This window comes from Caloenas nicobarica, chromosome 2, assembly GCF_036013445.1.
Source record: "Caloenas nicobarica isolate bCalNic1 chromosome 2, bCalNic1.hap1, whole genome shotgun sequence".
Classification (NCBI taxonomy): domain Eukaryota; kingdom Metazoa; phylum Chordata; class Aves; order Columbiformes; family Columbidae; genus Caloenas; species Caloenas nicobarica.
The window spans coordinates 4,652,758-4,723,798 of record NC_088246.1 but is presented as its reverse complement, the minus strand read 5'-3'; the positions used below and the strand labels follow the sequence as shown (position 1 = coordinate 4,723,798).

Sequence of the window (71,041 nt, the reverse complement as noted above, 5' to 3'; positions counted from 1 at the left end):
AAACTGTTCTGTATGATTATTAGCATATATCAGTGCATTTCATCTGTCCCTTGGCACTGAAAACTCAACCAAGATCGATATCTCCATCATCTACCTTCATGCCCTTTTTTTTTTTTTAAAATACCCTAAATGATTTTCTTTTGAAGAATAATTTTCAGGGCTTAATTCTCTATACTGAATAGAAATATTTAGAGATCCTAGAAAACAGTGTTTGAATTCTTATCATTTAAGCACGTCTGTCTTGTGCATTTATTATTAAGCATACTCAAAATGTAAACAGAAATTCTGAATGCCTTTACAGAAAGTGGATGTGCAGGGCAGTAACACTCAGCCCTGGGTACTGGATCATGCAGGGAATACTCCGAGCTCTGTGGTCCCTATGTCCTTTACATCCCCAGACTTGCTTTTACAAGAAAAGTTTGACACAAGGCAAGGACTGATGCACTCTAAGGACCCAAACGGATGAGACTTAGGAGCGTGCCTCTGCCTTCTCCACCCCCTGCCCCTCTTTTCCTTGGTTACACAAATTCCTAGTGGTTTGTCTAGCCATTTGTATTTTATTTTAAAGCACAAGGCTCAATCAGTCAGTGACCACTGGAAGTCTTCCAAATACCAGTTAAACCCTAGCCTGAAATATGCTTTTTTCCCCACTTCTATGAAACTTTCAAAACAATGCAAGAAATCTGCTTTCACTCTGTATGCTCAACAAGGCCATGTGTCACTGATTAATTTCTGTTTCTCATCTTCTAGCAGTCTTTTTTGTCTATTTTCTCTGATTCTATTTTCGTGCATTGGCATAACAGAAATTGCTATTGACACTATTTCAGAAATTGCTGTTGAGACTACTTTGTTGTAACTTAACATTTCATGGGTACTTCGTAACAAGCGCAGCAAAATCAAAGAGAATTTTTCAACCCATGTCAGTTGTTACAGTAATATTTTTTTAAAAAAATGGTGTGGCCCCTGAAAATCAAAGATTGTCTTCCTAAGTGCACTTTCTTGTGACCCTAGACAAGAGGAGTTCTGCTCTGCTAGGAGACATAAAGCAAAGGATAGGTTTGCCACATAGCAAGGAAGGCCTTAGTATATTGTTTGCATAGTGTAGTGTTGCCCTAAAGAAAGGTTATATGTTACTTAATCTCTCTGAATATAGGCTTTGCTGTAGACAACAGTCTTCTGTGGTCAGTAGCAGAATAACTAACCATGAATCTGAAATTTGTAGTGTATGTGAGGATCGGGCTGGGACGGAGCGCTTTGAGGAGTACTTTTAGGTTTGAATCAAAGGCCCCAGGCCAACACACACCGTAGGCAGGGTGACGCTGACAATCACTTGGAAAAGAACCAGGCCTTGGAGTAAGTTGCTGTATAATAGCCCATTCATTAATGCTCTGGTTTTTAGAGAATTGATTACAGCGTCACAAATACATTGCAAGAAGGGCAGCCTTACAACTCCAGCTGCTTTCTCCAACAACAATGCTTTTTCTCTGTTATTCTTTCATAGTACACCACCATAGATAGCTTCATTGTTTTCTTCTTTTGGATCATTTCCATTTATTGTACTGGAAAAATATGTCGGCAAATAATATCACCTAGGGGTCCCAGCTTACTATTCTTACATTCTATATGTTCTGTTTCAATGCTGTTATTGCCTATTTACATCTGGGTAAACAGATTCAAAAGCGGACCCAGGGCAGCTAGCTTCACATTTTCAGGTGGTAAAGGAAAAATGCAGCTGGAAACTGTAAGTTCACCAAGTTTATATCTAGCCGATTATTTTATTCTAATTTTAACCTGTGGTAAGAAAAAAAAAAAAATAGGCTGGATATTTTGAGTTCACTGTGTTTTTGTTCTTATGAATAACTGGCATATTACTTTGCCAAATGGTACTATAAATCCATGATGGAAAAGGTTGTGCAGAACCTCTCATTTCTCTTCAGAATAGATACAGCTCTTTACAGAAGAGAACACTTGATGTAGAACTAATACAACACAGAACTTAGGCACTTAGAATTTTCCCGTTTGTCAAATAATGAAAGATACTAGGTGTGCAGGAAGTAGCAACATCATAAGCCTAAAATACAGACAGACAATCCACAGAAAATTTTTAATACTTAATACTTATACATGACATACTATGGCTAGAAAAACTGTTGTGAACTAAGTTATTCTAGATGTAAAACATCTAGACAGAAACAGACTGTAATGAATTCACAGAAACAGCAAAGGCTATGAAAGGGCTAAGATTTATGAAAAGAAAAAAAAGAAAAAAGTTTAATAAATAAGCTAATCCAGCAATGGTTGAGGGGCCTGAGAGCAATCTTAAAGTAATGAGAGGGATAAATGCAGAAGAGGAGAAAGGATTCTGCATTACTACTGCAGTGGAGGAAGGAACAAAAAGAAAGGAAAAAGTAATTTAAATTTAGTCCAATTAACGACTTTATAATAGTGAGATCTTTCAGGTCCTGGAACAGTTTTCCAAGGCTAGGAAATACCTGTTCATATTTAAGAGGTCTAAATTCAGCTTGGACAAAGGAGTACAAAAATACTGTAATAAGCAAGTGTACAATTGATGTATAAATCTTATAATTAAAGGAGACTCATAATAGTCTGAAGTGAATGCTCTTAATTTTTGTATTCAAGTATTATTTCTGAGGAGTTTCTTGGAACAAGAAATAAACTGACCCTTTCAATATGACTCTTTCAGTTTCGTTTATGATTGGAATAATCAGTAACGGTTGTTGAACAAAACCTAGTATATACTGATTACACTTTCCTTGGAAGATCTCCTTGGAAGGTCTCCAAACCTTCTAAAAAAAACCCTGCAAAAGAATATGTGACAAATATAAAATATTTGATATTTTTCTTCTACATGTGGGGGTTTTTTTTAGCTGTTACTTGAAACTTTGCCTTCTCAAGAAATATAATGGGATGCAGAGAGCACACTGAAGAAAGTTGTCTAGGAATATGTGCTGTGTTTCACCTCGAAGATTAAGACACTTGTATTTAGATGTTTATGTCTACATGTCTACATGGAAATGTGTCCCATCTCCCATTGTAATCTGTGGACGTCTCATCAATATGATCAGTGGAGTCTAGAGAATAGTTTGACTGGTCAAATGTATTAATTTTTTACCACATAAGCTTCAGAAGTCCCTAGGTAGGTTCCATTAGTTTTAGTAATTGATTCAGTTGCCTAAAAATAGGGTCTAGTGCCATTTGAGGTGAATCTACAAAGGACAGTAATAACCAGTGGTTATTACAGAGTATCTACAAATTTATGGACTGGCAATCGGTTATCAGGTGGAAGAAGGAATCCCAAATGCCCTTGGAACAAAATTATGCCACCTTGACGCCTATATGGAGGTAACTGAATTAAATCCCTAAATGTAAGGGATTCATAAGCAACTAGTTTACATGTAGATGTGAGCTGAGTGCCACCAGAAACAACCATTAATACAAAATAAAGGAAAAAATCATGAGATTCCTAACAACTGCACAAATTTTGACATAGGTAATACATTTTAAAACATACATGTTTGTTTCTTTTGGCAGACTTTTTGAGATGTTCAGTTTAAGATATGAATCTAATGAATTCTCGGCTGATCTTGGAAGGGAAATTATAGGGCTACCAATAACAGAACAATGCATTCCTAGCGGGGAAAAAAGGATAATCCATGGACATATATTTCAATCACAATACTGCACTGTAGAGTCTTTCCCCAAAATCCTAGCTGTGTATTATCTGAAGGATATATCACATGAAATGAGATCTTGAGAGATTGTGTTCCCTGAGCTTGTGATTGTTACTGACCCTTTGAAATGTGTAGTCAAATAAAATATTAAGACACATTTAGTTGATGTTACTGTTACAGAGATTTGAAGATTTGAACCATCCCTTATGGAGCAGGGTATAGCTGTGAAAAGGACAAGGTGGCTTCTCTCTTACAGAGTGACACTAACTAGTTGACTCCCAGCTCGTCAAAAGCTGTCTGTTCTCATGCACTTTGCAGGCTTCACAGTGAAAACTGGTTTCAAAGAGAGAGGTTGTGAAGTGTCTATCCTTGGAGATATTCAAAACCCATCTGGACACAGTCCTGGGCAACCAGCTCTAGGTGGCCTTGCTTGAGCAGAGGTGTTGGGTCTCCAGAGGTCCCTTCCAACCTCAACCATTCTGAGATTCTGGGAAAAGGTGAGTAAAAAACAACGAAAATGTTTTGAGTGTACATACAAATAATTTTTTTGTGTGTAAAACATAACCTGGAAAAAAGACTAAGGTGAGATCACTTGATAATGAAACAGATAAAGAGGTTTGTCCTCACTGCCTGCTATCAGGTTTGTATCACCCCATTAATACTGAAAGTGAAGAAGATAAATATCCTCCATGAAACACTCTGAGACTGAAAACAAGCAGCTTGTTCCATACGATAGAAAAGGAGTGAGGCGAGGGATCAGAGGAGAAAGATGTTATATCAATAACTCCCAGTAAAGGAAAGGTGGAGGAAAATTCAGGACGTATAGTAGCGAGGTAAGGTTGCAAAGATTAAGATCTGAGACAAAAGATACAAGATGATAAATCCCAAATAAGAACTGGCCTTCTGTGAATGGACAGAACAAGTAATTTCCAATAATATAGTTACTGGGGTAAGATGTGACAGTCTTTCCCAATAACTTGGGAACTTTGAAAACTGTGAAACTTCACAGTTTATCTCTGGTTCCTCAAAGTGAGGTCAAGTGAAGAAGCCACCCTGAGCAGGATGAGAATTCAGAGTGGACAGGTCCGTATGCCACCTGCACAGGGGTGGCAGCTGGAAAATGAGAGTGTGCACAGTTAAGATGTACAAGGGGAAGCATGAGGTAAGTGATGATGTGAGTCATTCTGACACACCATTAATTATGTTTCCAACCCTGGAATGAGATTGTGTCAGTCCTGTATGTTCGTCAGGGTGGAAAGTGCTAGCACAAGCCTGTGTGTGTGCCAGAGAGGCTTCCAAAGGAATTAGGTGAGGCTGAAGTGGTTCCTTATGGCTGACTTGCATTTCATCCTCTCCTGGCAAGTGCAACATTATTGGACAAATGTTCACTGAGTGTGATGTAAAGCTTGGGATCCACCTCACCTTTATCCATCTGAAATGAAGGAGCAGATTCCTCTCTAGGGAGAAGCTGGTACTTCCAGAGGAGAGGTTGCATCACTCTACTGGGACAGGGTGCATTACCATCTGACTGTGTTGATATTAGTTGTAAATAAAGGAGACCCACACAACTTTCATACACCTGGGAACTAATTTTAAATTCCCACACATCATTAGCTAGCCATTTAAGCTGGGAAACTCTTTGCCATTAGATAGTGGAGATACCCATATAAGGCTGGCAGATATGACAGAGAGACAGCACAAGGAGGACTCATATTTCTGACATAGCTGCTGGAGGCCAGGCTAGAGACTGCAATGCTTAAAAAGGTGCCAGATACTTATATTTAGGCAGAAGAAGTGCACCATGTACTGATCCGCTGACTGACTCCTCAGACTCCACTGACTGTGCTGTCTAAATTCATTGGGCAATATGATGTTTCCATGCAGAGTGTTCCTGGTATATATCTACTAATCCACCAGCATTTTTCTACCTCCACATCCACTTAAGCTGGGGTTACCTCACAGCAACTGATGTAGAGGCGTTCTGTTTTTTATGATGCAATAATATTGCAATGATAATGGTATTTAATATTTTATTTCACTCCTAACCTACAGAATTATCTAATTCTCATTTATCACAAGTGTGGGAAGTGGTCTTAGAGCATCAAAAGTCTTGCACAGGCTTCATGTTTTTTAACACATACACGACGATAAAGAAGCATGAGGCAGATCAGAACATTTTCAAACCAGAATCAAAGACAGTACTAGAAATCTTTCGTTTTTCTCCTTTTCATCTCTGTAAACTGCATATGCAAGTGCTCTCTGGTAAGACTTCACTGTCTGCTACTGATGGGAAACATATGTGCAGAAAATACACTGGAGAAACATTTCAAGAACATGTTATTCTAGCGGAAACATTATTTATGTGATCCTGCCAAAGATATCAAGACTTTAGTTGACTGGCAGTGTATATGCTCTCTGGGCAATTCAGTACCCACCACTACGCAAGCAAAAATTCCTGTAAGTATAAAAGACCTTCATCATTTAGGACTCTGTATTATGTATTATTCTTCCCTTCTTTCATAGATTTTATGCTTAGAGTGAGCCACTCTGAGCATTTATCTTGGAAAAGTCAATGCAACTGTACATTTAGAAAGTCAACAGGTTCAGCTGGGCCTCAACAACATTGTGAGACCCTGAGGTCCTACCTCTCAAGTGCCTTGATTTCTGTTCTTACCACGAGTGACACCCATAACACTGGAATTGCTGGAGAGTTTTGGAGTATTGCTGAGTGCATGGAAGGAGGGGACTGTGAGCCTTGAAGCCCAGCCATTCCTCGCCCACCCTCCAGACCCTGTGGACACAGTGCAGGAAGCCAGAGAAGTAATTTCATCTGTGGTTTGTTCTGCAGGTCTGATTTAGCACAAGATCCTGCCTATTTGTAACTATAGCTTCCGACATAAAGATTCACATAGAAAATTCTGGAAACTTCTGTGAGAGTCAAAGTGCCTCATCATGTTGATAAACCTGAAGGAACCAAAGAGTCCTGGTGTCCATGAACTGCTGAACACCTTGCAAAGAGTATGAAGAGTTGACTTGGATTTTTTTTTTTTTTTTTTAATTTTCCCAATACTTCTGAAGATTGCACATGAGCGCAAAAGAGTAAAGACATAAGGTGAGACTGTGGAACATGCAAACATTAGGAACATCAGACTTGGAAAAAACAAAGTATGTCTTCAAAACCAGAAGCAATAAATAAAGCATTTGTAGAAAACAGTCTGAGGAACCTGCCATAGGAAACATTACAGACATGGGTACGAAAGAGAGAAGTGAGAAACTGTTTAGCTTAAACTCAATATCATTAGACGGAACTAAAAAGACTTCCAGAACTGGGTAGGAAAGACAAATTCTCCTTTTGGTAAAATAATAAAGATTATATACTAAAAAATGAAAGTCTGGGTAGAATGTTACTAAATAATTCAACAGCAGTAGAGTTTTCTGCTCCCTTGATAAGAAAATGAAGAACTCTATGTCAAGAACAAACAAGATCCTGTAGCTGGCAGAACTGTATTGAAGGTGATTTATCATGTCAACCAGTGGTTTTACATCATCCAGTTATCCAGTTTTCCAGAAATCTTTCAAGTTCTCAGGGCTTCAGGAAAGCACCTAAGGAAAAAAAAAAAAAAAAAAAAAAGGCTGAAGATAATCTTGGTCCAATGCAACACCCCATGAGAATATAATATCTTTGTGAGATCAGTTTGCTGGCATCATAACTAAGGTAGATTAATAAATATTCAATAGGACAGGAATGTCTATATATTCACAGTCCAGACAAATATGTTTTAATAAATAAACTGAGGGTAATATGTCTGGGAGACAGGACTGCAGGTTCTATGTGTGGGAGGGGAGACATTTATCTGGCAAGTGGCAAATGAAGCATCGATAACTGTCTTGACATGAACTGTTACTAAGAAAGAGTCCAGCATTTTGATGTACATGGAGAATATTCAGTAGAAGATGGGAAGTCACATTACCTCTGTAAACAACACTATTTAAAACATTTTTTAAATGATGTACCCAGCTGTGGAGTACATAGTTCAGAAAAGACTTCTAAACAATGGAGAGAGTTCAAAGGAGAATTTCAGAGACAGTCCAGGAAACCAAATCTTTCACTATGAAGCCTAAAAAGCTTAATTTTTTCAACTTGTTGCAAGGAAGGCTAAAGCACCATGTCATCTGATGTTAAAAACTCCTGGCTCACAACCTTAAGCTGTCCCAATAACTCTACCTGGAACTACCATCCTCACTTCTTTGAGAAGGCTGTAGCCAGCTTCATATGTGGCTCCTCAGTAGATGAAAATACAAAATGATAATAAACACTAGAGTACTAACACCTTTAAGTAACTGAGTTCAACTATATTTTGGGATAGGATGAGGCACCAGCAGTTTCTATCCAAAATATACTTCTTATTGGATGTTCAGGCTGTCCAGATGTCAGGAGATATTCTAGAGATAACCATCTACTTTTTTTCTGTGTCCACAATACATCCCTAATATCTCTCATTTTTTAGGAGTAGAAGATATTAAATGTAAGCAAAATAATGAAAACTGCCAATCCTTTGGAAATCTTAGCATCTGAAATATTATTGAAGAACACGCATTTAATTGGTGTGAAATTGTTCAGTTTACATTTTTACTGGCCATCTCAGTTCCATTTCAGGCTTCTCAAGTTGCATGGGGAGAGAGGAGGAAAGAGTGAGGGCTACAGTTGGCATAATTTATTTTAAATGACTTGAATTACAGTCCGAGTCCCAGTCCCTGTCATGGAGTGTCAGCCAGACAGAGGGAAATGCTCTTTCAGCCATTGCAGTTCATCGTCCATAGACCCAAAATTATTATGTAAATTTGATGACCTGGACATGGATTCAGAATGATGAAGACCCAAGCCATGGTTGGTCTTATACCACTGGAGCACTAAGAGGACTGTAGTCTGGAAGGCACACTTGGTATTCCCAGGGGCCCAGTGCATTCTTGATTTTGGGAGTAGCTATTTAGCAAGATCTCCTAAGAATCATCTAATATTTACATCTCAATTTGTGCAACAACATTACCAGCCAAAACTGCCTGCATACTCAAGAAACAAAGTCCAGCTGTTCCTTTTTTACTTCCCTTGAGGTTCCCACTCTCAGATAAACTGACATTTTTCCTTCCACCATATTCATTCCTAGAATAGTTCTAATATGAAACATTTACAGCTGAGCCCAACTTTACAATGCTCATTTGCTCGATTATTAGCTTTCCCTTCCTAGCTCTTCACTTGCCTGGATCTATGGTGGTGGATAACCAAAGAAAACAGGATCACGCCCTAATCCAGATCTGCTTCTGCTTTGCTAATCTAATGTAAATGCCACTGCTTTGTGACAGTGGCAACTCTCCCTGACTTTTGAGTCCAGCTGTGCCTTAAGAATCTTGGGAGGCTTCCAATTCTAGAACAGTGAATATAAGAAGCCCCCATAGCTATGATATACATTCATGCTGTTCACCCACTGGTCCAAGCTATGTGCTTACCCAAACCTGTCAAATTCTATTATTTGTGTCATCTTTTAGAACCGAGAAAATCATCCAGTCTCACTCTTCTTTTCCTCCCACCATTGCTCCAGTCATTATGAGAAAGCAAATTAATTACTGGGGCAGAATTAATTTATGGAACTATGTTTAGCCTCTGGTGCTCTCCTGTGTTGCAAATGACCACCTGAGCAGAGACACGTCCTTCCAGGACGCACATCTTTCTCAGCACAAATTCTGAAATCCCTGGTCATTCTCCATATTTCCATCCCAGATGGCTCCTTCTTCCACAGGATGGAGCAGACTAGGGGACAGGGGGCTAAACGTTTGCCTCAGAAACCCCTTGGAAGCTAAATCTCAAACTCTAAATAGTTATGCTGGATGCCGCCAGACTAGGAGGCTTCTCCCTTTCCTTCAGGCCAACCAAAGAGACTTGGTAGGACATTCCCATTTGCAAAGGCAAAAAGGAGATGCAGAGACACTACATGCAAAGACAGTCAACACCCACGCAATTCTATGATGGTCTGATCCAACTGTCATGCAAGTCCATTGTTCCTCTCTTACATCAGTGGGAGACGATTGTTGACACAGTCTTCTCCCTTTTCTTCCTTGTCCTGGAACTCATGGACATCCTATCCCATATTATGGCAGAAATCTCTTTGGAGAGAGACTTGCTTTGTGAGGGAAAGGATTGCTATTTCATAGAATCATAGAATCATTTTGGTTGGAAAAAACCCTCGATATCGAGTCCAACTGTTAGATTTGAAATGGACCAGACAGCTACCTGATTATTTTTTTTCTTCCTTGTTCAGCAAGTCTTAGTCATTGCGTCCATTCCTTCCTCCTGTTTTTCCACTCTCCCTGTCTTCCTGCCATGTGATCCACATGACAAAGTGTGAATGCAGAGCAGGGATGAATCTCTAAAGCCTGCAAACTCCTGCAATTCACTCAAAAGCAGCTCATTTAAGCCACTCTCTCTATTGACACGTATTCAGATTTTAAATTTATATGCCTACTGCTGACTTGTTTTTATTTAGGTTTTGCTTTACAAGCCTTATTTCTCAGAATCTCTTATTTCCTTTAAAGCAATCTTGTGGCATATGGCAATGTTTTCGTTTTTCCTTTTAATTAACTTTCTGGGGTTTTAATAGATTCATTCAATATTTTTTTAGCTAAATGCTGTCGCTGGTTGAACAATAATGAGCACATACAAAGATGTCGTTTGAACACCTCACAAATATTCCGATAGTACCAATGGAAGAAAAAGCTCAGAAAACTGCATGATATAAAAACACACACACGCTTTCACAGCAGAATATAAATACTTAGTCTGGAATTACTGAGAGCTCTGCAAACCCTGGTGGGGGGTATAATTATACCAGCCTTCATTGAATGAAGGGAATGAATGCACAAATTAAAGGTGTGGCCCAGCTCCCTTTATGCCACATTAACCATAGTGGGATCCTCTTGGACTGTCTTTTACCATTTGTTAAAGGAAAGTTTCTACCCAGCTAGCTGAGACCCGCCACACAATGTGAACATTTGTCATCTATTTCTGTCCAAGGCAAAGGGTTTATTTTAAGCCGCTGCTTTGCGAGCGTGTTTGAATGTCCTCTGAACACAGACCCTGAGTCCAATTTACCTGTGGGGTTGGGACTGTCCAACGCTAGCGATGGCAACAGGCATGTCTTAAACCACTACAGTGAGGTCTAGAAAAGCTCATCTTATGCCAAGATCACTGTTTTAATGTCTTGATGCAGTGAATCAACGTGAATGCACTCAGAGTCAAACAGTGAGGTGCTAGTGTGCCCTGACAGAATTCAAATCCGCATGCGCTTAACACTCGAGTCATTTCCTTATAAAACCAGGGAGAGATGGAAAAATAGGAGGCGATATGATAAGGACCATTCGTCACTGGTAAGATGAGAATGGAATCACACAACCATAAAACTGAAAGACGACTTCAGGAAAGCCCAAAAATTTAATGCTTCCTAACGTTTCTCTGAAGGAAAGCTGGGATTTAATATAATTTATAGATTTTTTTTCCCCTGTTGTACATCTCAAACTACTTCTGCAGCAACTTAGGTCACGTGTTTTTTGGCAAAATTTCTAGACAGACTGCATGGTTCTGCACATCAATGTTTTTCAGCAAGGAAGGAAAGTGGTGGTCCCTATATATGTTCATATAATGAGTGTGAACTTATTTAAAATTACTACTGCAGGGCATAATTAATCTCTCCCAATCTGTTTATATTTCATTTTATTTTTTTAAATTCAGAGGGGGTTCCAAAGTTGTAATGATGGTAAGATGTTTGCAATGATCATTATCAGGCAGGGAGATACTTGAAGATTACTCACAATATTTATTTCACTTTTAATTAATTGGCTCCAATGTTGATGTCTTCACTGCTGTCCTCATGTTCTCATTTGAAGATAAAAAAAACCACAATGAAGGGAAACTCTTGCATGTGATGCTGGCTTCTAATGAACAGGATTTTCAAACCTGGAAAGTAAGAAAAGATCTGTTTAATAAAAATGAGGAAGAAAGGAGAAAAGGACAAAAGGTGAAAGAGAAAGCAAGGTGTTCTCAGCCAGTGAAATGGCCACATACAGACTCACATTGCAAGATGTTGATGATCCCAAGGAAGACAAAGAAAAGCGCTCAGAAAAAGGCTGCACTATGTTTACAGCAAATTACAGTACCCATAGAGGCACAGGGCTGAAACTGTGTCTTCAAAGAAGCACAAGTGCCTGTGGTTCCTATTCCTGAGTATTCAGAAATGGGAAGACAGGTGGTGTTTTCAATGAAAAGAGAGAGAAGGCCGTTGATAGGAGATCTTAATCACCAGAGATGCTTTAGGAGACCATGCCAGGGAATACAGAGAAGGAGTAGTGTGTGCAGTGCAAAGTTATGGCCATGCTAGAGACAACCCCATCTCCACTCACTTGAGTATAAGGAAATACTTGAGCTTAAGAATGTGGGCAACTCAAGGCTTGGTTGAAGTTTCTCTGTATGAGATCTTGACTAAGAGGGAGATTAATTTCACCTGTCTTAAGCCATCTAGAAGTTAAGCACTGAGTTTGAGCTGATCATCTGAGGTCTCTCTATAGTTACTGGAGGAAGAAAGATACTTTCTGAAAGGGATTCATGTTCATCTTGATGTATGACAGAGGAAAGGTCGATCTTCTTCAGGGTGGAGGCCATTGCGTTTCCTTTAAATCCGCCCTCCTGATGAAAAGTAGCATTCAGAGTCCTCAATTTTTCATAGGCAAATCACAAGGGGATTTGCAGGACGCCAGATAGGTGACAAGTGGCTGTGCAACCCCAAATGCTACTGAATGTAGTCAGTATGAGACTCAGTGTGGAAAAAGGACAAGTCTTAGCTAAAGACCTTGCAAATATCTTACCTACATGTGCCTGCATACATAGATCTTCAGTCTGTAAAGCAGCTGCAGGACAAGATTCCTGAAGTTCATTATATTTACTGGTGTGTGTGCTGGGTAATCTTGTGGCTAAATATAGTGTATTCTGCTGAAATACAACCACCAAGAAAGGGATTCAGTCTATAATGGTTCATGTCCACAAGACTATAATCTATTCCCAGATGTAACTTAAGGTTTTGTTACAACCAGAGTAGACAATGTTGACAGTTCTTCTTATTGCCTCCCCAGTGCCCACATGTTCTATGTTCCTGAAAAAAATATGGTAAAAATATTGCTAATAATTTGTGTCACAAACAAGCGTAGTAGTTTTACATATCAAAGTTTACTTTGAGTAAAGATCTGGCCAACATGTTCAATGGTGTCTCTGGTGTCATCCATCCAAAATTATTGTATGAACAGATTCAATGAATCAAATGACAAACGTGCCCGTTTCTTTCCAGTGGTTGTAATGGAAACAAGTACAACTAATGTAATGGTTGGTCTCTGAAGTCAGAAGATAAGAATGCCAGTACTGCTAACGATTTTCTGTTGTTTTAAGGGTTACACATAGGTGAGTGGCAAAAGATATGTTTCTGTAGAGACGACAATACCAGACAGTATTATAAAACTACAGTAAGTGCATGACTGCTTGAAAACCACACCTAAGACTGTTAGCAACGGTTCAGTGTCAAAACTGAGGATGCTATTGAGATAGTGGCTCTGTTAGGATCTTGTTCTGGTATGTTATTTTCAATTGTTTTATATCTTAAGTGATGGAGTAGTGAACAGGTGTTAAAGTTGCAAACATTATTGGGTCAGAAAGGGCAGCAGTACTCTGGAGGAACAAGATTAGAATTTAAGATGAACCTTGTGAATTGTAAAACTGGTCTGAAGTACAAAGGAGATTATCCTATGGAGAAAATTCAGAGTGTTATAATCATATAAACGCCAGATAAAGAACTACATTTACAGAAGTCAAGGAGACGTAAAGAGGCGAGTTTTTAAGAAAACAAATTGATTAGTCTAGAAAAAAATAAGACTAATAATATTTTAATGAATATCACACATTTTTGAGAGGACAAGAATGAGTTGTTTCCCAAGATGCATGTTGGTTGGCTTTAATTGCCACGAGGGAGATTTGCAAAGTTTGGATGTTAGGAAACCTTTCTAATGGTAAGTACTGGAATTGATCACCTAAGGGGTACAAGAATCACAATCCTTGAGGAAGATCTTTAAAACAGACTAGATAAACTGCTGTTAGGAGGACTGTAATTGGAGATGCAGGAAAGACTAAGTAACCTCCCAGGATGACCCATTTACTCTGAAGTTCTGGCACAGCATTCAGTAAGACATGCAAGTGCCCTGCCCATGGTTACTTTGTTTTATTGCTTTATTTCTGCAGCCTCTATTAAGATGGTGAGTTAGTTTGCTGCTGCAATGTGATCTAATAGATTCGACAAGTCCAGCTGACATTTCACAGACTGTGGCTGCGTGATAAACTTGACAAAGTTCACCTCAGGGCTTTTTCCTGCTTGGGAAATAGGTCAGAAGTTTCACCTCAAGGTCTCCCTTTTATTTTCATATCAGCTCAACATCCAGTGCCCTATAACACTTGGCAGTTAAAAGAAAATCACTATTACAAAGAAGTCTCTGATGTTGAATCAGCACCTCGGACTGTGCCAAAGACAAACTGTGAGCCTGAGCAGTTGGGCCATGGTGAAAAAGAGCATACAGCATACAGCAGTGATGAAATCTGGGTAACAAAATTCACAAGAATTACACTTAAAATCCTCCCTCAAAGCAACCAAATAATTGGCATTGCTCCGGTGGATCTTTGCAGCTTATGGCAGTAGAAGATTGGACCTGATTTCTCCTTGCGCATTAAAAAAAACAAGTGAACTTTGATCCATACTGAAAACTTTTCTACAGCAATATTAATGGTTTATTCAACTCTTGTGTTTATAATGAACTACCAGGGCTTTAACTAGCACAGTCACTGATGTGTCATGCCCAGTATTCCTGGCAGACTTGTTATTTTATGTAACACAATGTGCATGACATAAAAAAAAAAAAAAAAAAATGGTCAACCTCCCGGTGATGCACTGGGCACGGGAAACTCAAAAGGACAATTGTTGCTAAATATACTCACTTAGAAAAAAACCCTAATAATTGGAATTTAACCCTCAATGTGCTGACATTTTCTAGGATTGCCAGAGAAACCAACTATTTCACAAGAAAACTGTGTTTAAATAATACATATGTGAGAATACTTTTTTTGAGAAAGACCTAAGATTTTGTCCCATTTTATGGTAAGCAATTCATAGCCAGTTTCTCACACAAATGTCTAGCTCCTTAACTGCATTAACAGTCGTTTGGTCCACATCCATTTCTACTACAAGAGGGACATTGCTTGGCGTATTGATGCTGCTGCAAGTTGCCTGCTGCGAAGTAGCAGAGAGTGTGGTTTCTCTTTCCAGCACAAGCTTGGGGGGAAAAAAACCACCTTTTTTTGGAAGATGCCTTCAGACAAAAGATGGCGCTGATGAAAGTCAAATTTTCTGTATCTTTTCTCTAGCCCTACATGCTGCGTGTCAGGAGAGCAAGCAGTGGTAAAGACCACAATGCTGCCTCCTTTGGAGGGATGCTGCTGTCAGCTTGGTGGTACAAAATAATCAGGGTGAAAGAAAAATCTAGTTCCTGATACGCTGGCTGATTTAGCAGTTGTCTGGGAAATTCCCTTTTGTGTCCCAGTTGGAAGACAGTCATCTTTACTATTTCGTGTCCCAGAAGTGTCGAAAAAGGGTAATAACAGTCCTTTCACTGACAAGGTTGGCAGCTGTACAGCTCTCATGGCCACAGAATTGGGATTGTCAGAGAAAGGTAAGTGCTGGCTCTGGAGACAGACCACCTAGGCAGCCTGAATAGTTGTGTAAATGGAGCCAATGGAGTGTAGATGCCCAAAATCGAGGGCTGTGATCACATTCTGAAAATGCACACACTATGCGCTCACTACGAGGCAGACAAAGGACATCAGCTTAGTTGGAGCCATTTTCATGGTAGATACCTACAATTAGGGAAGGCAAACGCTACCCACATGGCTTTGTTGTACTTGTGATTAAAAAATTTGCTCTGCTAACACATTTATCACTGCATTGTGTATGTTTTCAGTAAGTGCAGTAGAGTCTTTTACTCTCAGAGAAGAGAACAACGTGAAACAAAATTTAAAGGAAACTCTCCAAGGATATTAATGAGTGATTTCTTGTTCAGATGTTTTCAATACCTCCTTCATAAGAAAACAGTTTTTAAATCGTCTTCTCTATCTATCTGGGCTAAATTGGTCATTGATACAAATACATTTGCCTCTGCTGATATTGAATTTCATTCATTCAGTTGTACAATCACAGATTTTGTCCCGTTGTATATACGCTGATAAACTTTTCTACTGTCTTATTATGGCCTGAAGGAAAGAATAAAAGGAAAAGGAAAATGAAGAGCAGAAACAGAGAAGTGCTGTAGCAGGGAGACTCACATATCCATATGTAGTGAATTTTTTTTTTTTTAAAGAGAATCCATCAAAACAGAATTATGATAACTAGGTGAACATGGAGGAATGTACAGATATTTTTTGTTTCTAAGGAAAGGAAAAGCTTGATTAGTTTTTAGAACCTGCTGTGATTTCACTGAGTCATGAAATACCCAAATGAAAATTAATCATGTGAACTTTACACCTTTGGATCTTTCTCATCAGACGGTGACACACCATCTTGGTTCCTGGCACAGCAGTTGATTCATGTGGTTGACAAATAACTGCTGACCCTCCCAGATGAGTTTTTGAGAATTCAGGTCCAGTTTCATAAAGCAATTTAGGTGTCCAGCACAAAGTCAGATGAGTAACTAAAGAGGGAATTTTCAGCAGTGGGCATATGTAACAAGTAGGTGCTTAGAATGGCTAAGAAATGCGAAAGAGGGGGATGTGTCTGAAATCTTCCATCTTTCCTGGATTTAGGAGTGTTAAGTAAGGGATTTGGTCTAAAACCTCTCCCAGTTCTTGGACACCTTACTCATGCTGGCAGGTGTCAGTTGTGCTCAGGCACATCTCTTGCAGAGAAATTCCTGAGTGTATTTACATTGATTGAGCTTCCACCTCCTACTTGTTACATTAGCAAAATGGGACAGGTTTCCCTTCTAGCTGGAAAGTGAACTGAGCCCAGGAAGCACCTCCTAAATATTGGTGTAAGTTTGTTTAAGTCAGTGGCATTTTTCTTATGGGAATCCCCACATCTGACTTACAACTTTCTCTATGGTCAATGCAGAATGGAATACATGGGAAAACGTTTTCATTCCAATTGGCAGTGCTGTATTCCTTTCCATTTCTGAGATGGTGGGGCAAGAATGCATGGACCCTCTAGCTCTTCTCTGTTTCATGGCTTTGCTCTTCACGGTGGTGAGTGTCAGTGATGCCTCGGAGAGAAGAAAGTCTATGGGCAAAAAGTAGGAATTGCTGTTGTCTCTGAAACTGAGAATAATAGAGTTTTCCTAGCAATTGCCACTTGCCTGCTAAGACTTGGCTGACAGGGTCACAGAATAACTAATTCTTTCCAAGAGAAGAATAATTGTAGTTTGTTGAGGTTCCCCTGGTTCTTCCAATCATTTGACTGCTGAACTGACATACGTTCCTTCTGCCCTTCAACTTTGACTGTCCTTCACCTAAGTGGAAAATTCCCAGAGAACTTACGTTAGCCAAGACCAAATTTGCAGTCACTGACATTTGTTTCTTGTTCAAATAGCAGAGAGATCCTAGGCAATTTGACATGTGGGAGCACAGAACAAAGCCTACCACTTAATCAACAAGTACATTTGTTTTCCGACTGAAATGTTAAGCAAGGTTTGTGCTACAGCCCTTCAAAACCTGATTTGTTTCAGACAAAAAATGAGTTGGCCCTGGGATCTTGGCAATTAAATATCCATTACTGTGAGCTTGATTTTTCACTCAACTGTCTCTAGTGTAACTAAATTGGAGAGTTGTTGAGAGTACAGTGGTTTAAATCATCTGTGAAGAATCAGCCCGCAGTTCAAAAGCTACTTTCTCCCTCTTCTTCCCATCAGATATGTTCTTCATTGCTTGTCTTAAACACTTACATAAGATTGGCAGTCATCTCTCTCTATTTCTAGATACCTAATTCCAGAAAAAAAACAAACCTCATCTTTGAGTGTGATTTGGCACATAAACTAAAACCATGCCTAGAAAAGCTGTCTGCGCAAAACCCGGCTCATCTGATATGCAGGACAATGGATTTTACCCTTTTTTGGTTCTTGATGATTTATGTGGACTGGATATACAGGCCTCCAAGCACTTGGCCAAGTAGTGGGGTGTTTGCCATCAGCCTGAGTAAGGCGGGATGGAGCTCGTTTTGTGGAGAAGTGGCACGATGTGCTGTGGAGGACATTTCTGAAGAGACCCAACTGACCTGTTGTTGCTCTGCTCACTGCTTCTCCTCCTCTTTCCTCATTATGCTTATATTGTTGATTTAATTTGTCCACTCTACCAATTCCCTCTGCTTCTTGTGCAGAATATTTGTTCTTTTGTTGCTGTGTCCTTCTGTTTCCCCATGTGCTGGTTCTTCTACACACAGGATGAGGCTGTCTCTGCTTTCTCTCTCTGAGCAGCACTGAAGACATGGGGGCCTTGGGTATCATCAACATGCAAGCTATTAATAACAACACAACAATGGTGATCATGATTTTGTTCACATCAGACCCTAGATGGGTAAGATTGGCTAATAGATCCACACATTTTTTTTAGATGTGTATTTTCTCTGTTTGTATGCAACAGTTTTGTATTTAGTTTATTTCAGCTGCTTTTTTTTCCCCTGTCTGCATGATATTTTTATTAATTTAGACCTTTCTGGTGGCATCTAGTTCCAAAATGTAAAATGGAAGTTGATTAGGAGTTATGGAGAGGCAAATGGAGAGTCTCAAGATTAAAATATAAGCATATTAACTAACTCTTAAGCATGGTGACCAATCTGCTGCTCTCAAGGCACATTAGTTTGTGTGTTGTTCACGTATGCCAAGGCAATTCCAATGGTCAGACTAAAGGTGCCTGGTACCCTGTCTCTGGTATAATTGGTACCTAGGGGAGACTGCGGAAATCAGGGAAGCATTTTGTAATACTTCCCCAGCTTATTTTCCTGGCCCTAGAAATTTTCCTTTGAGGGATTCCTTATTACCTTATCAGTCCTGGTACAGAGATTGTTTGGTCATCCAGATCCTAATTGTAGGAAGATATGAGTAAAGAGCGAATTTCCTGGTGACACAGCTGAACATCTAGGCAGCTCCATCCCACCAGTGCCAACTTGGGACACACGGAAACTCTTGTAAACTGTTGATGGAGCTCTGTTTTCTCTGGTTCCCTGCGGTGTGTGATGTGTCTTGGGCATCTGCTTGGTAGGACCAGAGAAACTGGGCACTAACAATCTTCAAGTCTCAGAGACTCCAGTAAATAAAAAGCTTCACTGAACAGAATACAAACAGCATCAACTGTATATTATATTAAAATTCCGCCATGACTATGTTTGGCTATTTTTTTTTCATTTGACCATTGCGTGGTTCCTCAAGGTAAAACCAATAATTAATTTGTTCCCATTTCTTTGCTTTTTCCTTTTTTCACTGGTGCAGTTCTGTTGTGTAAGCATATTATAAAACAGAAGGAAATAAAATTGCTTATAGGGAAAATCAAGAACATCTGATGTCTAGAAAGGATAAGAACTTGGGGATGACAGGCTGCAGACATCTGGATTTCTATTTAAACAGTCTTCAGCTTTGTATCTGAATCATATTTTGAAAAGTGAATATATTTTAAAAACCCTTCTTGACTGTCTAATGCTATCCAGGTGTGTATTTGATTTTATCTTCATAGTGACATATTGTCCAAGTGAAAAAAACCTTGAATTAATTTAAGTACAATTTAGAAGCTGACACTATTAAAGTTAGAGGAGGGAGAAAAAAAGAGGAGGCAGAGAAGTAGGCTGATTTTAAATATCCATCTTTCAAGACCTGCACTTGATGAATAAGTTTCTGACTCACGAACAGATTTTGCCTAGTTCGAAGTCAGAACAAACCCTCTGATTTAAAGATGATTCTACCACCAGCCATTAAAATAGGCAGAGATGTGATAACACAGGGGTTAACATGAGGCGTGTATACAAGTCCTGCTGTGATAAAACCAGAGGCAGTTAGACTTTTTGCTCTGAAAGACACTTCGGTGCTGCCGGGAAATTCATTTTGTCTGCAAAATCAAGCATGTAATTTCCTTTCTCTCTGGCTCTCCCCTTCTGTCTCTGCCTCTGGCCAGTTCCATGGCTCATCGGTGGCACTGGCCAGTCTCCCTGGTGACAGCCAGGACAGCCGACCTTCAGCAGAGCCGCGTGAGATACGCGATCACCGCAGGACGTGGGCTAGGAAAGCCCCAAATTGGCTTTTTTCCTGCCAGTTAGAAGGAATGTAAGAGAGCAAGCCTGGGGAAACCCTGAGAAACCTCTGTGTTTGAAAGTCAAAAAAGTGAAGAAATAGAGTAAATTTAAAAGAAACAAACAAAATAAAAAACATGCAAACCACAAAACAAAACCCAAAACAAACCCACAAATTATCTACCCTTTAACATCCAAACTGCATCCATGTAAAGCTTCCAGCTTACTTGCAGTGTTATGTCAGATTTACACGGTAGTCACAGAGATTAAAACTGATCACTACCATTCATCAGTTAACACCAGCTTATGTGAGCCTGTGTAAATATGCGTGTTTGTCCGTGCAGCCGTTAGGCTTGGCATCAGAAACACGATCCCCACGGAGCCAGCAGAAGAGACATTTCTACCTGTTTTCAAATAAAACAGTGCTACTTAAGTCTCTAGAGTGTGGGTTTAGTTGTCACGTTTATTTACTACTTTCGGATGTTATGTGCCACCGGTGAAGCTGAGTGTGAATAACTTACCAGCCTGCACAGATAACTTTGCTTTTTTTGTTTCAGTCCAGCTCGAGACAGAAATCCCGTAAAAAGTTTTCATTCCAAACCCTGTGCTCAGTGATGATACAGCAGTTAAAGAAGTGAGGGTAAAATTCCTGAGGCACTCCTAAAGACTTTTCGAAGAATCTTGAAAAGCCTCTTAAAAACAGCAGCGGAGATCGAACGCTATTAAGGGAGGGGAAAAAAAAAAAAAAAGGAAGAAAAAACTTTGGCAGGCATACAGTGCCTTACATCAATCTAGCAGTCAGCATCTATGTAGACGTTCTTTCCTCCTTTTGTGCAACACCCCTTCCCTCCTACAGACCACCCAAAACCCTATAAATAATCCAGGGACTGTATTTTTTCTCTAGATTTCTGTACAGACCTCAAAGGAAAAATATCAGGCAAGGGAAGGGAGAGAGGGAGAAGGGAAAGTGAGGAGGGGAGAGAGAGAGAGAGGAAAGATGGCTAGTGAATTCAAAAAGAAAATCTTCTGGAGGGCAGTGGTGGCTGAGTTTCTTGCCATGAGCCTTTTTATTTTTATCAGCATTGGCTCGGCTCTGGGTTTTAGCTTCCCAGTGGTGGGCAACAAAACATCCACAAGGTCTCAGGACAACGTGAAGGTTTCGCTGGCTTTTGGGTTATCCATCGCTACCATGGCACAAAGCGTGGGCCACATCAGCGGTGCACACCTGAACCCGGCTGTCACCCTGGGCCTCCTGCTGAGCTGCCAGATCAGCATCTTCAAAGCGCTCATGTACATCATTGCCCAGTGCCTGGGGGCAGTGGTGGCCACAGCTATTCTGTCAGGAGTCACCTCTTCTCTCCCAAACAACCTCCTGGGGCTCAACTCTGTAAGTAGAAACTCCTAATTCCTCCTTCTTTTTTTTTTTTTTTTTTTTTTTCCTTCTTTTTTTTTTAAAAGTAGAAATGTAACACCTGTAACCTATGTGTGTGTGTCGGGTGGGTGGTGGTGGTGGTGATGCTGGCGACCTCAGGCAGCCAAATGCTTACTGTAGCAGGGGATCCAGTCCTGACTGATTGCCAGGCTGGGTCTGTGTCACAGGGACTGTCCTTCCTCCCCATTCCCTTTCCAGAGCTTTAGGACATTGTGGTCATGGTGGGGCACTGGAACAGGCTCCCCAGGGAGGTGTCACGGCCCCGACCTGACAGTGTTCAAGAAGAGACTGGACAACGTCCTCAGACACACGGTGCGACCTGTGGGGTTGTCCTGTGCAGGGACAGGAGTTGGACTCGATGATCCTTATGGGTCCCTTCCAACCAAGGACATTCTATGACCAGTTTTGCTTATGTTCAATTTTGTACATCCAAGTTGCTGAAAGTTGCCTTCTGACACCAAATTAACATTGACATCACTGGTAGTTGCGTGTTTGAATGGTTCTGAAGGTCTCAGGTAATGTGATGATTAATGTGCATATAACAATGTTGTTCTATGTGATTAAATATGTAATTAATGGTTTGTGTAACCTAATGATGACTGCAATGAAAACCTATGGGAAGAGTGAGAGATGTGTAGCTAGAGAAACCTTACCACCAAAAGTGTGAGCACTACCTGTTGCATTAGGCAGAGTGCTCAGATCCTGCCTGATGCAGAATCCCAGCTGCACTTTCAGTGTGTTCCTCCTTTTGCTGTGCAAAAATAGGAAAACTCCTGAATTCTCACGTGTAGACTGGAGAAAGTTGTCAGGCAGCTGCATTACACAGGGGTGCAGTTTTCAGCCCCATCCCAGCCAGGTGCTCACAGCTATTGACCATCACACTTCATAAAAACTGCCTGGCTGCAGCTCCTCCTCCTCCAAATGTTGACATTTTACTGTGTTATTGTACCAAAACAGGAGAAAAAAATGATAGATACACTTTTAAATGTGAAATCATCCCACTGTCAGAGGCAGTCCTACAGCCACAGCAGTACACAGAGTACTATAAATGGAAATTCCCTTCTAGACACTTATTTCACCAGATTCTGTTAAAAACAAGTATTTCACATTTTTCCTATTGTCCCTTTCTTACAGAATATTTCTGGCTGCAGTTCAAAACTTGAGACTTTTTGAAATTTTATGCCCATTTGAAATTGCAGGGGTATTTGGGACATAAAGCTGCAACATCTCTTCAGAAATCATTTAGGCAAAAGGGGAAGTAAGGAGCAAAAAAATTAAATTAGCAAATAAACTAATGCTTTTGCATGCTGTGATGTTATGGTTAATTCAAAAAAATTAGACAGTTTTTGAAAACACAATAAAATCCGATATTAATAAAGTGATTCCTGAGCATCTTAAAATCATTCACCCTTGTGTCACTCTGCGGGTTGACCACTTACCCAGCTTGAGCCTCGTGACCACAGGTGTTCCATCATGCCACCGTTTTGGAAATTTTGATAGGTGAATCCAAAATATTTTGGGGAAGAAGAGTGAATCATTTTATTAACTCCAGAAGGCTCTGGCTGTGTGTGTAATATGTGATCTTTTCCTCTGAAACCACTGGCAGAGGGAATTGCTCAACCACATGGGACAGGGTATCCGCCCAAGTGGTTTCCTCGAGAGGTCCAACTGCCATTAAACTTGGGAGGTCTGGTTTAAGTAGCACTTCTGTTTGGTTTTCCCCTTTTGCTGGCCACAAAATGCTTACAGCTGGCTCCTTCCTTTATCCAAAACCCCTGAAATTGTCCATTTATAAAGGGGGTGTAAATGATCACCCCAGAATCTACTTGCTCCTCAACCAGTAACTCTCCAAGCTACAAAGATATAATTCAGAGCTCTGCACAAGGACGTCTGAGAAGAGAATTGCCTATGGGCACAGATGGAAAGATCAGGAAAATTAGGAAAGGTCAATAGGGTCACTGGTTTTAGTAAGCTTAGGAGACCACTTCATGAATCTCAAAAATTGCATGTTAGGGTGGAAGCCTTGTTTCCCCTTCAGGAAGCTCTCTGGAATATAATCAAAACCACCATTTTCAAGGCCATCGAATACACTGTAGGCAAAAACAGATAGTGCAAGTCTCCATCATGCCAGTTTTACAAATCTGGCAACACTTTCTCTGCACAAATTAATGGATAAAATCGTTCCTAAACACTGGGAAAAGCCCAAGTCTCCGTTCTTTTCATTGTCAAATACTCAAAATTTTGATTTTTTTTATTTTCTCTTTCTCATCCAGTTATAAATGTTTTGGCTAGAGGAACAGTGGGGAGACCTCCCAAGGGATGGGGAAGGCAGCAGCTGTTCTTCTCCCTTGCAAGAAAGAACTAGTGAGGAAAGCAAATCCATTCATTTCCCACTGAGAAGCTGGGACTATCTGGGGAGGGTTGAGGGGGGAGCTGGGTCTGACCCCAGTGCAGGGGAGGTGGCACAAGGTCTGTCCTTGTGCAGAGTTGATCACAATGGGGCATATCCTGAAACCACGGCCCAGCACCGCAAGCATGCTGGCTCCTTCAGCAAACAGATGATAAGCAGAAACCACAGAGTTTTGCTTTTATGCCTTTGATTTTTAACCTGAGGAGAAGGAGGGGAGAGACAGAGCTGGAATCCCTGCCAGCTGCTTTGTTCTTCCTGCCCTCCCTGTGGAAAATGAGGTGTAGATTCACTATGGAGAGAAAGAAGAGAAAGAAAGGGAGTGCTGTTTGTTTGACGAGGGTGGGAAGAAGGCTTGGACGTGCATGACTGTGTCCTCTGTTCTGCCCCCCTCGTGCTCTTGGAGGGCTGTTTTTTACAGGAAAAATGTGGTGGGGGCAGTTTAACGAAGTCAGTGGCTATCCAGTGTCCCCAGTGGATACCGGATGGGGTTGAATGCCTGAACTTAGATTTATCCTGCCCAGCTGTAGGTCTCTCACGGAGGGACCATAGGTTCCTCTCTAGTTCAGAGAAGGAGAGACACTGAGAGGTACTTCAGCCTTTAGATCCATTGCATTGTCCTCCGGAGAGAGCCAGCTCTATTTTGGCACAATGACGTTTCAGGTTCGGTACATCTATTAAGCACCCAAAAAGAAGTGGGATGAATCTGTCCCTTTTTTGTTGCCCAAAGGGAAAAAGGGAAACATAAGAAAATGGAGCACAAAAAACAGCCATGGAAGGTGCAAGGCTGAAGAGAAGGAAGGGAGAAAGAAAAAGCAGGATGCTCCTTTAACATGTTCAATATTAAGGTCTGTTTTATACCAAGACAAGTAAAACAGTCACATGTGATGAGTTTGATCCAAACTTTACTGAAGTCAATGGAAATATTTTTAGTTATTTCGACTGGTTCTGAGTAAGACATTCTGGACAATATTCAGAGAAGCATTTAGATTACCAAATCCTTTTAAGGTGCTTAACTTCCCGTGTATTTTAGTACTGGAGTGGGTGCCACAGTCAAAACTTTGAGAATTGGAAAAGCTGAAAGAGGAGCATGCAGTGTGTTTGTTCTAAAATTTAAATATTTTTCCTTACATCATCTTGTATCTTTTTTTGGCAACTGGATTACTACATGTTGCAAATTTTCATTGGGTAAAACTATAAGAATAGAGAATACCTAATCCAAAATGCACTCATCTGCCAGCATATCTGACTATTGTCTAGTGAGGACAGATCTGTAGTTTGGATAATGGAAGAAACTATTCATCATGGGCAGTTAATGACCAGCAAAGAGCTCGGGCAGGAAAGGCGGGTGAGAGGAGACTTCTGTACTCTAAGGTAATACAATATTTGTAGTTCAGCAATGATTACCTTGAGAACTTTCATCCAGCTTTTAAAAACATGCTGAAAAAAATTATTTAGCTCAGTTTTTTTGTGTTATGTTATTGTTTTTGTTTTGGTTTGTGTATTTTTTTAAAATGAAAATAATCAGAATTTGTGAAAAATGCAGACACTGCTTTACGATTTCATAATTTCCGTATATTAGCATACGTGAGCAGAGTGCCAGGAAATGTGCCTCCTAAGTCTTGAGGCTACAATCTAAAAACTATTTGAAAACTCTGCCTTGAAGGTTATAAAACAAATATTTTTTTTAAAGTTAGAAGTGGATCAAAAATTATAGGCAAGGAAAACAGACCTGAAGATACTGTTGCTCAAGGCAGGTAAAGTGAAAAGAAAAACAACTGAGAATAACAAATATAAGGACTTGGTTTAAAAAAAAAAAAAAGTCAGTACACTGAAAAATGTTGTTTGTGCAACTGAAGAACTTTCTAGAAAAGCCAGAAGAGGTCTGTGGTTGGTGGATTCAGAGGTCTGGAGTGTTTTCTTAAGGCAGGTGAACAGTCATATAGATGCCAATCCCGGAGCACAAAAAGTCACCTGTTTCTGGAACACCCTTTGGATTTCCAGTGCTCTCGGCTGTGTCTCTGCCACTACTGCTCAGGACGGTGTCCCCAAAGCTGAATCAGCTGTGGCAGAACTGCTGCACATAAGGATGCGATGCCCTCTGGTGATAAACACACAGCAGCCAACTCCAAATTCTTTCTCCAAGACATGGAGAAAGGAGCCCTTTTCTGTCCCAATTCTTCATCCCAAGGCAATATCTGCTACTTTGAGATACCTTCCACCCTCAACGAAGTCACACTAAAGAATTAGTCCCCTTTCTATAAGTTATCCCACTTAGCAGGACTCTGGTCCAGCAGCAGCGGAGAAGCTTTGAACTTCGATGCTGGAGATGGCTTTTTTTTATTATTATTTTTTTTTTTCTCTGCTTTTTATGTGTCACCCAGCTCTAGCTTTGTTCTGTTACTTGGGAAAACTGAAAGCTGGACAATCTCTCGTTTCCAGGACACTGGAGCATAGGATGGAGCATACAGTGTGCAGATACTTAGCCTCTGCAGATGTACCATCTTACCTGTGGGGCTTCAGTGCTGCTGACTTTTCTTATGATAAATTTCCAAGGCACAGAGACCTCTAGTGCAAACATAAAATTGTCCCTCACTGGGAGTTCCCTTTCATATAGTTGAGACTTGACATTTAGTTTTTAATGGTGTGTGTGGGTCATAAATGATTTTTTTTTTTTTAATCCTGATATTGCTGAATATTTCTGTCTTCTCGAAAGTTGCGTCAGAGGGAATCATGGACAAGAATCACCAGGCTCCCTACATTGTGTCCAAACCAGGGTACCAGTGGTGGCCCTCTGACCATGGGGACCGGGACTTGCATGGTTGGCCTTGATGACTCAGTGTTTACCTTGTGTTTCCCTCTCTCTTTGTGCCCGCACCCTATGAGTCTGTTCTCCTTCAACCTCAAATTAAACAAAGCTGGGTTGCGTTGGAAGAACTTCCAAAATAAACTGAGAGCTTGACAGTGTGAGTGGACAACTGAGTAAGTGATGTTGCTTTTCCTCTGAGTCAGTATGGAAAATTGCAGCTCCAGAGGTGCCGCTGGATGGACGAGACATGCAGCTGAGCTCCTGACCTCCAGCACTTATTAAAGATCCTTGGATGACTTTTCCTCGTGCAGATTATATACTGCACCCTTCTCAAGTTTCGATACAATGAGTTTCGTTCTCCTTGTCCCTCTGCCCTCCCTGTTTTCCATCCAATGTAGAATTCTCCTGCCACCCTTGCCTGTGCTGGGACATCTGTGTGCTTAAGGACTTGACCTTCTACAAGGGACCAGAAGTCTCTGCATTTTTAGAGTGAGCGAAATGGTTCCTGTACATGAGATTATTCCGGGATTTTTATTTCTTAACAAAGAGCACCACAACAATAGCTCATTATTCAATTTCAATTTTGCAGCAACAGTCTTTTATGGCATGCCAGCATTGTATTGAATTGCACGAGGCCGGGGAGGTGGAACACAGGAAAGGCACCTGCTCAAAACTGGCCATAGTCTTGGCCATTTTCTAATGTGTTCACACAGTGACAGCAGAAACATCTGGGCTGAGATGTAAACCTGACGGTTATTGCCCATCCTCCAGAACATTTGGGGAGAACTGGGCTTGTAGATCTAATTCTTATCTCAGGGCTCAGAAGTTATTTCTTACTTCCATTTCCGTGACGATTTGCTTAGTGTTTCTATAATAATATAGCCATACCCTGATGTTTTGGCAGGGAGCAGGCGGGGATGCAACATGGACATTTCTGGCACAAGGCGAGGCCCTCAGTGATTGTCCACCTGCACAGAAGTCTTTTGGTGCTAGAACAGGAGGATTCAAGGGAGTTTTATTCCATGGACTGTGTCCATGTCCTGAAGATCCAAGGACGACTAGTGCATTGTCTGAAAAATGCTCTGCAAGCCCCAGAATAAAGGTCCTCTTCAAATAGAAACGATAGAAAGGGGTGTACAGAGGGTTGTAAAATAATGAGTTGCAATAGACCTAAAAACATTATTAATTTGGTAAATTGGAAAACATCATACATTTGGTAGATTGGTTAATATTGTAATTCAAATGGAGTAATGCTGGGATTTTTTGGTGAACAATTTTTTTTCTGTGTTTGATCAGCTGTCAAACTAAGTAGGATTAAGTATGAAACAAGGAAATTAATTTTGCCACCACCATTCCTGCCAGGTGAATAAACAGTTAAAATTATTTTCCTTCCTTAGCATTCTCTGTATTAAGACATATGTATCTGGATATTTCGTGCATATGTATCTTCACACCTCCACACATACACTCACACACCAGAGACAGATAGACTGAGAGACAGAAAAATTCTTCAGATAAGGTAAACCCAAGTTTCATTACCTAATTTAAATTAACTAGGCATTTAAAATAAAATATCTATTAGTGGGTGTTGATTCTAAATCAAGATCTGGCATGGCAAGAGCAACAATCTGAGAACAAATGGAAATTTCCACAGTAAACATGAGAATGAATATTATAGATCTCTTCTGGTCAGATTGATGCAATAGTAAAAACAACATATAAGATATTGTAGCAGGGATCATGTACTTCAGCATATTTTTGGAACCTTCAGGTGAAGCAAGAATAGCATTTCTTTAATCAGGGAATCCTAAAAAAATATCACTATCTGGACTGTATATATCTACCTTTAAGTGAAGCATTTTTAAAGCAAGGATACTAAACCACATCATAAGTACCAAAGGAAGACAAAATAGCCCTTGAAAAATTTCCTGTTTGCCTCAAGAGGAAACTGCCTGTTTTCTTTAGAGCAGTAGTACATTTTTGCTTATTTGTCCATTCTCTGGCTTAATTGAGAGAATTCAATAACAGAGAGATCTTTATCTGGTATCCCAATTGAAAATGTCAAAGAAATCTTCATTCTTAGAAAATTCTCCATTCCAGAGTTATGGAAACCAGATCAAACTGTTGTGCTTGTGCTCAACTTCATAGGTAGCAAAATACACGTATGCTACGTGTTTACATTTCCAAGTTGCTGTATTTCCCTGTCTTTAAACTGTTGTCTCTTTATTCTAAGTATGTGGAGGCAGAGGCACCATTTTCGTTGTGGGCTGGCGCGGTACCTGGCACAAAGAAATATCACTGTCTGTGGCTTTGATCCTTAGTACCTCCAGATTAATATTGATACCAATGTCATGGAGCAAGTAGATGCCTCCTGGAGGTTTTTCTGAGCCAGCTGGGAGTAACATGTGGTTTGTGTATTTATTAATGTGCAACCTAATGGGAAAGCACTGCTCTTTCTGGCATCCAGAGCCGAAGCTAATGCTGGTGTTTAAGTGCTGCAACTCCACTGAAGTCAATGAGATCTGAGGCTAAGGCACAGCATTAACCTGCTAAATCAAATCTACAGGACTTGACAGGCATCCTGGAGGAAACTCTATAAACAGCAGGAGGGCAAAGATGAGTTCTGAAATCTCTGCAGGGGCTTTCTCTTTTGGCATTTGAGGACTAGAAAGGGGCAAAGAAATCCTCTGTGTACTTTCCTGGTAGAGCCCTGTGCATCCCCTCTCCAGGAATCGCTGAGAAGCACCACAGAAAAACAAACTTCTCCAGGCCCTTGACACTAATTCTGTGCCAAGTGAAGCCAATGAAGCTTTCAAAGCAGAACTGTGGCACACATTTCCTTACAGATAAACACACTGCTCCAGAAGTTAATCATGACTGCATTTGGACTGGAGAATTAATAAAGTCTAGTTTGGCACCTTTTCCTTCCTTTGATAAGACTTCTTGCTTGATGAACAAGGTGGAGAATTGAAGGAGTTGGAGTTGTTCCCCTAATTCTTCAAAGATCTGCTTTTCTCTCTCCATGGAAATGCCAAATCTTCAATATTGTGCACAAGGCTGACTTTGTGAACTACCTCAGACTTGGAAAGCTTGAAAACTTCACAGGTTTGCTGGAGTGTTGGTCTAGAAGTATAAAATGAATATCGTTTCAGCACAATTGCCAGCAACCATACTTTGAGGTTTCTACAAATCCAGCTAGTTATTCCAGAGAAAACATAGATAGGAAGATTCAATTAGGCTTGAAATTCACATATGCCAAAAATTCCCCATTGAAAGACCATCTCCTTCTGGGCTGACAATACAGAGTCAGAAATAGCCCTGTGGTATAAATGAGTGCTTTGGAGGTGTTATGGAAAATGAACTATTTACATGGGGTTTGCTGGGTGAAGAAAAAAAAAAAAAACAGCCCACTATTCCTCATCCTCTGAATAGAAGTTGTTTATTTCTCAGCAGCAAGATTGAAAAAAAAAAAAAAAAGTTTCCACAAAGCAACTTTCCCACAGGCACATCAAAAAGCAAAAGTGTAAATGAGACAAATGGTCTATCTCTAACTGGCTGTGCTAAATGGAAGGCCTATAGAGTAATTTACTTTACTGTCTGTCACTGGCCTCACATGTAAACTTTCTGTGCTCTAGTTTAATATAAATGAAACCATCACTTTTCTCTTTATGGCATCCCAAGCTGCTGCAACATAAGGCCCTGGCTGGTTTCTCATCAGCCTGAAGACAGGGTGGGAGGAGAGAGGTTAGTCCTGTTCCTGGAGGGTGTCTGCTGTCCAGAGAATGGAAAATATGATTTGTGCCTTGGGAATTGAATGAGTCCCCTTTAGAGCTCTTAAGGCTGTATTTATAGGAAGGATAATCTAGCAGAGGACAATATGTTTTGTCCCTAGGTTCTGCTGAATGCTTCTATTGTTGATATAGGATACAATCCAAAGCTAATTCTTTGCCTCATAAGCAGCTTCTTTGGAGTGCTCCAGTCATATATTTTTAAGCGAAACTCTTTAGATCTTTGCCTGTCTCTACTTACTAAAGAAATGGGACTATTTTACTCTCTGAATCTCTAACACTCAAATAATGAATATAGAAACACAGACGCTGTTAAATAGCAAGGAGAGAACAACTGTAGTTAAATAGCTGGGGATAAAGTCACTGAATAAATTTTAACTGTGAGTTAAAGGAAGTGTCATAGCTACGGAGATCTGGAAAAGACTTCCAGCAGAAGAAAGGTATGTTATCAAGATGGAAGTTATCGAGCTGTTTTTATGACATGAAAGAATGAGAAGAGTCAGACAAAATGACAGGCAGGAGAGTGGAAGATGATTCTAAGGGAAGTCAGAAGATTAATTTCTGAGATTACATTTGAAGAAGATTGCATTAAAGAACTTTGCTCAGCTAAACACTTAAATGATAGTTGGTATAAAGCAGCGTAATTGGTATTTCCAGTGTAGGGATGAAGAAAAGGACATGAAACATTTAAACTAATGTGAAGAGTTTTCCTTTTTTAAAAAAATTAGGAAAATCAAAGATGGGAAGTTTAAGCTAGAGGAAGAAAATGCAGTAAGACCATGAGATGACCTTTTTCTGAATAGTCAGTCAGTGAAATAAGTGGGGAAAATAATTTAAATTTGCTTGAATAAAATGCTGAAACTCTTCCTTTAAGAAAAAAATGTCTGCCATGGCAGAGATAAGCTAATAATCTAGAATGCTGAAAACAGCAGTCCTGGTGCAAAATTTAGCTGTATATTTGAATTCATAAAATCATGAAATAATTTTGACTGTAAGAGACCCTTAAGATCGAGTCCAACCATAACCTAAATCTGGCACTATACCATGTCCCTAAGAGCCTCAACGCATAAGAAAAGAGGTCTGTATGACATGAAGATATTGTTTATTGCAGCACAGGTCCTTAAAATGCTACAGTTTTTGTGGACAGGAGAACATAGTTCTTCTCCCAAGGCTTTAATAAAAGGCAATACTTTTATAGTTGGTCCACAACATGCTTCTCATTATATTCCAGCCATGGTCTTGCTGGGGCTCTGCAAAAGCTGCTCTACCTAGGGGATGGCTGGAATATGCAAAGGAGAGAAGTCCCAGACATCAGTGCTGTTATATGTGTCACTAAATTGCTGTGGCTTAACTTTTCTTTCTCTAAAAAACCATCAGCCTGCATGGCTTGTAGTGACGTGTTTCATAAGAACGGAGAAAATTGACATTCTCTTACTGGAAAATAGACTTCTATATTTGTAGAGGCCGCTCATTTTTCAAGAACAATGACAAACTAATCCCTGTTATATGAAAGTAAGCTGGATTCTAGAAGATACAATCCATGGCTAAAGGTTTGTTTGATGAGATGGAGCATAGCACCATGTGATGAAACCACCTTGCATAACAAACTGTCTCATCCATATAACAGGAAACAGGTTTGAACTTGATATACTTTTTTCTCCTAATGAGAAAAATATGAAGCCACTGGAGAAGTACAGATTTAGGTTTACCTTGGGCCAGTTTAATTTCCTGTCCCCATTCCTCTTCTGAAGGCAGACAACCAATAAATATCCTGCTCTAAAAAAAAAAAAAAAAAAAAAAAAAAGAAAGAGTATCAGTAATTTGCCCACATTATTGCTTGAAGCTGTGGAAGTCAGTCAGCTGAACAGTTAAGGACACCCCTGAGAAACAAGCTTCTGTAGTTCCAATCTCCTGGCTGATGTTGTGGAGAAATGGAAGCAATGTCACTGGTCCAAAGACCAAAGAGCAGGTGCCCATCTCAAGTACTTACTCTCATGGTCATGACTAGATAATGATTTTCTATTAATTTCACTCTTCGGTTTAATGGTCCTCATTTGTACAGGTTTCTTGGCTTACTCACCAATATGGATTATATCTATGTAGAGCCTTCACAATGATGGATCCACCACCCGTGGCTCCACTATCTGCATATGTCACCAGCTGTTTTTTGACATTAGGTCTGCTGAGACATGGCAGCATTCAGGCAACTCTGTCACAGACTTTCCCACTGGAAAAACCTTTCCAAAGAACCAACGCCTCATATGATGATTCACGTTGGAAGGGACCTCAGGAGGCCTCTAGTCTAACCTCTTGCTCAAAGTAGAGTCAGTACCGAGTTCAAACCAGGTTGCTCAGGAGCAGCAGTAGCATTACCAGGTAAAACTAATGTTTGAATGGGAGATAGGTGTTGTCCCTATGCCCAGTGATGTAAAGCAGAGGAGTTCAGCATGACCCAAGTGCTTCCTTAGCTTGCAACTGCTTACAGCTCAGGAGTTTTCTGAGTGAGATGCGATTTCTATAAATTTACTGAATTTCAGTGGATTTTTATCCCAGAAACTTGTTCAGATGCACAGTGAACTCAGGTAAAAATATTAGTTGTAGAATTCAGCTCACAGAAGCATATTTAGGCTTCTGCTTGTCATCTGGGTGTTATTACAGTCAAAAGAGAATTACTCAATGCAGGTTAAGGCAACCAAGATTGATTCAGCTGATCAGATATATGTGATAACTCTCAGGTAACCCATTTCTTAGGTATGTTTCTGGTGCTTCTACTGTCAAAACATTGACTTAGAAATGAAATCTAGTGCAACAATTCATGCAAAGAAAAATGTCTGGATTGACTCCTATGGTGTGGAAAACTCTATTGGAGATGAATGTGGGCTCGTGTGTTTCATTTTAATCATTTAGAGAATATTTGGTTCCTTAAAACACTGAATTCACTCTTCAAGCCTCAAAAGCCTGAAGTATGAAAAGCTCAGGGAATAACTGTGCAGTTCCTTGCCCTGTGACATTTTTTCTGTTGCCTTAATGAACATCATCTAAAATGCCGAACATGTGAGAGTTGTTGGATTGAACAGCAGTTAGAGATTTCCCCGCAGATACATCAAGAGCAAACAAAGTGTCAGCCCACATACCCTGCTCACATATCTTCTTGTGACCACTGGTAAGCATCCTGCAATTTCAGGGAATAAAGTCATTGCAGTGTGGGTACAGGTCACTGGAAATGACCCCTTCAACCCAACACTACAGTAGAGGTGACTGTGTCTTATGTTTGAAGACATTATGCCATCTATTTAAGAACCAGAGATCTGGACATCTTATATTCTGGATATTCTCAGTAGCAGAATGCTAGATACTAAAGCTAGTGGTTGATTTTTGCCTTGCTTTTATTGACAGTCTCAGTAGTCAGGCGTCTGTAATGTGCAGTAATGCTTCCTACTAGATTCCGATTAAGCTTTAGAAAGCCTGAAGCTTCTGGATGTGGGTATTCTACAAAAATTCAAGCTTTCCTGAAAAAAAACTTAATAACATATGGAAAATACAATGAAAGAGTAACTAACTCATGTTGATTATGCCTACCTGGTTCTGTCAAGAGCTTAAACCAGCAGGTTCAAAAGGTGTAAAATGTTTCATATTGCATTGTTACCTGGGTAATGTTTGCAAATCCACTGTGACCAAGGATAATATTAATATAACTATACACACACACATATATATGTACATTTTAGCTTGATACTAGGAAATGCACCTTCCTACTATCTGTGTTATGCTTTGGCAGGGATGTGTTTAGGACGATGAAGGTTTGCGCTGTTCCATGTGTTGCTGTATCCTGGAGGGTCCACACTGCTGCTGTAGTGACACTATCGCTCCTACAAGTAGGCAAATACAGAATGTCTGTGATACTATTCTTAAATACTGCAGATTCACAGACCACAGCAAACCAGAACATCCAAGGTTCACAGCATTTTGGAACATGGCCCGGAGTTCTTGCTCTCACAGTGGAACCTTACATCCCCAGCAGGCTGCGTAAAATTATGTGCTAGAGGAAAGCAAAAGGTTTCCTACGATATTTCCAGGTTTTCTTCAACTCCACACAGCCCATCAATAAGTGCTGATTAGCAGGGAGAATGACCTCAAATCACGTCAGCTTTAGGATGTATTTTCCTGGAGGGAAAGGAAGAATATGATTTCCACCTCTTAAAGATAGGAATTATCACAGGTTTTAAAGCCATAATTTTGCTCTTATTGTCTTCTTTTGTAGAAGCTCTTCAAACAAAGGGAAAGAAAAATGGTAGGTCAGTGTTTAATAGTTTTAAATGCCAAGACCTTTTCAAACACTAACATCAATGCGTCGGTCCTCAGATATGGATTCTCTGGGGTTTAACAGTTGCATTATGATAGAAGAGAATGTAGTTTCATGTCCACTTTTGGGTACCTGCATACCACTCAATTATTTGCCAATACAATCGCCTTTTTATATATCAGTCCTGCATATTGAAGAAGAAGATATAAAAATATTAATGCTTCAGATTGTCAGGTCTTAGAAATCAGTATGTTTTCACTCTTTTTAATGTAGCTAATCAGATTTATGCTGGCTGAAGACTCAGTTGATTTTTTCAGTGCTTAGGAATTGGATATTGTGCTGCTTTGTTACACAGAAGAAACAAGAAAAGTGACGAGCACAGGTAGAAAGTGTAAGAGTTCAGCTAAACATCTTTTAGGTTTTAAGGTTATTCAAGTATTAGTTTGGGGAATATTAGGGCGTAAAACCACAAAAACAGATTTAAAGCATGATTTCCCATAGTCTCATTGTTATGGACAGGTCATAATAACATTTAATTATGTTGTTGTCACATTTGACCTAGCAATTTTTAATACAGAGGCTATGACAGATGGGATAACCTACAGACAGCACTATTCTTGAGCTGAAGTTTTGCAGAGTTTGCTTCCTACTCTGAGTCACTCACATTCTCAATTTCGCTGGCATGTGTCCAAGCTCATGTTTCATCCTATCCGTGCAAAGTGGTTACTTCTGCTTAACACCAAGTTATTCAGCTCAGATACAGGCTTGTCTTGTCTAACTACGATAGCACTGAATATAGAAATTAGAAGAAGAATTAGAAATTTTTTATAACATTGAATGGTTTAGATCCACGGTTTCTCGTTAAGCACAAGCTTCTGAGAGTACTCCTGAAATATGACAGCATTTCTATTATATAACGTCCATTTCTGTGAATTACTGTGGTTTTGATAAGTTCTACAGCATTTACAATAATAAGAAATGGATTTCATTATTAATAATGTGGCTGGAATATCTATGTCTGCCAGTATGAGTTTTTTCTAGAGAACCTGCTTTACTTCAGTAGGGCATTGAAATAATTGCCCCATCAGGCCTTTAGGATTCATGAATTGTGGATGTTTTTTTTTCTGACTCCCAAAGAAATTGGGTAGGTTTCAGTTCAAGTCGAAAACACCTAAAATTAGTGTACACATTAGTTAAGTGTCTAAACTCTTGTAGTCAAATGAGATCTAGTCAATCAAAAAAAAAAAAAAAAGATACAAGAGATATTCAGTTGACTCTCAAATGATCTCCATTGACTGTGTTCCTTACCTATCCAAGTTAAAGACACACTGCTAAACATCAGCATCTAGAGCCATTTTAGATACCTTTGGCCTTCTGTAGAACTTGTGTCACATCTACCAGTCCCACATAAACACCACAGATATCTCAGAGTATTTCAAATAGCATTAGAGGTGTATTTTGAGGCAATTGTATAACAGTATAGGTGTCTTAATATTCATGTGGAAATCTGCCCATGGAGGTTGCATTTTGCAGGACATTTCCACATGAAGTCCCTGTTTTGAAGAGTTCATACATAAATACAGAAAATAAATAGTGGTGGATGAAGAGAAGATTAATGTTACTTCAGAGAACTTACAGCAGAGAAATGTATTTTCAAGCTACCCAAAGCTATGCAATTTCTTACTGTCTATTTGTCCCTTTCTGCTCCTGTCTCTGTTTGCTTAACAATTATTGCTAAAGACAAGTTGAACAATGTTTAACATGACCACAGCATCCTCATTCACAGAAGCAATGAATAAATGTCTCAAGGCAGCACAGTTCATTTCTATGGATAAGCTCTATTGAAGGCAAATCTCTGGCTCATTTGTTTCTCACACAGAGACCAGTTGTGTTCTCCTTGTGTCTAGTGGTTGAACATTCACTTTGGCTGGATGCAGCAACCATGCAACCATGTTATATCACCAGCAAAAGCTGATTATGCCTAGCAGTAACTGTTTCAAAGCTGATTTCTGTTCCCTTTTTTTTTTTTTTTTTCCCCGTTAAGCAAAAACAACCTGAGGACAGAAATGGCAGTGTAGGTCTGTGTTTTCCTATTGAGAAACCAGATCCTGTGAAACTTTGGTTGAAGTCAGGTAGGAATATCAAGTGATGTTTTGCTTCTTGTTTCCATGCAGCTTTCAGAGGGAATCAATGCTGGCCAAGGACTAGGTATCGAAATCATTGCTACCTTCCAGCTGGTGCTGTGTGTCCTCGCCACCACAGACCGGAGAAGGAATGATGTCTCGGGATCAGCACCCTTGGCCATTGGTCTCTCTGTTGCCTTGGGACATCTTCTTGCTGTAAGTTTTACCTCTCACAATTGATATCCCACCACAGGATAGGCAAGTGAAGGCAGATGATATTTTCTTCCTTCTCTTTGCTCTTCAGAGAATGACCTTATTTCTGCAATATGCATGGTCCTTCTTTATTGAATCACATGGCAATAAGTGATAAGGTTGCACATCTGGGAGGAGTTGCTGCCATGGGACCTGTTTCCCTGGTAGGACGGGAAAGGCAAAAAGTCTTTCCTCCTTTTTCTAGGAGTGGGTAGAATAAATGAAGCTGTTGTGAGCATCTGAACCATGCTGCAGGCTCCCACTTGCCCTCCTGTGTAATAAAGATGTCCCATGTGCATCAATGGGTTACTGTTAGTTCTCTTTCCACCATCCAGATTGACTACACCGGTTGTGGAATTAACCCAGCCAGATCTTTTGGCTCAGCGTTGATTGCCAACAACTTTGAAAATCACTGGGTAAGTTGAATAAATTTGTTTAGCTTACAAGGGGCTCTGCATATGCATAATCTACAAGATCAGAAACATTTAAACACATATCATTAGGACCAAGTCAGTGAGCTGACATTTCTATTTCATTTAAGAAAAAAAAAATCTCCTTTTACTCCTGACCAGCCTGAGGACATCACAAAGTCCTCAACTGAGTGTGTATGTTCAAAGTAATACAGTAGATTTTCTTTGGTTATTTCTCTTCATTTTTATTTATTTCAAATGCTTTAAATATTAAAACCTCATTGCACAGAATCCTGCACAGGGTATTCATTATTTAAATGGACTTTGTAAAGTGCTAGTGCTTAATCTGATAAAACCTAATTTAAGAAGGTTCTTAAGGTTGTTTATAAATGGAAATAGATCATCTGATGTTTGGAAGCTAATAAAATGTTAATCTTCTTAAAGTTAAGTTTCTGTTTATGTGCTTTCATGGATAAGTGCTCTGGAAACACTATAAATTTTAGATTATTCTCTGTGGTTAAATGTGTTTAAAATGAGGAACTACATGAAAATTTACTTATTTCGGTAAAGCTCAATAAGGAAGGCTAACATAAAGGCCATAAATGAGCCTGTGCTCTTGAATATTTAAAATGCAGCTTGTTCCAGCTTTTCTCCTCATATCTTGGCAGTCATTTGCATAGGCATTCATGGAAATTTAGTGCTAGTACAATGGGTTGTGAAAAATTTGGATACAGGTGCTGTTTTAATCTAAAGAGTAAAACACAAAAAGAGGACACTAGGGAATTTTGCCATTATTTTGTAATTAAACACCTCTATTGGGATACTAAGGTAATGTAGCTTAGGGGGTAGCTAGTATTTTCAGAATTTCATTGAAAAATTATTTTCCTTTGTAGAGAGAGAGAGAAGGAGAGATATGCTATAAAGCCTATTAAACCGCTGATGCTGATGAATAAAAGAAAATATATTTTCAGATTCGGGAACTTCTTGGCCATGCAAATCCCTCCAAATCATCTGTTATTTCTGTTAAAATCAACCTCTCTACTAAAATACTTCTATTACTTCTCTCTCCAAACCTTGCTTGACTTATGTGATAAGTCAAGTACAATTACAGTAATATCTCTAGCTAAACAGTAACTAGTACCAAAGTAAGCCCCTAATCAGGTCCTCACTAAGTATTACTTTCTAATTCACCTGTTACTGAAAGTTAACAAGAGAATGGAATCTAATGCCCTCATTGCTTTTAGAATTTATAACCTTCTGTCAAATGTAGCTTGAGTAAGAGAGATGTTTTACCAGTAGATACCTATTTTTAAATATCAGAACTTGACAACATAGTCACAGTTATTCATCTCTGGGTCTATTGCCAACTTACGGTGAGAAATTCCTGGTTTCTTGCCATGCAGTTAAGTAAATATTCAGGTGATCGACTGTATTTTTAATATTTCCACTGTAAATTTTGTGAAGAAAATCTTTAGAGAAGATTTTCAGAACAGCTTCAAATGCACTAGTACCTGATGTATTGACTGGGCTTCGAACTGTGTTTCAGATCTTCTGGGTTGGCCCGATCATTGGAGGAGCCAGCGCTGCCCTGATTTACGACTTCATCCTGGCTCCCAGAAGCAGCGACCTGACCGACCGCATGAAGGTGTGGACCAGCGGCCAAGTAGAAGAGTATGATCTGGAAGGAGATGATATGAACTCCCGGGTTGAAATGAAGCCAAAATAAAGAAGGACAAGGAAAAAAAAAGAAATAATACATTGGTTTCTGAAGATTTTATCAGTGTTATAGACTTTTTGTAAACCAGCAAGCAGTACTTTGGTTTTTTTAATTCAATATGGTTTTCCATTTTTTACCCCCAATCTTAATAACATTTTTATACCTGGGGTTTTTCAATTACAAAGTCTTCAGGCCAAGAAGGCATGAGACACATTCATGTGAGCTAAATAAATTGGGCTGAAATTTAACCCATCCCTCACCACCACCAAATTTTCTGGTGTATCTAGCATGGGTGCTTCTCCCAGCACATCACTCAGCAATGAGAAGTAGTTTAAATGATCAGTCTCCTGAAAGAATAGATACCAAGGACAGAGAACCCTCTGTACCGATAATGAGGGCCTTATACTGGAAAAAATATTTATACAAATATGTGAGGCTGGTATCTAATGCCAATGGTGCATGTGAAAAACTAAATCAAATCATTGCCCAAAAACATTATTTGGAAGAAAAGGCCACTAAGAATTATTTGTGAAATAGAATTATCCATAATTTTCTAAATGGGTGATAATCTCTGAGAAAGAGGGCCAGAAAAGTTAAGCAGGGCGAGAATTTCCAGAGTCCCAGGATCCATTTAGATTTTCTAGAGTTTCATTCTCCCTGAACTTGCATCCAGCTCATTGTGAGCAGAGAGCATATATGAAAAAAAAAAAAAAAAAAAAGAAAGTATATATGTATAAATTCCTGGGAAGAACTATGAAGAACTAGAAACCGAATTAGAGAGTAGTCACCATGGCAACAAGAACAACATAGGGCCAATATGTAAACAGGAACTGATTGTTCCTGTGACTACTCTGGTTTTGTTCTTCTTACATAATTGAATCGTATGTTTTCAAACAAATCAGGAAAAAAAAAAAGACCTCTTTCTTCCTGACCCCATTCTAATAGTCCATGCTGTGATATTCAGGGACAACGAACAGATATATCCACAATATATTTTCTAATGAAGGACAAATACATACCTGTGTGTGAGTCCATTTTGGGGGTTGTTGCTTTGTTTTATATATATATATATATATAAAAATGTTTATATATATGTTTTATACAGAAAGCGTAGTATACTGTTTTGTAAGAAAATAAGAGCATAAGACAAGTGGAAAGAATTGCAGCAGCGCTTAGCAAAATAAATGACACTGGAAAAGTGAAGAAAATTAACACTCTAAATGATGTGGAAGACTATTTTCTGTTTTCGTGTTTGTGTGTGTGCTACTTATGACTTCCTTAGTAACCCAGAGCATTAGCCGGTCTTACCTACTAACTATAAAATATAGTTTAAGCAGATACATGCCGATATACTTGTTCTGCACTAAATATTTTTACATAAAAAAATGAGGCCCAGGAGAACCTAAATAAAAAGCTGCACATTTTAGGATTCAGACAAACACCCCAGAAATAATGTGATGGATGTCTTCTGTTAGAGATACAGTGTGGACATGGGAATTGAGAGACGGTTGACATGGGAATCCATATAGGTTGAGTCATTTCATCAAGTTGAGCAGATGTACAATGAAAATAAAAAATAAAATCACCAGCAAACTAAAACAGAATAGATTTTATCTTTCTCGTCCACATTTGATGTGTTATCCCGTGTATTGTCTATGTACATACAGCATGATTGGATTTTGGGGTGGTTTAAAAATAAACAAAATCAGTTGTGCTAACAGGAGAACTGTTCATGATTCTTGATTTTTGACTTGCCTTCAACACAATGCAATTCCATTTTCTGTAGCATTCTTCACATGCCCATCAAAAGACTGAGACAATTTCTGCTTTTCAACTAATGACTGCTGCTTCGATTTGGTGGTAGCATTTGGGGAAAATAGACTCCTGCCTTTGTATGGCAGGAAAGCAGGCCCTCACCTGGAAATAAGCTCTATCTAAATTATACTTAGTAAAGATGTGGGATACCAGGACCTTGTGCCCACTCTCCAGGATATTTTTTTCAACTTTAGTTGCTGGTATCCTAGTGTATTTTTTTCCTTGTAGAATCTATGAGTCACAACACTTGCAGAAGTCACACACAGTAAATAGTTTGTTTTGACAAGCTTGATAATTTAACACATATAGTGATGTAGAAACTGTGAGATTCACAATTTGTTCCTTAGTCTACGCCTTGCAAAGAGCAATAACTTAGCATATTTTCTATGCTTTAAAGTCCAAAGCTTTGAAGACAAGCAACACTGCCTTTCCATTTAGTGTGTAACAGGACTCTAGCTGCTGCTGTTTATGATCACCATAGAAATAAATAAAATATATAGAAGATGTACAATAACTGTTTCACTAGTGAAAAAAAATAACACAAACAGGTCAAAGTAAATAAAGTGTCATTTGTTGGTGTATTTATTCACAGTGATAATTTTTAAAGAATTTACGGTAAAGCACTTGGAAATTAAGTAAAAACATATTTCAACAGAATTCCAGCCATAAATCCCTCCCTTCTTCTTAAAGAAGGACAAGTTTAACGGTATATTAAGCTTTTATATTGAATATGACACCATATGGTATGAAATATCCCTTTGGGCAGTTTAGGGCAGCTGTCCTGGCTGTGCCCCCTCCCAGCTTCTTGTGCACCTGGCAGAGTGTCAGAAGCTGAGAAGTCCTTGACTATTACTTAGCAACAACTAAAACATCAGTGTATTATCAACATCATTCTCACTCTAAATCCAAAACACAGAACTATACCAGCTACTAGGAAGAAAAATAACTTTATCCCATCTGAAACCAGGACAGTTATCGTCATCTCATTAAAAAAATTTGGAACATACTCAGCAAAGGAATTAAAAGCATGAAGCAGCAAGTATCGAAACCCAGTAACAAATGTCAAGTGGGCAAATATATTTACAGGTGATCACCCAGAAACTCAACAAAATCTCCCTGACATCAAGAGGAAGCCTGGAGCACAGTTGTTTAAAACAGCTCCCATGTTGTATGCATGAATAGCTCCTGACCAATGGACAAATAGACCATGTCTGTGCCCTGACAATTCCTAGGGAGAAAAAACTCTGTATTTATTACACATTCTAACAGGAAAAGTTGATAAAGGGTAGATGTTTTCATAGATTAGCTAGGGACCACCTGCCAAGTAAACTTCTAAAGATAGATGACTAAAGTTAGGGCCCATATCTCCTTAGGACATGCTCTACCTCCCCAGTGTAACTGTGGAAATTTAATTTTAGATTTCATGTTGCTCGGCTTAGTCTTTTACCACATGCAAGGAAAGGCAATTGAAACATAACATAATGGCAGCCAATAAGCCAGGAAGCTTCCATTGTCTTTCCATATCCACCAGCTGCACCAATCACAATTCACAGTTTTTTTTAAAGAATTAAAATAACACAATAATACTAATAAAGAATTTCTCATAGTATTTTAATGTTTTCCCTCCTTTTATCCAGCTGAACTTTGGACGTGCCAAGAGTCACGCAATAAAATCATATTAAGAATACGACTGTTATGATTCAGTTGAAGCCTGGGATGTAGTAAACATCTGTGTCAAGAATGGTTCTGGGTTTCATTTTACTCAAGCCTGATGTCCTTGGAAGGATCATATTTTTTGTATATGTTGTCTGATACTTAGCCCAGAATTCCTGCTGGGGATAAATGCATCATTTTATAGAATTTCCAAAGCTGAATTGCAAAATCAAGCCTCTGTTTAAACAGGTTCATTGATAATTAGACATTAGCGATCTATGAGATCATATTGCTTTAGGTTCTGGAAATCAGATGCCATATAGGGCTATGAATTATGTTCTTGAGAAGGCACAGCTCCTGTTGGCTTCAAGATTCCTTTATGTTGTTGGAGAAATCTAATATGTTCAGATCTACAAAGGAAGTTCACACACTAAATTCTGATTTGACAATAGTGGGACTTCAGTCTTCTCAGTGAAATCCTATTCTCACCGAAGCTACAGTCGTCGTTATATATTTTGGGACAGCAGAATGTGATCCCAACTATTTGTCACCAGATAAAACACCAGTTTACCACCAGATAAGTTATTTGTTGCTGTGTGTCTTTGCTTCTGAGTAAAACTTTCCAGTGACCTGTGCTCTTGGCCACTTCCGTCTAAACATGGACACCTGCCCATGGCCATTCCTGTTCTTCTACACTCTGTCTAATGCTGTAGGTAAAGATGGACAGGCAAGACCAATTAGTAGAACCATTTAGCTATCTCAGCTGCAATGGTCATCAGAAGGACATCAGCCGTGCTGCCTGTAATACTGTCATAAATCACCATATACCTCACTATCTAGTAAATGGACTGAGCACAAAATAAACACAGGAATGAAGAATGGATGGAGATAATTGACACGTTGCATAAAAGGCAACTGATTTGTGGATTTTATTAGTAATCAAAAGGATTCATTCTCCTTTCACCTTGGTTGAACTACATAGCCTGCTGCCCTTGCACCATGTCTAATTGAAAAATGTCTTCAACATTTCCAATCATTGTTATGAGATTTATAGCTTTTGATATAAAAGAACCCCAGAAACTCAATACACTACCCTTGTCACGATCTCCTGAACTTCCTGCTCTGTCATGCTCTAAAATTTGCCATGAATTGCCCTCATTGTGCCATTTCCTCTGTTTTGTTTCTATTCTTGTCTTAGGGAAGGAATTAAGAATCTTGTGGAAAATGACCAGCATAGTGACACTATTTGCCCACTTTGGCAGCATTTCTAGAAACTTCTTTTCCCTTTCTCATATTTCCCTTCACACTTCATATTTGAGGTCCTGAGAAGGGCTAGTAACAGTTAAAGATGGTTAATGTCTTCTCCCTTTAGCATGTGGTCAGTTCTAAAGACTTCTAAAGACTCCTAGACAAAAACCTGAAGGCACCGTCCACCATCTGCTAATATTTTTTTTTGTGCCATTAAGAACAAACAAAACAATGTTCCTTGGAAGCATTGGAGACAAACAGTAACTCTTGGCAAAAAGTAGCTGTTAAGTGCAATTGCTGGAAATAGCCATACTTTTTTTTTTTTTTCCTGAAAAGTAAATGGAGCACTTGCAGGTAGTCGTCTATCCAAAAGATGGTTGTGACTGTAAAAATGACAATGACAATGACAATATAAAAATGTAAATGTAAAAATGTAAAAATGTAAAAATGTAAAATGTAAAAATGTAAAAATGACAATGATACACACTTGGTTTCCCTTGGAGATCTCCAGCTTTTTCTTCTTTCGCCTTTTCACATCATTGCTTAATCAAGAGGAACCTGCATGAATTAAAGTGGAGAAGGGAAAATGATGGACCTGCCCGATATCAGTGCTGTGTGGGAAGAGAGGTCCCTTATACTGTGACTGTATTTTCTGTCATGGAGCCAGATCTGATTTACTCGAAAATGTCTTAGCATTGTTCAAGGAGTGAAAGAAGAGCTAATCTGTTCTTATCTGGCTTTACAGTGTTTTGTGTTGTCATGGTAGTGTAAAATGTTTTTTGTGAGACTGGGAAGTGGACATCAGCACTTTCAGGTCTGCTATAAGAGATCTGCTCGCAAGTCTGGCTGGCCATTAGCCAGGCATGGGAATAAATCTCAAATACTTATTTCAATCTGTGAGAGCCAGAAAGATCTATGATGTGCTGATTTGACACACTATCTTTGTGCCCAAGCAGCACCAACCTGTCTGCTGTTGGAGAAAGCTGGAAAGTCCTGCCAGAAGTGTGCATTATGCAGTGAGACTCTCAATTTTTATAGGCCTTATTCCTTGCTAATCCGTGTTAGTCCATTTCTGTTTACCTTCAAAGTGTATTTCAGTGGGTCTTTGTGTAGGTTATTGATGAAGGAGACATGAATTGACAGACTGAGATTTATTTACCACAGGTAGGTATTTTGGGTTTAGGGTAAATTTTGTTTTCATTCTTGTCACTGCTGACACTGACCGATTTACATATTTTTGCATTAGCCTTTGTCTATTGAATGAAGAGAAAATGCTTCATGAACCTCAGTTCACATTTCCATTTACAAGGCTTGTAGGTAAAAGATGGGAAAATTCTTGCCATATGCTGATGGGGGTGTCAGCCAATGATGACCATAGTGCATTGTACTTGGAAGGAAAGCTGTTCCTTAAGAAAAATAATAACACATAATAATAAAACCCCATCAACCATCCAACCAAGAACACACATTACTGCGGTAGTTCCACTCAGAGCTCTGAACTAGGTCCTTCTCTTTTCCTTCACCAAGCTGACAGGATGTGCCAGAACTGAGGCTGGAACCACCTCCATCACAAGCAGCTTTCCAGACCCAGGAAGCCCCTGAAACACTGCCCAGCACCAGTGCATCATTTCCCAACTCAGGACTTGTTCCAAACATGCAGTTGGGATGAAGCGATGTTGGACTACGAGGAGAGGTTAGCTGTAGAGTTGCAAATCATACCATACCACTTGCTCTTGGGCCTCGCAGAGAGGCACTGGGCAATTTTATTTACTAATACAAAGATATCCTGAAATAACTGAATATGCCTTTGTGATATCTTTTAGGATGGAATTACTTACTCTCAGTTGTCACCTATCTCTGTCTAGTGGATACACAAACATGAGCTTTTAGAAAGCTAAAATCAAACAAAGTGAATAACACCTTTGCTAAGAGTCTTTGTCCTCCTGATATGGATCAAGAGCAATTTGGGAATGCCTATTTTCAGACAATTTAGAGAAATTACTGATTTCTGACTCCTGGCTGAGCTTCTCTAGGAGTGAAGCCACGGATCTGTTCAGATCTTGAACTTTAGGGACTTGACTTTGAGGTACCTTAAAGACAACCTAGGCCCTGTGTAGACATTTAAGTCATTTAGGCACTTCAGATTTACATGTTCAAGTTCTGTTTATGTTCTTTTCCAAGTACTTCGGCTTGTCACATGAGGACTTTTCACATGACTTTTCAAGCACTTTACACTTCTATTGCATTTGAACTTCTGTCAAAACATTCAGAGCAGTTAATTATTATGCTAGAGTTTTCATTGTATGAACAATAAACTCTTTCTTTCCTTAAAGGGTTGTTTGTCCAATTAGTCAGTTTTGTCCAATATTGTTAGGAAGCCTTGGCTCTGGTTTCTTGATAAATAATAGCTGTTTCCTGAGCCCATTCAAACATTGAAATCATTGTTAAATTTTAATAATGGCCTCAGAAAAACTGTAGTGTTTCACCAGCACACATTTATTCCAAATATAAATGAACATAAATTGTTTAAATGGTGCCCAGTCCTATGGGCTTAGCTTAGTAAATTCACTTGAATGTTTTGCATGTATTAAAAAAAATGAATAGAAATGGAAGACCTGCAAGGCCTGTAGATATAATTAATTGGCAATTTATAGGATTTAGTTATAGTTGAGGTATGGAAAACACAGTGGGATCACACACTCTGTTGTGGTAGGCGCACTGTGCCAAGCTAGATTCTCGGAGTAGTGCATGACTTTCATGTGAATCAGTAAAAAGTGTGTATGTGTAGGTGTACAAACTTTTGTGCATGTGGTCTTACATATGGAAAAGTATGTATGTGGGCCAGAGTTATATAAAATTAGCAATGAGTCTGTGCGAAACACACTTTTCCAATTCCTTTTATCCCAATGAAGATGTAACACAGTTCTTGGATGAGTTTTGATGAAGACTCATGACATTATATTCACAGGCATGATTTGGACAGGTCTGTTTTGCCACTTGTTTTTTGCCTTTTTTTTTTTTTAATTCTTGTGCTTTTATGGGGAAGGGAAACATTCTCTTTTTATACTGTATTTCACAAATGTTTTGAATCAGCTTATTATTTTTAATAATATTGAGATGCACTGTCATTATGTTATTCCAGGCAAGCCAAGCCATCTAAATCTGGGTATTGACAATGTAGGAGTCCACACATGAGGTAATTTTCTAAGATCCTATTAAAGTCACTGCAGGTCTACTGAATTCAGTTAGTGAAACATGAAGGGCTATTCAGATGACAAAAATTAGGGTTAACTGAATAACTAGAAACTTCCTTGACAATATTGATGAGACCTTGATCAACTCTAATAGAAGACTTGTCTCCCTCGTATATGTCTATACATACATATGCAAACAGAACAGCAGAGGAGGACCTCTAGTTTTGAATAAAATATAAAAAAAGTCTTAAAGTTTTCAACAAAAATAAAAGCATTTGCAATACTTGACATGGATCTTTACACTCCAGTTTTGAGCTTATATCTCAGTTTAGCATCTGAATGGCAGACACTAACATTTTAGTATGCAGTCGGCAGATCTGTCCCTTACGTTGACAGCAGCAGTTTGATTGTTTTGTAAAGATTTTCAAGACCTCAGTCTCCCATGAGATATGAGACAAAACAGCTGAGGCAGATTTGGGGCATTCCCTGTGAGTGCTTCGAGCCAAACCCTTCTCTAATGGAGATTAAGTAGGAAGGGCAGCCTATGGGCTGGTAGACTATAGGAGAAACTTTGAACTTGGGTATAGAAATTAGTTTCTAACAGCAGGGCAAGTGACCTTTCTGAATAGACACTTTGCTCTGTCCATGTCTATGGTTTTCAAGACCCACCTAAAGCCAAGAAATCCGTCTCTGAAGATGACACAAAAGTTCAATTTTTCTATGTCTTCTTTACCAAAATTCAACTGTTAGTTCATTCGGTTGACCTGGTAGCTACTTATTGAAGCATGATGCCTCCCATCCCCTCCAGAGTTGAATTTCATAGGAATTGATCTCCCATTAAACATCTTTGTTTGCACAAGATCAGTCCTGCCTCCTTCTCTGCTGCACTTCAATCCCAGAATCCTCAGAATCCCAGGGATGCTAACAGGGGAGTTTGCTGTTTTGGGCAGTTCTGTTTAAGGCAATCCCCAGAGGAGTAGTAGCTAAAGAAAACTGCCTGCAACCTGGGGTTTTAAAAATAGAAGCAAATGGCTGGAACGCCACAACCAGCTGGGCAGCAGTTAGCAAAAGCTCATGAAAGATTTTAAGGTCAGCTCTGCACTGTGGGAACAAACAAGCCATGATGTGTTTGAACTGGAGACTGAAAAACGAGCCACAGCGGGAACTACTCTCTGATTCTTCTCAAACACTTTTAGAAAGGTTGTTCTGCTTTGTTCCCTTCAGCCAAGCAGACTGGAGATGGGACCGAGTTTGCTGCACTGCAAAGAACATTCCTTGTCAAAATGCTGTATCCCTTCTGTATCTCTTCTTTTTCCCACACCTCAGAATATTTCCACCAGGTTTTTATTTCAGATCTTCTTTGTTAACATTTACTCCAATATGATCTGCCTCTCCTCTGCTTTATACTGGAATATGTCATTTGGCCAGTTCAGTTCTTGCTTAGTAGCTGGCCCTGATGATGTATTTCACACCTTTGTAACTGTTTTAATAGGAATTTGTTCTCTCAGCTCTGAAGCATCTTTCCTCATTGACTTCCAGAGCATATGTTCTTCATCTATCAGCACACCAAGCAAACAACAACTGGGTTACTCAGCTCCCACTCTTCTCACAGGGCTTCTGGCACCTCCTGTATTTCAGGACATGGTATCTCTCTTGCACGCTTTGTATACTTGGGATTTAATCCATCGTGTATCAAACACCTTTCTCAAGTTGAAGACTCTCTCCTCCCTCTTGCTCCTGTTTTTTGACCCAAATCAAATCTCAGATCATCACTGAGACTGGTAATTCCAGCATATTCCTGTTTGGCAAAGGACTTTAGCATCAGGTTGGATTTAAGCCTGGACTGGTGAAAGGAGACATTTGGGAGCAGGGAAAATTAGGAGTCAAACGTCAGGGTAGAAACCAAAAGGAAGGATAAGGATGATTAGCACTTCAAGAGACCTGGCTTGATATACAGCCAAGCCTCCATGGAGCAGCCTGGTTAACATAACAATTTCTAGGCAGTTGGTGAAGAACCTGGCTTTGAGAGACATATACTATTTTTTTTGCCCTTCTCCCAAGCTCTTGTTTCTATTGTTTCCTCATTTGCTGGCTATAATGCACCTCCAGGTTCCTTACTCCAAGTTTTCACTGATCACCTCCACAAGTGATACAAGAAGTGATATCAGGGCCTGAGGAGTCGTGGGGAATGAAGAGTTGGGCTCAAAAGGAGAGAGATGCAGCAGATGGAAAAGGCAGAGTCTAAATTTGGATTCTGTTAAGGTGTGAAAAAGCAGCATCTGGGACTAACTGGGGTATAAGGCAATGCAAATAGTTGTCTTGAATCCAATCTGGTCCTGTTAGGCTAATTTATGCTTTGATACAAATAACGTATGCTGTCCTTTGAAGAACACCAGTTATTAGCTATGGATGGAAGATGCTTTCACCTTGTATTTTCCCTTGCTGATTTCCTGGTATCATGGTGCTGGATATTTCAGTAAAATAAAAATAAAATTTTTCCCCTGCTCCCTTCCTGAGAGAAAAAGAAAAAAAAAAAAAAGGTTTATAAGTGCTATCTAATTTCTAAAGGTACAAGATGCAGGGGAGATGGCGGGGAGACATGGCTAAGAGGATTAAAGTGGACACACAACCCACTTTGAAGGCAGGAGGCAAGTAACTAAAAGCTTAAATTTATAAAGTTCATCTGTTGGTTGCTAAAGTGTTCAAGAGAGCACATGATACATGCAAATATATGTGTCTGCTGTCTGGGTTCTGCCTTCCTGCAGACATTTTTTGATGGTGCTATATATTTACTTATCCTGGATCAGCCTCATCTCTCATTTTTCCTGTCAAAAAATCCAGTAGCATTACCACATGTACAACTTTGACTCGGACCACACATGATGGAGCTTTTTTTTTTCTTATTATGCTATTTATCTTGATTTTCTTTATATTGTCTTTTGCCACAGAATAAAGCAGTTTTCCTTAAATATATCAGATTTGAAAAAGATGCCCTGATGCATCTTATATACTTGGTTTTCCTTCTTAATTTTTTATCTAGGGCATTTTCATAGCACACTGTAGAAGTTAGTAGCTGCCTCACAACTGGCTGAAAATACCTGGATATGCTGCTTCATTTCTTGCTTTTACCCAGTCATCTCACTAGAAATTCAAGTGCCTGTGAAAATTAGGCTGATAAACAGATGGGGACAAAGCACAAACTTAACTACCTGAAGGCAGAGCTCACATCTTGTCCAGGGAGTGACAAAAGTTCAGTGAAATTGCAGCTGTGAAGGACATGCAAGGGATGTGTTTGAGGATGGACGTCTGCAGAACGTTGGCATTGAACAAGAGCAAAAATAAACCCAAATTCTTGATCTGTCAGGGCAGGACTCGAAGCCTGTGGGCCTTTTGCAGGTTGTTCCCAATGCAATCTGTGAGCAGTAGAAACCGAACAGTGGAAACATTACTCAGTCTGTTGTTTGCTGGCATCATGTCACTGGGGAACACACCTCCTTGTCTGAGCTAAAAGAGGGGCAGGAAATCTAAAACCAGCATTTACTCCAGTAAATGTAATCTGCAAACATTTTCTTCTTGGATTAAGTCATCTCAAGGCCTTGTGAATGTGGCGCAGCTTTGTCAAATAGCTTAAAAAAACAGTCTTTGTCTGAAATGGGGCCAAAAGAAATGACGAGTTCTAGACTAGGTTGCAGTTGTGACTGAAAGGTTGACAATGGTTGAGGTGGGAGAGGGAGGTTGGAAGAATGAGACCAACTGAGAAGTATTGCTGCCCACGCAGATAAGTCATCGGATGGAAACGCTTTACCAAGCCAAAGCTTAGCGTAGGGGAAAGTGCATTGTATTCAGACTTACAGCTGCTGTGTGTCAGAGCCCTGTGAGACAACTGCTCTCCTGCATCATGGGAGTTTATTACATTTAGTTCCTTTGGGTGCTTCTTGCAAAGCATCCTTTTTACTGGCTGGGAAAGAGGAATGAACAATACATGCTGTGATTCAGCAGAGGAGAAAGGCCCTTTGAAGACAATTAAAAAGCAGCCTGAAGACACTGGGGCAAGATCAGTGGGGCTTGCCAAGGTAAATTGCCATGATGTTGGCCTAAATTGGACCCAGTGAAGTTTCTCCAAGGAGGCGACCATCCCCTCCCTGGGTTTTACCAAGGGCAAAGGCTAATTCTTAATCTCCCAGTGTGACAGAGACAGTCTTGCGATGGAGATTTCCCTCCTCCCTCTCCCAAAGCTGGCTCCCATGAGGTGTAGAGACCCTTTGACAACTTGACAAACCTCTTTCAGCTACATCCAAGTGCACTTCTCAGTTAGGGCTTTCTCCCTCTGAGTGGGGAGGACAGCCAATCTACTTCTTTACAAAGTGGGTCTGTGTTGTCCCTTTGGCATCCAGGCACACAATTTGTTACTAACCAGTTTGAAGGACTCTCTTCTTTTTTTTTAAAAAAAAAAGTCCTGCAAACATGTAAAATGAGACAGACCCCAAATGACTTGCCAGGGTATTCAGATGGGTGAGATGCCCACTGTGTTTTCTCCACTCCTCCTCACAAATTGTTGGAAGGTGGGGCTGCCTTCCTTTAAGGGGTACCATGAGGGTTATGGTCAAATAAAAGGAAAAATAATGATTTAAAAAATTTTGTTTAAAGATTTGGAGTAACTCTCTTATATGGACTCACTTAACGCTGGTCTCTGAAAGGCTTCAGTTGCCTCACAGCCACCAAGAGTGGGGACTGGTGTTTCAAACTGGATCAGGCGGGTTTTTTTTAACATCTCAAATAAATTTGCAGCTCACATAAGTCTTCTGGAGATTTTCTATTGTCCTCTGTCACTGTCATAATGCTTGAAACAGCGTGTGGGTGTGTGTGTATGAGGGGGTGTGTGCGTATCTATATAGGAGTGTTTGTGTGTGTACATGTCTACAGAAATAATTTCCTAGCCAAGGTCTAGGGTACAGAGTGCCAGCTTGGTGTTAAGCCAATATTGTTATGTTCTGGGAAAACACACAAGAACTTGTATTTGGGTTATGATAAGGGTTCAATTTAATCACCACAGAAGCCAAGTCATCCCAAATTAAAGTTCAATGCAGATTGGAATAGCAATGAAGTTGCAGCACGTAGTTTTCAAAGAACATGAGCTAATGTCTAGAAAGTGAGAGTGGAGGAAGGGCCTTGGGTTTTGTTTCTGGCCCACTCACCAATTCAATTTCTGGTTTTGGACAAGCCATGTTAGGCGATATTTGCTATCCTGAAGGAAAAAGAGGCAATGACCAAGTAAGAGCTTGTAGTGTCAAACCCTAACATGCACCTAAATATGGATATAGAAGACCAACAAACACCCAAGTTTGTTTTTTCTTCCCCTGGGGTCAGATTTTCAAAGACATTGGACTGAATTAGGAACTCAAATCTTAGCATTATTTTCTGGGGACTTCTGCTCTTAGTTCACTCATATATCTGAAAAACTTGCCTGTGATATGTCATTGCCTCAGTTTCCCTCCTTCTGACTTGGACAAAACTTCAATGCCAAAGCAGAGCGATGTGTGTGGAAATTGATTGTATTTGCACAGCAACTGCAACACTAGCAGCAAACTCTTGAATATTTTAATATTAAAACTGCAAAAGTAAATTTATATTACCGCATAAAGGTGTTGTGAAGTTTAATTACTTACTGACTTGCAAATACCCTGAGATATCATTTTTATATCATGTTTATTGACATTATTTTATTGACTTATTTGCACGGGATGAAGTTATAGCCAGTATTTCTAGTTTAATATCAATCTCTCTGGTTTTCAGAGTTTAAACATTGTCCTTGTTGCACTGTAGGTCTGAGGATGTTCTTAATATTATAAAAAGTTATGGCAGAGAAAGCACAATGCCTTAGCAAGATCTACATTATACAATATAGTGCGTAATTCATCTAGAGGATACTCTGGTGTCACACTTGATCTGAGATTTCTTCTTTCCTCTCCACATTCTGCAGAACTATTTTTTTTTTTAATTTCAGATATCCTATCTATATGTTTTTACTTTTCATTACTCAAACAGTGTTTCGTGTTGTGATTGTAGACAAAAGACTGCAACATGTTACTTGTTGAATGCTGTATCAACTCTTGAGAGTTATTATCTAGGAAGAAAAAAGAAGAAAAAAAAATGTTACTTTGAAAAGTATGCAGCTGAGTTACTCTAATTTCTTTATCCAAGCTGGAAGGCTAGAAAACAAATAAACACCAATAATTTCATATATTGGAGTATTTAGGATGCCAGACTTTTTCTGATATCATTACGATCAGGTATTTCTCCACTCTTTGAGCCTTTTGAAGATTTTTTTAATAGTTCCCTCACTTTTGTAATGCTACAAGTACTTCGGCGCAAATGAAGGTACTACTTATGTTATTTTGTTCTTTTAAAATACAGTTTTAACTCACTTGTGCCCCTTCACATCTGTGCTGGCACTGCTCTGATCTCACCGATGGTTTACAATAAACCGTGTTGTATAAACAGCTCGTAGCTGTTCCTCTTCACCTTCTTGAGAATTATTGCTCAAACCTCATCTCTGGTCACAAGTCTGCTTTTTTGCAGTCAAGTGGAATGAACTTCTGACCTTTTCAAATGCCTGGAACACAGATCCAGTAGTAAGGAACTTCCTCAGAAACATGTTCTTGTGAAACTGTCAGGGCTGCAAATTTGTCACCCAACAACTAATAATTGTAGTGTTAAGTGTGAATAAGACGGACACATCGAGGAGTGAGTTACCTCGCACTCATAGCTGGTGAGAACACATCTACCAGATCTTGCACAAAAGTCAATGAGCACAAGAACCTTTTACCCTATGGACTAGAGCTTGATGTGACAACTGAAGTTTGAGAACCTCTTCCACTTAAAAACTATTGGACTCCTATTGATTAGTGAGAATTCACAAAACACTATGACTAGTGTATTCCAAGGTGTTCTCACTCAAAGAGTAAGAAATGCCTTATCATACAGCTGAGGGTCAGTGATATGGCCTAAGAATAAATTTCTGCCTTTTTCTATCAGTGAAGTGATGTGAAAAGAAAAGGTGTAGTTTATCAGGGCAGCAGTTGAAAGATCCATCCTTGCCTTCTTTTTGGGCAAATGAGATTCCAAAAGAGAGAAAAAAAAAAAGAAAAAAAAAAAAAAAGAAAAAAAAAAAGAGAACACTCCCCCCCATTTATTCTATAGCAAGTGGAATATAGACTTGAAAAAAAAAAAATCAAGACGTATTATTCACAAACTTTAGAAAAAGGAGTATGGCCGATGCATACTATGGTAACATCCAAGGAAAAAAAAAATCATTAAAAACCAAACAAACCCGCCCTTCTTTCCCCACACCGAGTTAAAAGTGACTATATGGGTATTGCTGGGAAAAAGAAACGCCGCACCAAAACTAAAATTAAAAAAAAAAAAATGAAAACCTTCATCTAGAAGGTTTTCAAAATTTCTATCACACATTTTACCATCTGGAAACAACTTCTTTCTGTGATGATACTCAGAATTTCAGTAACACCATGTGAATGTATGTAATCAGAAGCAAGGAGCAACCTAATAACTATGGTGAGATGCCTGCTGTCGACACCAAAGTCTAGAGCTCTGGAAACACTTGCTTTGGTTGAAACATTCGAGCATCCTGCATCACAAAAATCAAGCTGTTCCTGACACTTCACCCTCTCACCCTCAACCAGACTTCAGATCATGAAGTCACCTTCCTGAGACAATTACATGTAGTACTTGTGTAGGGACAAGGTGTCGAGAATTCAAGAAAGATTTCACTGTTTGGAACTTCCTGGGAAATGAGATATATATAGTGTCATCAACAGAATTGGTTAATCAGTCTGGAAGGCAGATTTCTGCTTTTTCCTTGCTGATCACATAGCAGGGAAATATGCATTTCTTTGCACTCATCAGGACAAAGTAATACGCCTTACTGTAACTGCCAGCCATTTGAAATTCTCTTTATTGTTATTACACAATGAATGCTGAATACTAAATTAGTCATACTGGTTACTGCCCCTCATTGCAATGTGTCATGCAAGGCAGAGATAAATAAAGAAGTTTTTGAGCCTCTTCACTCATCCTTCAAGAACACGTCCGAGGAGAATTGCTGTTGCCACAAGTTCTGCCATCCCTATATCCTACACCACCAGCTTCCCAGAAGTGGACTAGATTTATAAATGGTTTCCTGCTTCTGACAAGTCTTCTTCGATAAGCTTACAACTCTGCTTTGTTTGCAGTTTATTTCTTCCTCTACAAGTCTCTGCCCCCACCCTGGGATGGAAGTGGTGTTTTGCTGGCATGTGGGTATCCTGACATAGCGAGAGGGGAAGGAGAGAGGGAAATTACTACACTTCCCTTTTCTGGTCAGAGAACAAATGGGAAGTTTCATGACTTTTGCTGTTTCAAAGGTCAATTGGTCATAATGTCCATTCTCAGTACTATGGTTCAGTCATTCTCTACCGTCTCCTTTTGTCTTTATGAGGAACAAAGCTCGGAAACCCACAAAATCAAGACAATGCCTGCAGTTTAACTTCCTGCAGGCTTTTGATCAGATAGGAGAAAATTATGGTAGAGTCACTTTCTTTACAATAAAAATGTCAAAACTTTCTAGACAACTCATTGATTTGGAAATCCTGTAGTTATACAAAACCAGAACATTTCGGTGAGCAGGAGGGGCCAGGGAGTTGCAGAAAAACAGGAGGAACAAGCCAGCTCATGACCACGATGCCACAGGTATGGCCAGCTGATCTGCAGATCTATTGGCCGCAAACCCCAGATGTGTTAGGGAATGAAATGAGAGAAATTCTTGCAGGTGGAGGATAGAAGCTGGTCAATTTTTCCCAAACGGGGTCTTTTCATCCATGCCTTGCCTGGAGGAGCTAAACTACATCCCAAATCCCAGCTGGTATAGCTACTGTGGAGAACATGACATTACAAGGAAAAACAAACAACAAACAAACAAACAAAAAAACAACAACAAAAACCCAACACCAAATAAACAAAACAACAAAACAAAAAACCCCACCAAAAACAAACAAACAAACAAAAAACCTGAGGTTGTATCTCATTTCTTCTTTTTCGAGTATATGTTTCTCTGTCATTTTTGTGACACCTCAGCTTCTGCAGATTCAAGTGCAGTGACTTTGCATGAACGAAGCCATTGAAGTGTAGTTCAGCTTGAATCCTTGCATGAACTGCTCTTTGCCTGCTGGGCAGAGCTGTAGCTGCAGTTTGCATTTTGAAATAATTTGTAAAATTCTCCAAGTCATTTCTTACTCTCTTTGGCCCATCTTTGGATGAAGAATCACAGCCCTTTTGGTCACATTTAGGTCTTAATGGAAGAGAAGCCTTTGTTTGACATGGCATTGGCTTTTACAAGGCATTCAAAAGAATTTTTAAAATTCTGATATATTTTCTTTTTTTGACAATATGCTTATAAACACTGCAAGTTTGCTGTTAAATAAGACAGAAGAACCAGAGGGAGCTCAGACAAAGCTTCTAGAATGAAGAAGCCAGGCAAGTAAGGTCTTAGAGAGAAACATTAAAGAACTGGGCATATGATTACAGAGAGAAAGGGACATTGGTGATTAACTGAGGATGGCTAAAAAAATGTGTTAAATAAGAGACAAGAATCAGTTATTCCTTCTCATCATTACAGGAAGAATAAATGGGTTTACAAGACAGCAGGGAGGAATTAGATGAAATATTAGGAAAATTTTCATGACTACAGGAAAACCTAGGCTGTGGAGCTGGTTGCCAAGGGAAGATGTGAATCACTATCAGTACAGATCTTTGTATTTAAACAGCCATCTGTCATAGAACTAAATCCTCATTGCCGTAGTGTTAGATTAGGGTTAAAATACTTAGTTACCTCAGTTACTGTAGCTAGAGTCAGTCTTGCGTAACTGATATTCATAGTTATGGATAATTGGAGAGAAACCTGCTTTTTGTTGTTATGCCCTGTGTCTATGAGGGACTGTGTAATAAAACAACCGGTACTTTTTTTTTTCTTTCTTCTTATTTATCCATCATTGAAAGCCATCAAAATATGGCAAATATAACCGGGTAGGTGGAGGATATATCTTGTTTTAGTGTCAGTAAACCTCCAAAATCAGTTTGTACTCTAGTGAGCTAAGTAAGCTGATACTCTCTGTAAGGAAAAGAGGTGCAGATATGCCTTATTAGTCTAAATGACAGTGGAAAGAAATGTCATGGTGAGGTCTCCCTTCTTTGTTCATCAGAGGTTTCCATCCAGCATTGTCCAAACGGTCACAGTTTGGCACCATCTTAAGAGAGGAGATATGTATGTGAGATAAAAAAAAATGAAGCTCTGTAAGGCTGATATAACAATGCATTACAAGATACTTCAAAGAGATTTATTAGGTGTGGGACAACTTCTTCTTGAGGAGACTCACTTAGACGTGACAATTCAATTTTGTGGGAAAGACATAATGCTGAAAACTTGTCCATGGGTAAATTTCTTCAGGTAGTTTCACAAGTATCACTGTTTTGACAGATGTTTCTTCCTTTCTTCTCTGTTGCAAGTATAGACATTTTTTTCCTTACTCGGGGCTTTAGTCCAGGAAGATACATCTGGAAGGTACCAAAAGCTTTGTGGAGTAGGCAAAGAGAACAATGTTGACCAGTTCTGATTTTTAAAGATAGTGCTAAAGAGTGGGAAAATAGAGAATTTGTAGGAAAAAAAAATCTTACAGAGAAAACCCTTGAGTCTGTGTAAAGTCCTGGTTAAATGATGGAGCTAGTCAGGGGTCAGACTCATTATCACAATTAGATCGTAGATATCTTGAACTGCCTGAAGAGGCTGGAATGGTTAAAACAGAGGTTTTGGTCATTGGGTTAATCTCATATTTCGTCGTTCTACTGAGCCCTGAAGATGGTTTCAGGATTCTAAATATGTAGCCTTCAAAATTAAAATAAATCCCTGAGCTTTCTAGAAAAGCAGTTCAAACCCCTACATGAAAAGACATTGAATTTGACAGCTAGCTGAAAAACAGCTGGTCAGAATCAATTCTTCCCCCAAAATTGAATATGTATCATCATAATAATAATAGTTTAGCCCATTTACACACTCATGTATATTTTCATATGTATGCATTTCTTGTTGTTTTCGTTCAAAAGTTGTGATGCCAGTACTTCCCTAGGTTGAAAAAATTGTCTGAGCTGAGAACTATTTCTATGGTATTTAGGTTTGTAAGGAGAGATGACCTCCATGTTATTATGTCATTTCCTCAAATAAGGGTCTATGTTGCAAGATAGAGTAGTTAATTATGGTTCCCTTTCTCTTTAGTCATTCCTGAATTACCACATTGTGTAATTACTCAGTTACTACTATGCAATCAAAATAATAATATGTTTCTTACTTTTTTCATTACTATATAACCAGTGCAACCAGAACTCCTACTTTTTGGCCCAGCATTTTACAGTGTTAAACCATCTACAGAATAACCACAGACACAGGCTTATCTGTGGTCCATGGACCACCAAGAGTGAACACTTAACTCAACTTGTGCTGCTACTAACACTGCGCAGTCAACACCATGACAACCATTTGGGTATCACTGACTTAACTATTTGTGCTCAGGGTGAGCACAAATTCGGCATTCTGGACTTGCAGCCCGGAAGGTCAACCGTAACTTGGGCTGCATCACAAGGGGCATGGCCAGCAAGTTGAGGGAGGTGATTCTGCCCCTCTGCTCTGCTCTGGTGGACACCCCCGCAGTGGAGTGGGGCGCAATTTACACAAAATCCATCCCTCATCCCTTCACCACAATTGCAACAGAAATTCCCCATGATCATTCTACTTTTCACTATCTGTGTTCAGTTCATGTTTTGCCCATTAACTCTCCCAATTACTATCCTTATCTAGAATTCCTCATGCTTCACATTGGGTGCCAAAAAAGACTGTGGTCAGTTGACCTTGGCTGGATGCTGGGTGTTCATCAAGCCACTTTATCACTCCCCTCCTCAACAGGATGGGGTGGGGGCAGAAAACAAGATGGAAAAATCTCATAGGCCAAGATAAAGACAGTTCAACAAAGCAAAAGCAAAGGCCGCACATTGAAGCAAAGGAAAACAAAATATTTATTCTCTACTTCGCATCATCAGGCAACGTCCAGCCACTTTCCGGGAAGTAGGGCTTCAGTACGTGTTGTAGTTGCTTCAGAAGACAAACATCATAATAACAAATGCCCCCCCCCTTCCTCTTTTCTCTTAGCTTTTATTGCTGAGCAGACCCCATACGGTATAGAACATTCCTTTGGTCAGTTTGGGTCAGCTGTCCTGGCTATGTCATCTCCCAAGATCTTGCCCATCCCCAGCCTACTGGATGAGGAGGGGGAAGGTCGGAGAGCAGCCTTGATTCTCTACAAGCACTGCTCAGCAGTAGCCAAAAAAACACTGGTGTGTTCTCAACACCTTTATAGTCAGCAATAAAAAGCACAGCACTGTGAGGGCTGCTATGGGGAAAATTAACTCCATGTCTTCCAGACCCAGTACAACCAGGGACAATATCCAGACTGAGATTTGGACACCTTATTTTCAGCATCTAAATGTATATAGGCAGGGGAAGAAATTTCTGGCCTCGGTGCTTAGTTTATTTGTCCTAACCTGATGTCCATTGACATTTGAGAAACTCCAGGGTACTGAAGACACCCACACTGGTGGATCCAGGGAGCACCTGTACTATTCTTGACCAGCTAGAAGTTAAGCAGAATGAGCCAGAACACCTCAGATATCAACAGCCACATATGTTCAGGAAACTGAATCCAGTCTCTTATGTCTGAACTCACATTAAAGTCCATGGAGACCTTCTCAATATGTCAGCAGGTGATTTTGCGTTAGGAAGGAAAACAAAACATCACTGCCAAAAGAAAGACATTCAGCCATCCTTAATAGGCAAGTGTCCAATCACACTGCTGTTCACTCCAGATCATGAGACAGCAGTACTCTGTGTACTCTCAATAAAAAAAAAAAATAAGATTTGTTAACGGGCAGCACAGAGAGTAGAACAGAACCACTGTGTCCTATCCTTCCTAGCAGCTGTGGTTAACTAAATTCCTTTTGTATGCATAGTACCCAGGTTCTGCCATTTTTCAGGAGAAAAAAAATTTTTTAAAAAGTTTAAAAAGGACCTGCTGGATGTTGGCCATTGGCCCACTTTTTATCAGCTTCTCCCATAATTAGGATAATCAGGGATTTACTTATTATCTTAACCTTTGGCCAATGATACAATCAAAAGAACAGTCATTGACCTTCCCAAGATAAAAGTAGGCTATGCAGTGGCTCAAAAGAAATAAACATAATTTTGTAAAAGAATGGGTTATACTTTAGGTTATACTTTTCAATGTAGCTTTTATTGCCAAAACTTCTTGGACAAAAGTAAAAACAATTTTTAACAGTTATTAGAGTCTGGTAATGAAATAACTATCCACCTGCCTAATTAAATGTAAACGTTCCTGTATCAGTGGTTTTTGCTTAGTGTGTGGACAGGACAGTAGCAGTTTATTAGAGCATAGTCAGGGAAAAAAAAGCTTATTGCTAGACTATTGAAATAAAATTAAAAGGCAACTAATAACTGCTCCTGTGGGTCTTTTATTATTAGCATCCTACTGCTATATGTGATTCTCTGTGTCCTACATGACTGTACTAATAATTGTCCTACTCTTTGTTAGACTTTAGCATTCCATACCTAGGACACCTTTTGTTGCAGGCTCTTCTGCCATTATTTGGTATTAACATTAGTACATAAAACCTAATTTATCCTAAACCTGTCTTAAATCTATAGAAAATTGTCTTATTATTTTCCATTTTCTCTTATTAATGTATTTAAAGAATCAGTGAGTCACATTAACACGGACATTTCTTCATCAGAATGTGGCATCATGACCTTTGAAGATCCCTTCTGACTCAAACTATTCTATGATTCCATGGTTGTATCTCCTCTAAACTTTTCATGTTCACTGTTTATTCTCACTATTAAAAGGGAGAACAGAGGCACAGATATTTGTGATAGCTGCCTGAGTCCACTGTGTAAGAGTTCAGGAGAAAGCTCAGTCAGTATATCGACCTGAGCTTCCACAATATCTCTTAGAATGCAAAAGAATCATGTGGTCATGACCAAAAAAGTATAATTCCCCCAAGAACAGCACAGTCTTGTGTGTCCATTATCAATATTGTCCCCTTGATCCTTTCCAACCAAGGTCCCCTTATATACATTCACTACACCAAAGACATTAAATGAATCCATTTGAGAGGAGAACAACTCTGGGGGAGGGAACAGCTAAGGACAAGATGCTGCTCGTCAGATTATTGTGTATCAAGTATACATGGGTTTGCCCCTTACCAAGAATATGACTTTCTTGTTCTCCCTGACTAACACTTTTTTTTGGTCAGGAAATGTTCCATTAATTTAGAAGAGTAATGTCATGTTTATACTTTATTCTTATTCCTCTATTCAGTGAAGACATTTTGTGACTTTACAAGGTTTGTAACATTTGCACAATGAAGTTCACACTGAAGGAAAGAAGCCAGAGAGTCGTGGTCAATGGGGCGGAGTCCAGTTGGAGGCCTGTATCTAGTGGAGTGCCTCAAGGGTCAGTTCTGGGACCAGTATTATTCAATATATTCGTCAACAACTTGGATGAGGGAATTGAGTGTACAAGTTTGCTGATGACACCAAGCTGGGAGGAGTGGCTGACACGCCAGAAGGCTGTGCTGCCATCCAGAGACCTGGACAGGCTGGAGAGTTGGGCAGGGAAAAATTTAAAGAAAGAACAAGGGCAAGTGCAGAGTCTTGCATCTGGGTAGGAACAACCCCAGGTTCCAGTATAGGTTGGGGAATGACCTATTAGAGAGCAGTGTAGGGGAAAGGGACCTGGGGGTCCTGGGGACAGCAGGGTGACCATGAGCCAGCACTGTGCCCTTGTGGCCAGGAAGGGCAATGGGACCTGGGGGGGATTAGAAGGGGGTGGTCAGTAGGTCGAGAGAGGTTCTCCTGCCCCTCTACTCTGCTCTGGTGAGACCTCATCTGGAATATTGTGTCCAGTTCTGGGCCCCTCAGTTCCAGAAGGACAGGGAACTGCTGGAGAGAGTCCAGCGCAGGGCCACGAAGATGCTGAAGGGAGTGGAGCATCTCCCGTGTGAGGAAAGGCTGAGGAGCTGGGGCTCTTGAGCTTGGAGGAGACTGAGGGGTGACCTCATTAATGTTTATAAATATATAAAGGGTGAGTGTCAGGAGGATGGAGCCAGGCTCTTCTCGGTGACAACCAACAGTAAGACAAGGGGTAATGGGTTCAAGCTGGAACACAGGAGGTTCCATTTAAATTTGAGAAGAAACAACTTCTCAGTGAGGGTGCCAGAGCCTGGCCCAGGCTGCCCAGGGAGGTTGTGGAGTCTCCTTCTCTGCAGACATTCCAACCCGCCTGGACACCTTCCTGTGTAACCTCATCTGGGTGTTCCTGCTCCGGCGGGGGGATTGGACTGGATGAGCTTTTGAGGTCCCTTCCAACCCCTGACATTCTGTGATTCTGTGATTCTGTGAAGTTCATCTCAAAGGCATGGAATGTAGTGCCAGCTTTTAGTCTGTTTTCTACAAAAAAAATGGGAGGAAAATTTGCTTTTTTTCTCCCATTAGCTTCTGAGCTTCTCAAAAAAAAAAGAGTGGAAGAATTAAATCCACTGTTCTTGCCAGTTTGACCAGGAAATGAATTACTGGTGTGAAAAATATATTTTATAAAATTTCTATTTTCTCCCCTTCAATTCTCATTTGTTTCAAAGGCCATTTACTTTGCCATCCCTGAAGACAGCTCTGTTGGCAGTGCACTTCAAGGATCAGTCTCCTGTGACTGCTGGAAGTCCATCAAAGTACAGGGGAACAGGACTTGACGAGACTTCAAGACACTAACCAATCCATTGTCCAGCCCCAAGGCAGCCTTAGTCACCACTCCCATGGATGTTCATCTGATTTTTTTTCAAAAAACTTCCAAAGATGCAGACTCCACATTTTCTTCATTTGATTTATCTAGGGCTTTACCAATTGTATTACCAGAAAGACTTTTCCTCACATCCTATTCCTCCAGCAGCGTTAGCCAGTATCTTTTTGTCCTGTCTGACATGGGCAAAATTATTCCTGTCTCCTTTCCAAAAGTCTTTTTATAATAGAAGATGTGTCATGTATCCCTTTCATTTTCTCTTCTGGCAAAACCATTGCTTTCCTTCTGACCTTTCTCTTTATACTGCAGTTTCCTGGCCTCTCCTCGAACCCTCTCGATTATTTCCAGCAGATCCAAATCTTTCTTGATAAACAGCTCAAAAAAAGTCCTCATCATAGACTGGTCAAATTGCTCTGGCAATTTGCTTCATGTAGGAAATAAATAATAGTTTCATTTATACACCAAATAATTTTGTCTTTTTGCAATACTGTAATCTCACTGCCATCATTTACTCACCTTGTTAGTACTTTGACCCTCAGATGCTTTTCTGGATGTCTGCTCTGTAAACAGCAGCTTCATAGATCGTATGCTTGACTTTTTTCAGCCCAGTATTGCTTTTTTGCAGCTTTTTTCTGTTACAGTATATATCTTGAAATTATTAATGTAGAAAGAAGTTACTTTCCTTCTCTGATGTAAGACACTGGTGGAAAATGACCAGGGATAATGACAGATGATGAATCTAAGGACCATTTTTAGATCTTGCAAGGTCTTAATGAGCAACTAATTAAATGAGAAACAAAAGAGAGCTATTTTGGACCACACAGTAACCATGTTTCTGTACAGCTGGGAAAAGTAATCGATATATTTTCTGTCGGAAATGAACGCTCTGCTTGGCTGAGACAACCTTTTGCTTAAAAAGGAAGTTAAATTTCCTGAACTGAAAAATTTCAGAGCCTTTTATATTGATTCCAGATGACAACTAGCTTTGGAAATGAGTGTTTATTGCATTCATCTATTGATGTCAAGCCCAATTAACAGAAATCAAGAAAAAAACAGTAAACAATTCAAGACAGAAGATATCTCATGGACTACACCAGAAATTAAAAAATAGTCTTCCATAGAACTCATAAGATACATGGAGATACTTCAAAGAACATTTTTATTGACCTATTTGATTAAAAAAAAATTAAAATTCATTTTTTTGCAGGTTTTGTGGTACGATGAACAACGAAGGGTGAATGATAGACAATTGTTAATCAATGAACAAGTTGATCAAGTTATCATTCAAAACAGTTTCAGAGAAGAATGGTGTTCCCACCTCAAAATCCAAAGGAATTCTATTAAAGCTGAATGATGTGCTAACTTTTCTTACTTATCATTATAAGAAAACATGAAGCCTGAAGTTTTGTTTTATTTTGATGTCCAGGGTTTTTGGGGTTTTTTTTTGTGGTTTTGTTGGTTTGTTTGTTCTAATTATTTTCATTTTATGTTCAACTTGGTTTTTGTTTGGTTTTTAGTTTGGTCTGGTTTTCTGTTTACTGTTATTATTATTTCTTTCCATTTTGTATTTTCCCTGAAATAGAAAAACCAACATCCTCCAAAATTTCTCTTAGCTCTATTAAAAAATACAGAAAACTTTGTCCAGCTCTGGGTGCTGGTAGAAATATCTGATATATAAATTTTATTGAATATGCTTGTATGATCTAGGGCTTTGTAGACTACTTGGGAGAATAAAAAAAGCTCTTGTTATGTTATTATATGTATATTAACACCCCTACTATTGAATTGCAGTCTGAAATTTTTGTAACAAGCACATGGAAGGGAAATATTTTTACCAGTAAATAAGAAAACCAAGTTAAATATCACTGATTAAGCCTTTGACCATAGCAAAGATTAAGGCAATAAGTATACATGAGAATCCACTTCAATCTATAGTTTTTCAGTAACAGGCTGCCATTAAAAAAGCTCAGCAATCTATTTCGATCATTCATCCAGATCATGCATGAGTTCACATTTTCCGATTTCCGCGTGCAATTTTTTTTCAAATTTACTTTCCCCCTTAAGAGCAGTTTTAAATACAGCACTCAAATGACAAGACGCGTGTCTGAAAACATCACCTGATTCTCTCTTGGTAGCCGCAAGACATGGTTTCAGGTTTGTTTCAGCGGCGCCTGCCCTCTTCTAAAATCAGCCCTGGCTCCTCTACCAGGGGTTGCCTTCTCCTTTGGCATTTATGAGACTTCGTGAGGTGAACGGGGGAACTGATTCTCCCTGGGGGGAAAAAAATAAAATATGTTTATTTCTAGTCTGGATCAGGTTCCTGCTCCAGTTCCCCACTATGCCCACAAATAGCTCTGGCAGGGAGTAAGTAGCCCAAAGAAAGTTGAAGAGGGAAGGGAAAGAAGTGCTGAAGCTTGCACTGCGGTCAAGTAACTGTGCCATAGCCTTACTGCCAAGCTAGAAAATGTATCCCAGTGGAAACAAAATCCATCGAGCACACTGGTGCAAACCCCTAGTATACAAGCCCTTAAACAGATTTGAATTAGTGTAACGTGATCAAGAGTTAATGTTCTACATTTTGTGCTATGTTTAAACAGCTTTAATTAAAATCCATCTGCTCATTTCATAAACGTTGAGAGCAAAATGATCACCCATTTACACTGTGTTGTAAAGAAAAATTAATTCCACTGCATAATTATGATGGCATATTTTTGATTTTCAGTATGCAAATGATAATTCAAGGTCCCATTTATAAAACTTTTCAAAGCTCTGGATTGTATAAAGTTGCCCTGTTTCAAACATTCCTTTTTGCTTCAGAAGCTAAACATTTTTCTGTCACGTCTGCACAACAAATTTGCCTATTCTTGGAGCTGTGGTTGAATGACTTAGACCCAGCCTTCCTCCCTCCTCCCCTCCTACACCTTTCCTCTAAATTTTGATAGTTTTAAAGAATTGTCATGGCAATAAGAACCTCTGGGAGACAACAGTAGAGACTGAAATTCGCCATTATTCCATAGCAGAATTGCCTTCAGTATAACAAACTCCATCATGACAACGTCTGCCCATGGGTTTGACCTTGGTAGACCACGGGAGCAGTCCCGAGTCCATTTTCACTTTTGACCCTGCTGATTGGATTAACAAGTTCAAAACATAATGCCAACTTTTTTCAATGTTGAATTCTAATGCTTTTTTCTGGGCATGACTCTTGGCAAATATGAAGCTGTAGCAATGTCATCTCAGAAGCCTTAACTATTTAACCCAAATTGTTTACTTTTAACTTTGGAAGATCCCTGGGCATTTTTTATGTCAATAAAATAAGTTTTTGTGATTGGCCTTTTTAGGTAAATAGTAAGACCGAAATATTCATTTATAGTATTAAGGTTTCCTCCAGCTTTGCACCATCACAAGACAACTAGATATTCCTAATTGCTGTGGAAATGTTCTCATAAATTTTGGACTGTATTGTGCTGGTTAATGTTCCATACCATGGGTAAAATTTAGCCCAACCACCACTACCCAGCAGCACCTTGTGCTCTAGAAGTCAGACAGTATCCAGCCATGAATGTTGGTGGTGAAGACAGTTTATACTCATCTGTTTATAAATAACTGCAGCAGTATGGTGGTTAAGGTAAAAGGAGAGATGAACCTGAGTCTTGCCTAAGGCAAATCATTTGTATATGAGCACTGAGATCTCAAGGCTATTAAGAGAGGTCAAAGGTAGTCCAAAATAATTACAGCCTTGCTCTTGTTGCCAGAGGAAATCCAACTACTCTGTTCAGTGAGGCCATCTAGCTTTGTTTTTTTACTTTTTGGGTTCTTTTTTGTTCTTATTCAGTTTATCGTAACGTCCAGCAACCAAATCAGAATAATTGGGTCCAAAAAATGCAGCTTTCCATAGATATTTTCAAAAATGGTTTAAATAAAATAAAATAAATAGTCATGTTCCAACTGTATAAGATTATTATCTGTGTAAATGTCCTTGTAGCTACAAGGGGGATCTTGCAGAAAGAGAAAAAGTGGCAGGAAAAAAAACCCAAAAAACCAAGAGTTTTAGATAAGTTTGGAGTTGCTTCTCTATGTGTAAGGAGTACAGAAACAGGGCTGTTGAGGCTGGGAGGAGGCAACAAGCTGTTGTGAAATCAGACACTGTCTTACGAGCTAAGTGAGTTAGTAGCACAAGCTAAAACTGCTCTGCAAAAGCAGCAAGAGAATCCTTGAGAGCGCTCTGAAAATGTCAGACTTTCACCTTCGGAGAACCCGTGGGGAGAAGCACATTTCCTCCTCTGCATATTCAATCCCTCCTCTGCAGCTCTGCAGCCCTAAAATCAAGCTGCCACCATGAAAGACAGCTTGGCAGAGGAGCCACATGCAACAGGGAGCGTGTTGATCATGGAGGTGATGAGTGGAGAGATGTAGTAATTACTGATCCATCAAATGCTTTCCTCTGCTCGGGAGAAGTGTGGGAGTGGACTTGCAGGGGTGGTGGTTTTTGAGACTGAAAAACTTGCATAGAGCTGGTAGGAAGTGATAACTTTGTGCCTCTGGAATTGCTGGTTCTTCGGATGTGCTTTTATGGTGAAACTAAGAAGCTCAAAGTTCCGTAAGTTACTGAGAAAACTTTTTTTGTTTAAATGAAAAAATAGGGAGTTTTAAGGGAAAAAAAAAATAAAAAGACCCATAAGCACATTATTTTCTTTTAGACATGTTTTCCTTAACCACAAACAGCTGGGAATTTGCACAGAACAGAGACAGTAGAAAGGAACTAATTTTAATGGAATGTCTGTGCTGCAGATTGGCAGAATAAGGCTGAAAATACAGAAGACACAGGTTTTCCAAAACGACCCATGGTCATCAGAGTTCATATATGATGGATTTCAGCATGAGACCCCGCTATACCAATGCTCACTCTCCCTGAAAAATGAAAGACTTTTCAAATGTCTTACATAGGGCTCCTTGCATGCTCTGGTGTGTTAAAAAGTGGTAAGTGATGCCTTCTGTGTTTTTTTATAGGCATGACTTCAACAGCACTGAATAAACACATATAACGGTTCAGATAGGGTGGCTGAAATGGAAAATTCGAATACGTACACCAAAAGCTTACTCATAGGCAACATATTTTTCTAATCCACAGACCAAAAAAATGCATCCCTACGAAACATGAAGTGTTACTCTTTTGAAATAAGACTGTTCATGATTCTTTTTCAAACACAAGTTGAAATGGCTGAAAAGTGCATGATTTGTAGGCCATTTGGGGGATTCCCTAAAAACTATTAACCTCAATAGCACTGATAGGTTACAGGAAACATGAAAGATGCTCAGCCACAGATTTTTCTTTAATCTGGAATCTCTTTCGGAAGGAAAGAAGAGGGAATATGTCCGAGTGCTGTAACACAGCCTCTGCTGGCAGGAGCTTGTGATGCAGCAGGCACTATGGTTTCATAAGATTTTCAAGGAATATAACAATATTAAATATTTGTAAGACAGCTGAAACTCTCTGTTGTAGTCTTACTACTGAAAGAACTTCGAATAGTGCAAATATTCATTTTGTCTACCTCCTCAAATAGTAATATGAAATAATCCACAAATCACTGCTAAGAACTGAATACTGTTTCCAGATATTATTTTGAAGGCATATAGTATAGTGAATTAAGACTATGTAGTTTTAAGTTCTCTTACCAGCTTTTTTGATAACTTTGCCAGCTGAAAAAGTAAATTTAAAACTATGAGCTGAAATTTTTCCATGCTATACCTCTGCAGGGAAACCTACCAGTTCTGGAGATTCTGTAGCTTCTGAAATGAGATTAGGAAAAATATGAGAATTTACCCATGATAAATTCACTTAGAAGTGTTCGTTTATGTAGTCTAGACCTTCACATTATGGAGCTAGATGTTGAAAACTGGCAGGAAAACAGTCCTAATTTGTTTGGTTTGGTTTGGTTTGGTGTTTTGGTTTGGTTTGGTTTAGACAGCCCTGTGAAAGCTTGCCTAATTTAGGCAAGCTAAAGGCTTTGGGGAAAAATGAAATAGATCCTTATGTACACACTGAAAGGAAAGCTTGCCAACTTCAGCTCTCCAAAGACCCCTTCTGGCATTACACACACTCGGTTCCCTTGCAGATCCAACCTACAGTCAAGCCCTGAAGGCTTCATCTCCGCAGACGTTTCAAAATGTAGTTGAGACCTGCAGGGGTACAACTTTAGTTCCTTGTAGCTGTGGTGATTCCAGGAGCTGGGAAGCTCCTTTCCAAGGTCTTAGCATGCCTATACCCAATATGTGTAGACAAGCAATAAGAAGACATTTGATATAACTGAAAAACAGATGAGCAGGGAAGATGGACAAAAAACAGTGTCAGAGGTGAAAACAGGGTTGTAGGGTGGACTATTGTGGGAAGATGGGAGCTGGGGTTAGGAACTGATTTTGAAGAATGGCATAATAGGAGCGTAGAAGAGTGGAGAACAATATTTTAAAGGTATTTTTATATCTTGCGTCTCTGATTTTGCAATGTTAACCTTCAGTTAATGTTGATATGGAATTGGAAGTCCTTCAAGATAGTATACATTGACAGACAAGCTTTCATATATGCACAGCATGGTTGGGGTATAGCTGACCTTACAACATCTAGACATTAGACATTTAACTCTGAGACTGGGTATTTCTGGAGTGGGACTCATCTGGCCTGTCTTAAAGGTTAGGAAGAGATAAATGAGCTGAGTATACACATTTCTATATTTTGACTAAAGAAGTTTACTAGTTCAGATTTAGACACCAAACTTTCACAAGTCTGAAGCAAAGAGACAAGAGTTCCTTGTGAATTTTGCCTTCAAATCAACGTCCAACAGATACCCAGCAGAATTTATGTTCACATGCCTATGAGTAGTTTTTGATCCTGTATTTTAAAATATAGTACCATGCTCATTATACTCCTTACAAACACACCCACATGCAGATACACTGAAGCCACACCATGTAATGTGTTTGGTTAGAATAAATTGGCATTAACGTTAGGAGAGGTTTTCTCTTATGCCAGCCATGTTGTCTTAATACAGGATTAGCAACATTTAGAGCTGTCCATGCCTCCTAAAATCTTTTTGTATTGCAAAGAAAGAAACAGGGGTCTTGCCAGGATTCCCATAATCTTGGGATCAATCACTCAATTCACCCAGTTCAGTCTTTGAGCATTCAGCAAAGTCCAAAAGGTGTGAAGCAGGTTAAATACAGCTTAGAGAGTTGTTAATATTTATTTCCCACTTCACTGTACTGTTACGTCATTTCTGTGCAAAAACATAAATACTTCAAATCAGCAACTGCCAGGAGAAAGGGAAGTCAAAAAGCAGATAAAAGATGCTAAGAAGGGCTAAAGAAGTGAAGTCTGACTCTCGCTTTGGAACATGAATTCTAGAGCTTTACGCCACTGTGCTCTGTACATCCTGAGTCTGGCAGTGCTTGTAAGTAATTGCATGAAAAAAAGCTTTTACTTCATTGTTTTTCAATAACTGTCTATTTTCTTCTTGAAGCAGATGGTCAGATACAGCTCTGCTTTTCACATGGGTCTCTTTATTTGCTTTGGATTCTAGTTAAACATGGCAAGACTGTATGAAAAGTGTGAACAGCAGCAGAAGAGATACACACTTTAGGATCTATATAACAGTGCCTTTCACTGCTTTCTTACCACACACTTACTAAGGAGAAACAACATAATTGGCAGAACCTCCCCTTTTTTGTGTGTAGGTTTTAAAAGATACTGGCAAAGAAGAAGGAACTGGAGGAGAGCTGTTACATCAGAGCAGCTGAGGTTCGATAGATTAAATTTCAGATTACACAGTGTGTTTAATTAGAATTTCA

The 71,041-nt window shown here is 39.5% G+C and overlaps 2 protein-coding genes across 2 annotated transcripts in view; both read left to right on the top strand.

The window, feature by feature from the left end:
- The first annotated feature begins 20,984 nt into the window (after window positions 1–20,984).
- AQP1 (aquaporin 1 (Colton blood group)) lies at window positions 20,985–41,053 on the top strand. The gene is made up of 4 exons (XM_065627728.1): window positions 20,985–21,473; window positions 37,000–37,164; window positions 37,536–37,616; window positions 39,157–41,053. The coding sequence occupies exons 1-4, from the start codon at window positions 21,084–21,086 to the stop codon at window positions 39,334–39,336; spliced, it is 816 nt and encodes a 271-aa protein (XP_065483800.1). The 5' UTR covers window positions 20,985–21,083; the 3' UTR covers window positions 39,337–41,053.
- Window positions 41,054–70,587: 29,534 nt separating this feature from the next.
- Window positions 70,588–71,041, top strand: part of GHRHR (growth hormone releasing hormone receptor) — a 22,418-nt gene continuing 21,964 nt past the window's right edge. The window contains exon 1 of the mRNA XM_065629822.1: window positions 70,588–70,644. Coding sequence (XP_065485894.1) covers window positions 70,588–70,644 — 57 coding nt within the window. The remainder of the gene's footprint in view (window positions 70,645–71,041) is intronic.

What these genes read in the sequence shown, in the direction of transcription:
- AQP1 (XM_065627728.1), top strand. Translation starts at nt 21,084, where the DNA reads ATGGCTAGTGAATTCAAAAAGAAAATCTTCTGGAGGGCAGTGGTGGCT. An exon ending in ACCTCCTGGGGCTCAACTCT is followed by an intron (nt 21,474 to 36,999) that starts GTAAGTAGAAAC and finishes GTTTCCATGCAG; the next exon opens with CTTTCAGAGGGAATCAATGC. An exon ending in CCTTGGGACATCTTCTTGCT is followed by an intron (nt 37,165 to 37,535) that starts GTAAGTTTTACC and finishes TCCACCATCCAG; the next exon opens with ATTGACTACACCGGTTGTGG.